The sequence below is a fragment of the Rhopilema esculentum genome, chromosome 15 (assembly GCF_057945365.1).
Source record: "Rhopilema esculentum isolate cy_ngs chromosome 15, ASM5794536v1, whole genome shotgun sequence".
Taxonomy (NCBI): domain Eukaryota; kingdom Metazoa; phylum Cnidaria; class Scyphozoa; order Rhizostomeae; family Rhizostomatidae; genus Rhopilema; species Rhopilema esculentum.
Genome location: NC_142829.1, coordinates 292,257 through 364,345, shown reverse-complemented (window position 1 = coordinate 364,345; position 72,089 = coordinate 292,257). Strand labels below are relative to the sequence as shown.

Here is a 72,089-nt window from a genome sequence, read left to right as displayed (position 1 = left end):
CAAGTAGTTCATCGATTGCAAGTGCAGGTTGTGTGGTGAGAAAGTGGAACAAAGACAGAGACGGAAGGTTTGTGAATGGAAGCACAAGAACAGGCGAACATAGAGTAAATCATCACAATCATAGACAAGTAGAACATCGATTGGAAGTGCAGGTTGTGTGGTGAGAAAGTGAAACAAAGATAGAGACGGAAGGTTTGTGAATGGAAGCACAAGAACAGGCGAACATAGAGTAAATCATCACAATCATAGACAAGTAGAACATCGATTGCAAGTGCAGGTTGTGTGGTGAGAAAGTGGAACAAAGACAGAGACGGAAGGTTTGTGAATGGAAGCACAAGAACAGGCGAACATAGAGTAAATCATGAATATCATAGACAAGTAGAACATCGATTGCAAGTGCAGGTTGTGTTGTGAGAAAGTGGAACAAAGACAGAGACGGAAGTTTTGTGAATGGAAGCACAAAAACAGGCGATCATAGAGTAAATCATCACAATCATAGACAAGTAGTTCATCGATTGCAAGTGCAGGTTGTGTGGTGAGAAAGTGGAAGAAAGACAGAGACGGAAGGTTTGTGAATGGAAGCACAAGAACAGGCGAACATAGAGTAAATCATTACAATCATAGACAAGTAGTTCATCGATTGCAAGTGGAGGTTCTGTGGTTTGAAAGTGGAACAAAGTCAGAGACGGAAGGTTTGTGAATGGAAGCACAAGAACAGGCGAACATAGAGTAAATCATGAAAATCATAGACAAGTAGAACATCGATTGCAAGTGCAGGTTGTGTTGTGAGAAAGTGGAACAAAGACAGAGACGGAAGGTTTGTGAATGGAAGCACAAGAACTAGCGAACATAGAGTAAATAATCACAATCATAGACAAGTAGTTCATCGATTGCAAGTGCAGGTTGTGTGGTGAGAAAGTGGAACAAAGACAGAGACGGAAGGTTTGTGAATGGAAGCACCAAAACAGGCGAACATAGAGTAAATCATTACAATCATAGACAAGTAGTTCATCGATTGCAAGTGGAGGTTCTCTGGTTTGAAAGTGGAACAAAGAAAGAGACGGAAGGTTTGTCAATGGAAGCACAAGAACAGGCGAACATAGAGTAAATCATCACAATCATAGACAAGTAGAACATCGATTGCAACTGCAGGTTGTGTTGTGAGAAAGTGGAACAAAGACAGAGACGGAAGGTTTGTGAATGGAAGCACAAGAACAGGCGAACATAGAGTAAATCATCACAATCATAGACAAGTAGAACATCGATTGCAAGTGCAGGTTGTGTTGTGAGAAAGTGGAACAAAGACAGAGACGGAAGGTTTGTGAATGGAAGCACAAGAACAGGCGATCATAGAGTAAATCATCACAATCATAGAAAAGTAGTTCATCGATTGCAAGTGCAGGTTGTGTTGTGAGAAAGTGGAACAAAGACAGAGACGGAAGGTTTGTGAATGGAAGCACAAGAACAGGCGAACATAGAGTAAATCATCACAATCATAGACAAGTAGAACATCGATTGCAAGTGCAGGTTGTGTTGTGAGAAAGTGGAACAAAGACAGAGACGGAAGGTTTGTGAATGGAAGCACAAGAACAGGCGAACATAGAGTAAATCATCACAATCATAGACAAGTAGAACATCGATTGCAAGTGCAGGTTGTGTTGTGAGAAAGTGGAACAAAGACAGAGACGGAAGGTTTGTGAATGGAAGCACAAGAACAGGCGAACATAGAGTAAATCATCACAATCATAGACAAGTAGAACATCGATTGCAAGTGCAGGTTGTGTTGTGAGAAAGTGGAACAAAGACAGAGACGGAAGGTTTGTGAATGGAAGCACAAGAACAGGCGAACATAGAGTAAATCATCACAATCATAGACAAGTAGTTCATCGATTGCAAGTGCAGGTTGTGTGGTGAGAAAGTGGAACAAAGACAGAGACGGAAGGTTTGTGAATGGAAGCACAAGAACAGGCGAACATAGAGTAAATCTTCACAATCATAGACAAGTAGTTCATCGATTGCAAGTGCAGGTTGTGTGGTGAGAAAGTGGAACAAAGACAGAGACGGAAGGTTTGTGAATGGAAGCACAAGAACAGGCGAACATAGAGTAAATCATCACAATCATAGACAAGTAGTTCATCGATTGCAAGTGCAGGTTGTGTGGTGAGAAAGTGGAACAAAGACAGAGACGGAAGGTTTGTGAATGGAAGCACAAGAACAGGCGAACATAGAGTAAATCATCACAATCATAGACAAGTAGAACATCGATTGGAAGTGCAGGTTGTGTGGTGAGAAAGTGAAACAAAGATAGAGACGGAAGGTTTGTGAATGGAAGCACAAGAACAGGCGAACATAGAGTAAATCATCACAATCATAGACAAGTAGAACATCGATTGCAAGTGCAGGTTGTGTTGTGAGAAAGTGGAACAAAGACAGAGACGGAAGGTTTGTGAATGGAAGCACAAGAACAGGCGAACATAGAGTAAATCATCACAATCATAGACAAGTAGAACATCGATTGCAAGTGCAGGTTGTGTTGTGAGAAAGTGGAACAAAGACAGAGACGGAAGGTTTGTGAATGGAAGCACAAGAACAGGCGAACATAGAGTAAATCATCACAATCATAGACAAGTAGTTCATCGATTGCAAGTGCAGGTTGTGTGGTGAGAAAGTGGAACAAAGACAGAGACGGAAGGTTTGTGAATGGAAGCACAAGAACAGGCGAACATAGAGTAAATCTTCACAATCATAGACAAGTAGTTCATCGATTGCAAGTGCAGGTTGTGTGGTGAGAAAGTGGAACAAAGACAGAGACGGAAGGTTTGTGAATGGAAGCACAAGAACAGGCGAACATAGAGTAAATCATCACAATCATAGACAAGTAGTTCATCGATTGCAAGTGCAGGTTGTGTGGTGAGAAAGTGGAACAAAGACAGAGACGGAAGGTTTGTGAATGGAAGCACAAGAACAGGCGAACATAGAGTAAATCATCACAATCATAGACAAGTAGAACATCGATTGGAAGTGCAGGTTGTGTGGTGAGAAAGTGAAACAAAGACAGAGACGGAAGGTTTGTGAATGGAAGCACAAGAACAGGCGAACATAGAGTAAATCATCACAATTATAGACAAGTAGAACATCGATTGGAAGTGCAGGTTGTGTGGTGAGAAAGTGAAACAAAGATAGAGATCAAAGGTTTGTGAATGGAAGCACAAAAACTGGCGAACATAGAGTAAATCATCACAATCATAGACAAGTAGAACATCGATTGCAAGTGCAGGTTGTGTGGTGAGAAAGTGGAACAAAGATAGAGATCAAAGGTTTGTGAATGGAAGCACAAAAACAGGCGAACATAGAGTTAATCATCACAATCATAGACAAGTAGAACATCGATTGCAAGTGCAAGTTGTGTGGTGAGAAAGTGGAACAAAGATAGAGACGGAAGGTTTGTGAATGGAAGCACAAGAACAGGCGAACATAGAGTAAATCATCACAATCATAGACAAGTAGAACATCGATTGCAAGTGCAGGTTGTGTTGTGAGAAAGTGGAACAAAGACAGAGACGGAAGGTTTGTGAATGGAAGCACAAAAACAGGCGAACATAGTGTAAATCATCACAATCATAGACAAGTAGAACATCGATTGCAAGTAAAGGTTCTGTGGTGACAAAGGGGAACAAAGACAGAGACGGAAGGATTGTGAATGGAAGCACAAGAACAGGCGAACAAAGAGTAAATCATCACAATCACAGACAAGTAGAACATCGATTGCAAGTGCAGGTTCTGTGGTGAGAAAGTGGAACAAAGACAGAGACGGAAGGTTTGTGAATGGAAGCACAAGAACAGGCGAACAAAGAGTAAATCATCACAATCATAGACAAGTAGTTCATCGATTGCAAGTGCAGGTTGTGTGGTGAGAAAGTGGAACAAAGACAGAGACGGAAGGTTTGTGAATGGAAGGACAAGAACAGGCGAACATAGAGTAAATCATCACAATCATAGACAAGTAGTTCATCGATTGCAAGTGCAGGTTGTGTGGTGAGAAAGTGGAAGAAAGACAGAGACGCAAGGTTTGTGAATGGAAGCACAAGAACAGGCGATCATAGAGTAAATCATCACAATCATAGACAAGTAGAACATCGATTGCAAGTGCAGGTTCTGTGGTGAGAAAGTGGAACAAAGACAGAGACGGAAGGTTTGTGAATGGAAGCACAAGAACAGGCGAACAAAGAGTAAATCATCACAATCATAGACAAGTAGTTCATCGATTGCAAGTGCAGGTTGTGTGGTGAGAAAGTGGAAGAAAGACAGGAAGGAAGGTTTGTGAATGGAAGCACCAAAACAGGCGAACATAGAGTAAATCATTACAATCATAGACAAGTAGTTCATCGATTGCAAGTGGAGGTTCTGTGGTTTGAAAGTGGAACAAAGAAAGAGACGGAAGGTTTGTCAATGGAAGCACAAGAACAGGCGAACATAGAGTAAATCATCACAATCATAGACAAGTAGAACATCGATTGCAAGTGCAGGTTCTGTGGTGAGAAAGTGGAACAAAGACAGAGACGGAAGGTTTGTGAATGGAAGCACAAGAACAGGCGAACAAAGAATAAATCATCACAATCATAGACAAGTAGTTCATCGATTGCAAGTGCAGGTTGTGTGGTGAGAAAGTGGAACAAAGACAGAGACGGAAGGTTTGTGAATGGAAGCACAAGAACAGGCGAACATAGAGTAAATCATGAATATCATAGACAAGTAGAACATCGATTGCAAGTGCAGGTTGTGTTGTGAGAAAGTGGAACAAAGACAGAGACGGAAGTTTTGTGAATGGAAGCACAAAAACAGGCGATCATAGAGTAAATCATCACAATCATAGACAAGTAGTTCATCGATTGCAAGTGCAGGTTGTGTGGTGAGAAAGTGGAAGAAAGACAGAGACGGAAGGTTTGTGAATGGAAGCACAAGAACAGGCGAACATAGAGTAAATCATTACAATCATAGACAAGTAGTTCATCGATTGCAAGTGGAGGTTCTGTGGTTTGAAAGTGGAACAAAGTCAGAGACGGAAGGTTTGTGAATGGAAGCACAAGAACAGGCGAACATAGAGTAAATCATGAAAATCATAGACAAGTAGAACATCGATTGCAAGTGCAGGTTGTGTTGTGAGAAAGTGGAACAAAAACAGAGACGGAAGGTTTGTGAATGGAAGCACAAGAACTAGCGAACATAGAGTAAATAATCACAATCATAGACAAGTAGTTCATCGATTGCAAGTGCAGGTTGTGTGGTGAGAAAGTGGAACAAAGACAGAGACGGAAGGTTTGTGAATGGAAGCACCAAAACAGGCGAACATAGAGTAAATCATTACAATCATAGACAAGTAGTTCATCGATTGCAAGTGGAGGTTCTCTGGTTTGAAAGTGGAACAAAGAAAGAGACGGAAGGTTTGTCAATGGAAGCACAAGAACAGGCGAACATAGAGTAAATCATCACAATCATAGACAAGTAGAACATCGATTGCAAGTGCAGGTTGTGTTGTGAGAAAGTGGAACAAAGACAGAGACGGAAGGTTTGTGAATGGAAGCACAAGAACAGGCGAACATAGAGTAAATCATCACAATCATAGACAAGTAGAACATCGATTGCAAGTGCAGGTTGTGTTGTGAGAAAGTGGAACAAAGACAGAGACGGAAGGTTTGTGAATGGAAGCACAAGAACAGGCGATCATAGAGTAAATCATCACAATCATAGAAAAGTAGTTCATCGATTGCAAGTGCAGGTTGTGTTGTGAGAAAGTGGAACAAAGACAGAGACGGAAGGTTTGTGAATGGAAGCACAAGAACAGGCGAACATAGAGTAAATCATCACAATCATAGACAAGTAGAACATCGATTGCAAGTGCAGGTTGTGTTGTGAGAAAGTGGAACAAAGACAGAGACGGAAGGTTTGTGAATGGAAGCACAAGAACAGGCGAACATAGAGTAAATCATCACAATCATAGACAAGTAGAACATCGATTGCAAGTGCAGGTTGTGTTGTGAGAAAGTGGAACAAAGACAGAGACGGAAGGTTTGTGAATGGAAGCACAAGAACAGGCGAACATAGAGTAAATCATCACAATCATAGACAAGTAGAACATCGATTGCAAGTGCAGGTTGTGTTGTGAGAAAGTGGAACAAAGACAGAGACGGAAGGTTTGTGAATGGAAGCACAAGAACAGGCGAACATAGAGTAAATCATCACAATCATAGACAAGTAGTTCATCGATTGCAAGTGCAGGTTGTGTGGTGAGAAAGTGGAACAAAGATAGAGACGGAAGGTTTGTGAATGGAAGCACAAGAACAGGCGAACATAGAGTAAATCATCACAATCATAGACAAGTAGAACATCGATTGCAAGTGCAGGTTGTGTTGTGAGAAAGTGGAACAAAGACAGAGACGGAAGGTTTGTGAATGGAAGCACAAGAACAGGCGAACATAGAGTAAATCATCACAATCATAGACAAGTAGAACATCGATTGCAAGTGCAGGTTGTGTTGTGAGAAAGTGGAACAAAGACAGAGACGGAAGGTTTGTGAATGGAAGCACAAGAACAGGCGAACATAGAGTAAATCATCACAATCATAGACAAGTAGTTCATCGATTGCAAGTGCAGGTTGTGTTGTGAGAAAGTGGAACAAAGACAGAGACGGAAGGTTTGTGAATGGAAGCACAAGAACAGGCGAACATAGAGTAAATCATCACAATCATAGACAAGTAGAACATCGATTGCAAGTGCAGGTTGTGTGGTGAGAAAGTGGAACAAAGACAGAGACGGAAGGTTTGTGAATGGAAGCACAAGAACAGGCGAACATAGAGTAAATCATGAATATCATAGACAAGTAGAACATCGATTGCAAGTGCAGGTTGTGTTGTGAGAAAGTGGAACAAAGACAGAGACGGAAGTTTTGTGAATGGAAGCACAAAAACAGGCGATCATAGAGTAAATCATCACAATCATAGACAAGTAGTTCATCGATTGCAAGTGCAGGTTGTGTGGTGAGAAAGTGGAAGAAAGACAGAGACGGAAGGTTTGTGAATGGAAGCACAAGAACAGGCGAACATAGAGTAAATCATTACAATCATAGACAAGTAGTTCATCGATTGCAAGTGGAGGTTCTGTGGTTTGAAAGTGGAACAAAGTCAGAGACGGAAGGTTTGTGAATGGAAGCACAAGAACAGGCGAACATAGAGTAAATCATGAAAATCATAGACAAGTAGAACATCGATTGCAAGTGCAGGTTGTGTTGTGAGAAAGTGGAACAAAAACAGAGACGGAAGGTTTGTGAATGGAAGCACAAGAACTAGCGAACATAGAGTAAATAATCACAATCATAGACAAGTAGTTCATCGATTGCAAGTGCAGGTTGTGTGGTGAGAAAGTGGAACAAAGACAGAGACGGAAGGTTTGTGAATGGAAGCACCAAAACAGGCGAACATAGAGTAAATCATTACAATCATAGACAAGTAGTTCATCGATTGCAAGTGGAGGTTCTCTGGTTTGAAAGTGGAACAAAGAAAGAGACGGAAGGTTTGTCAATGGAAGCACAAGAACAGGCGAACATAGAGTAAATCATCACAATCATAGACAAGTAGAACATCGATTGCAAGTGCAGGTTGTGTTGTGAGAAAGTGGAACAAAGACAGAGACGGAAGGTTTGTGAATGGAAGCACAAGAACAGGCGAACATAGAGTAAATCATCACAATCATAGACAAGTAGAACATCGATTGCAAGTGCAGGTTGTGTTGTGAGAAAGTGGAACAAAGACAGAGACGGAAGGTTTGTGAATGGAAGCACAAGAACAGGCGATCATAGAGTAAATCATCACAATCATAGAAAAGTAGTTCATCGATTGCAAGTGCAGGTTGTGTTGTGAGAAAGTGGAACAAAGACAGAGACGGAAGGTTTGTGAATGGAAGCACAAGAACAGGCGAACATAGAGTAAATCATCACAATCATAGACAAGTAGAACATCGATTGCAAGTGCAGGTTGTGTTGTGAGAAAGTGGAACAAAGACAGAGACGGAAGGTTTGTGAATGGAAGCACAAGAACAGGCGAACATAGAGTAAATCATCACAATCATAGACAAGTAGAACATCGATTGCAAGTGCAGGTTGTGTTGTGAGAAAGTGGAACAAAGACAGAGACGGAAGGTTTGTGAATGGAAGCACAAGAACAGGCGAACATAGAGTAAATCATCACAATCATAGACAAGTAGAACATCGATTGCAAGTGCAGGTTGTGTTGTGAGAAAGTGGAACAAAGACAGAGACGGAAGGTTTGTGAATGGAAGCACAAGAACAGGCGAACATAGAGTAAATCATCACAATCATAGACAAGTAGTTCATCGATTGCAAGTGCAGGTTGTGTGGTGAGAAAGTGGAACAAAGACAGAGACGGAAGGTTTGTGAATGGAAGCACAAGAACAGGCGAACATAGAGTAAATCTTCACAATCATAGACAAGTAGTTCATCGATTGCAAGTGCAGGTTGTGTGGTGAGAAAGTGGAACAAAGACAGAGACGGAAGGTTTGTGAATGGAAGCACAAGAACAGGCGAACATAGAGTAAATCATCACAATCATAGACAAGTAGTTCATCGATTGCAAGTGCAGGTTGTGTGGTGAGAAAGTGGAACAAAGACAGAGACGGAAGGTTTGTGAATGGAAGCACAAGAACAGGCGAACATAGAGTAAATCATCACAATCATAGACAAGTAGAACATCGATTGGAAGTGCAGGTTGTGTGGTGAGAAAGTGAAACAAAGATAGAGACGGAAGGTTTGTGAATGGAAGCACAAGAACAGGCGAACATAGAGTAAATCATCACAATCATAGACAAGTAGAACATCGATTGCAAGTGCAGGTTGTGTTGTGAGAAAGTGGAACAAAGACAGAGACGGAAGGTTTGTGAATGGAAGCACAAGAACAGGCGAACATAGAGTAAATCATCACAATCATAGACAAGTAGAACATCGATTGCAAGTGCAGGTTGTGTTGTGAGAAAGTGGAACAAAGACAGAGACGGAAGGTTTGTGAATGGAAGCACAAGAACAGGCGAACATAGAGTAAATCATCACAATCATAGACAAGTAGTTCATCGATTGCAAGTGCAGGTTGTGTGGTGAGAAAGTGGAACAAAGACAGAGACGGAAGGTTTGTGAATGGAAGCACAAGAACAGGCGAACATAGAGTAAATCTTCACAATCATAGACAAGTAGTTCATCGATTGCAAGTGCAGGTTGTGTGGTGAGAAAGTGGAACAAAGACAGAGACGGAAGGTTTGTGAATGGAAGCACAAGAACAGGCGAACATAGAGTAAATCATCACAATCATAGACAAGTAGTTCATCGATTGCAAGTGCAGGTTGTGTGGTGAGAAAGTGGAACAAAGACAGAGACGGAAGGTTTGTGAATGGAAGCACAAGAACAGGCGAACATAGAGTAAATCATCACAATCATAGACAAGTAGAACATCGATTGGAAGTGCAGGTTGTGTGGTGAGAAAGTGAAACAAAGACAGAGACGGAAGGTTTGTGAATGGAAGCACAAGAACAGGCGAACATAGAGTAAATCATCACAATTATAGACAAGTAGAACATCGATTGGAAGTGCAGGTTGTGTGGTGAGAAAGTGAAACAAAGATAGAGATCAAAGGTTTGTGAATGGAAGCACAAAAACTGGCGAACATAGAGTAAATCATCACAATCATAGACAAGTAGAACATCGATTGCAAGTGCAGGTTGTGTGGTGAGAAAGTGGAACAAAGATAGAGATCAAAGGTTTGTGAATGGAAGCACAAAAACAGGCGAACATAGAGTTAATCATCACAATCATAGACAAGTAGAACATCGATTGCAAGTGCAAGTTGTGTGGTGAGAAAGTGGAACAAAGATAGAGACGGAAGGTTTGTGAATGGAAGCACAAGAACAGGCGAACATAGAGTAAATCATCACAATCATAGACAAGTAGAACATCGATTGCAAGTGCAGGTTGTGTTGTGAGAAAGTGGAACAAAGACAGAGACGGAAGGTTTGTGAATGGAAGCACAAAAACAGGCGAACATAGTGTAAATCATCACAATCATAGACAAGTAGAACATCGATTGCAAGTAAAGGTTCTGTGGTGACAAAGGGGAACAAAGACAGAGACGGAAGGATTGTGAATGGAAGCACAAGAACAGGCGAACAAAGAGTAAATCATCACAATCACAGACAAGTAGAACATCGATTGCAAGTGCAGGTTCTGTGGTGAGAAAGTGGAACAAAGACAGAGACGGAAGGTTTGTGAATGGAAGCACAAGAACAGGCGAACAAAGAGTAAATCATCACAATCATAGACAAGTAGTTCATCGATTGCAAGTGCAGGTTGTGTGGTGAGAAAGTGGAACAAAGACAGAGACGGAAGGTTTGTGAATGGAAGGACAAGAACAGGCGAACATAGAGTAAATCATCACAATCATAGACAAGTAGTTCATCGATTGCAAGTGCAGGTTGTGTGGTGAGAAAGTGGAAGAAAGACAGAGACGCAAGGTTTGTGAATGGAAGCACAAGAACAGGCGATCATAGAGTAAATCATCACAATCATAGACAAGTAGAAAATCGATTGCAAGTGCAGGTTGTATGGTGAGAAAGAGGCAAATGCCCTGTATTTGGAAATTTGTAAAAACATGGGACAACAATAGAAGGGAAAGTGAGGCTTGACAATTCCTCGATATAATTTGATCAAAGTGTTTATTCCTAGCACAGTTTAGAAACTCAATTGCAAGAGAAATTTTAGTTTGGAGACTATAAATGTGTTCGTCTCAGCTTAAGTTCTTGTCGAAAATCAAACCCAGATACATTCTAAACTAAAAGAGTCGCAAATAAAAAATTGTGACTGGGCGTTAACCTGATTACTTCCCCCTGTCCCGTCGAGTCGGGATGGTTTTATCCACTCTTGTTGAGTCGGAATATTTCGCTTAGCCGGGATAATTGTCTCCATGTAAGGAAAAATAAGCGGGGTATCCTGGCTTGGAAGGATGAATTCGTTGTACCTACACATGCGTGATTGCTCAGATGCTAGTAGCATTATCTACATCTGGTTAGTGTTTTTACCTAGGTAATTTGGGTCAGTCTCTTAAAAGGGCCCTGTAGAGCAACTTTGAAAACCTACAACACGATACGCGGAATACTTTTCCCAATCCTAAGCAGTAGTGAGTAGTCTGTTGGAGAAGATATTTCACCGCTATCTGCCGGTTCGATCGAGGTAAAGCCATCTTTCGTCTTGCTTTACGTCATGTATAAGAGAGGCTTCCTTTAAAAAGCTTACATATTACAAATCCAAGAAAATATCTGTAAGACGATACCTTAACGACAGCATAACGAGCTGATGAATCTAATTTGGCGCTCAACTTAAACATGGAAGAAAGATGCATTTAGTATGCAATTAAATGTCTCAATACCGAAGGTTCCCTCTCCATAAAACACAAGATTCTCCTTAACATAACATATTTGCAGACATTTACAATATATCTTATAAAATTGACTACACAATAATTCAAAACTTTCAATTTGTTCAACATTCACACATTTCTAAACAACCGTTTCCGCACAAAGCTGACTGGACTTTCAAAACTCCAAAATCGCAAAAAATAACAACATGGACTAATCACAACACGATAAAATTTGAGATTCAAAACTACAACCGTGTTCGTAAGCATAAACAACCATAGGGAATTATCACTCGCAGAATAAAAGGCTTGTAATCAACATCAATATTGCTCGGGGAAAGCAACATCCTGGTCGAAACCATTTTGAACAAGGGTGGACTGATTACGAGCGTAAACCGGCAAACATTGAAAATCACTGCGTCGAAGGATATGCTTGCATTCTGTGCAGTGAGACGAGATTTGCTGCCACCTCCCAGTCTCCACGTTTTCAAAAACTAATTCAAGACCTAGCCTTCATCCACTTACTCCATTTGCTCACATAGCAACACGAGCCTTTTCTGAATAGCTTGGTACACTGGTAAATCTCCCTTCCGGTTGAAAAGAAACGGCATCAGCTCGTCAAACAAAAGCAATAGCCATACTCCTAAATGCTAAATAGTCTTTGAATCCTTGTTAGCATCCAAAACATCCCGCAACAGAACATCAATTGTGTTGTCATCTAAAGGCATCTTTCCTGGTTGCGGCAGGTTTAAATCTGGTACAAGCAGTCCTAAAAGCTGGCATATGCTTTTTCGTAAGTCTCTTAGTTGCTGGCTTCGTTGCATAAGAAAAGTTCGCGCTTTTCCTTCTGGAATCCTTTTAATGTCCTCTATAAGATCTTTATCAACATTCTTAAACACATCTTGTGATATGCCCTCAATACTCAAACCTTTTTCACCTTTCTTTGCGTCCGAATCAATGCCATTGCTTTTCTGATCTCTTTGAATAGTCTGTTCGATTTCCCCTGCGCCTGGCTTGGTAGTTTGCACACTATCTTCGTTTTTCACTGTACACTTCTTTTTGGCCTTCGAATCAATTATTTGGACTTCATCGTCTTCATCATGTACTCTTTTTGACCCAGTCACAACTGCATTTGATTCTCTAGAAAAGTGACACCAAGTTAATAAATTGGCTGCACTGCATCCTTAGTTAGGCTGCTCTATGTTAAATAGACAATGTAGTTCACCTTGTTTGGCGTAAAATGGGATAAAAATAAATTTACTTGATCAAACACGATATTGTACATGGAAAAACTAAATATTGTAATCACATTTCGAGTGTAATCAATATTGTAATCACTGTTTACCGGTCTGTCATAAAGTGCTCGATGCGGTGTACGCAAATCTGTACACGCTTTTTCACTGGACGTACAGGCCAATGGGTTCTTCTCTGTTGAGCGCAAACGTGCCTGTTGTAAGTACAAGCTCAGTGAGGTAAATAATTTTGTATGGTGATAGGTCTTGATGTGTGCGTTCATTAAGAAAATGTTTGACAGCAAGTGAACCATTTTTGTTCGCAGGCAAGATGTGGCCAGGGGGGGGGGGGGGGCAAACTCTGTGGCCCGTGCTAAGTCAATAAATTTGTTGAAAACTTGTTGAAAACAGAAACAGAGGTGTCTCTAGCGCATATTCCAATTCTCCAATCACTGAACAATCACGGTTTTCCAATTTATTGGTAAACATGACATGTCATCGCATGACGAGCGCAAGCAATACGTCATTAATTAGCATTGCCTAATGACACCATTAGAAAACACATGATTCTACCGATGTGCCCCCTAACATGACATCAAATGCGCACTGTCAGTTCCTTACGTTACAAACCTTCCCTTTTCTTGATGAAGAGCATGCCTTATTGCGAAATATAATTACCATACATAATAGGGGGATTAACCACCTGACGTGATTTTGGGGGGTGTACATAAACTTGATTTCTTATGTCCCCGGGTTTTCTTCTATCATGTCCTCATCAGTAGCCTGCTCTACAATACAGCAATCTGGCGTTTCAGAAACTGGACACTATAACGAAGTTCAACAGACGAAGTCAAGGCTACAACCTAGCCATACAGAGAAACATCAGGCTATCTGGTGCACAGCACAGGATTGTTTTAAGTTCCATTTTGAAGTTTCACGCTTAATGCGATCATCAGGCGTGTACAGCTCTGCTTATACGGTATCAAGCACTTTATGACAGACCGGCAAACAGTAATTTTCATTTTCAGAGAAACATTTGCATGACTTTCTTTGCACGTAAACTACAAGTTCTGTGTGTGATGTGAAATAACTTTCTGCAAACAACAAATGCAACATTTTCACTAGATAACTTTTTCATGTAACTGTAATTATTAATCCACTGACTGTTCAATAGAAAATTTGCCGATGATTTACATAATTATTCATCTGGTTCGCCAATGCAATAGAATTTTGTTAAAGGCCTCCCAAAAATACGTTGGACTCCCCTGGTGTGGAGAGATTTGATATCTATAGTGAAGTGTAAACGATGCGAGCCAGTGAATCTGAAAGCTTTGAAAACATGAAGCACAGATGATGAAATGTTTATGTAAATAGGTAGATACTTAATAATAGGGTAAGAAGATAGTCGAAGCATGTAGAAAGTTGCGAGGTTGGCATTTCACGCAAAATATGGCAGAAACAATAGGACGATCTGGGTTTATAGTATGTTGGATCTCAAGAAGCATGGAGAATAGTGAAGTTGGATTACTTCGTAAGGATAACAAATTGGATTACATCGTTAAAGGTTCTAATGATAGGAAAACCAAAAACATTATATAATCGACAAGGAGATTGATGAGCTGTGCATGTACCAAAAAGCACCATAGAAACAAAGCCTTGAGAAACGAATTATTTATGAACTTGCTATTTTTATTACTAATAGACTGGACAAATAATTTTCTTATCTTTCAGAACGTAGCTATGAATAGTACATCATCCTGTTATGTTTCTTGCTTCCTTCCCCCTTAAACATTTCAATCTTCCTAAATTCTATAAATCCAATTTTTGATTCTACACTTCTACTCTCTTTTTTGCCTCTTGCCTTTCCTATTCTTTTTACTTGATGGAAAATTATGCTCTAAAGTTTCAATATCTAATTTTTCCACGCACAAAGAATCTCTGCGTTCCTTGGACCCATTCTTTTAATACTTTAAACTAATGTAATGAGTACAAAACTTGGTGACAAAAAGAATTAAACCGTGACAAAAGATGAGCTTGGATCACTATGGAGGGTTGGAAAAATAACCGGACTTGCGACAAAAGTGGCCTCTGGTTCTAAAGAACAATGCATCGTGTATGAGAAAGCGAAAGCTACCAAAACTGCCACAACGTGGTTTTTACCGTTCAGATTCGACAGCGAGAGCCATAAAGCAAGACGTCAAGGAAAAAACTGTTTTTTATGTACCAGTCAAAATAAAAACCTTCAATGCTGACGATACGTAGTTTTTTAGGTGACAGAAAAACCTACTTGTTATCCAAGGTCGAGGGGCGGGTGTTTAGTCCGTTGGCAGTGTCTTCTAAGCACGACCGACTTTTGCTCACGATTGAATCCTCAGAAGCAGAAGGTGCCATGCTTGTAGCAGCTGACTCGGTTGAAATGGCCATAGAAGGAACCATCATCTTCAAGGAATATATCGCATTAGTTTGCAGTTACTATAAAGCAGTGACTCAAAACATCTTTAATAATTAAAATAACAAAACAGGCTTTATACAGGTTAACAAAATTCAACAAAAATTAAACTGCTGTTACCAACCAAGGACCTGGTAAGCTAGTACACATCAACATTCTAACTATATTTTGCACAATCATATAACATAAAAAATAAATTGCAAAATGCTATGATTGAAAGAAAGATCTTTAAAAGTCAAAGTTATCAGCATTGTGGCTTGTTAGGCACTTTGTTGAATATCTAAGGATATTTGAATGCAAACGTTCTTTCCCTGTTTGTAATAAAAACGTCTTTAACTAAACCAAAAAATAATTTGTTGGTTTGACTAGCAATGTCAATTCAATGTTCGTTTGACTAGCAATGTCAATTCAATGTTCGTTTGACTAGCAATGTCAATTCAATGTTCGTTTGACTAGCAATGTCAATTCAATGTTCGTTTGACTAGCAATGTCAATTCAATGCTCGTTTGACTAGCAATGTCAATTCAATGTTCGTTTGACTAGCAATGTCAATTCAATGTTCGTTTGACTAGCAATGTCAATTCAATGTTCGTTTGACTAGCAATGTCAATTCAATGTTCGTTTGACTAGCAATGTCAATTCAATGTTCGTTTGACTAGCAATGTCAATTCAATGTTCGTTTGACTAGCAATGTCAATTCAATGTTCGTTTGACTAGCAATGTCAATTCAATGTTCGTTTGACTAGCAATGTCAATTCAATGTTCGTTTGACTAGCAATGTCAATTCAATGTTCGTTTGACTAGCAATGTCAATTCAATGTTCGTTTGACTAGCAATGTCAATTCAATGTTCGTTTGACTAGCAATGTCAATTCAATGTTCGTTTGACTAGCAATGTCAATTCAATGTTCGTTTGACTAGCAATGTCAATTAATGTTCGTTTGACTAGCAATGTCAATTAATGTTCGTTTGACTAGCAATGTCAATTAATGTTCGTTTGACTAGCAATGTCAATTCAATGTTCGTTTGACTAACAATGTCAATTCAATGTTCGTTTGACTAGCAATGTCAATTCAATGTTCGTTTGACTAGCAATGTCAATTCAATGTTCGTTTGACTAGCAATGTCAATTCAATGTTCGTTTGACTAGACATGTCAATTCAATGTTCGTTTGACTAGACATGTCAATTCAATGTTCGTTTGACTAGCAATTTCAATTCAATGTTCGTTTGACTAGCAATGTCAATTCAATGTTCGTTTGACTAGCAATGTCAATTCAATGTTCGTTTGACTAGCAATATCGTAGAATGTTCTAGAGTAAACAATAATAATAATTATAGCCCGAACCTCAGCCTGCGCCGCGATTGCATCTATGCCTATTTGAGCCAACTGTTTACTGATGTCCTTTGATGTTGGTATTTGTTGTCCAATCGTGTTCACTGGCATACTGTTGGTTGCTACAGCAGTCGTGATTGGCTCGGTTTTAGGTATCTTTGCTTGCACGATTGATGACGGAGAAAACGGCAAATTTTCTGGCAAACGCACCTTCGAAGGGTCGGTAACAACAAAGCGATAAAGTTTTGGAGTTGCGGGGGTTCTTTGGATTTGCTGCGAGGTTGTTGCCCCACTGTGCCTCGTTGGGGTAAAAGTAATGACTTGTTTTGAAAGTACCCCCGGTTGAGGCTGAATGCAAGCCAGTACTGAAGGACTCTGTTTAGTAGATATTACTGACGTCACCATGTTTACAGCCTGCAACGTAAACAGTATTTAAGTTCATTTACAACTGCATAACGCCAGCAGTTGTCCAGAAATAAAGCAAACTGAAAAAACAGCTGTAACGTGATTCAATTTGAAAAGAGAAAACAGCTAAGTTACCAAGTTCGTAGATGCCCCCTGACTGCCCCTTGGCGTTGCTGTCAGTGCAGCAGATTTGGAAACTTGCACAGCAGTTTGGACGGGTGCAATGGCAATTTCGCCAGTTGTAGCTGCTAGTGAATTTCGACGTGTAGTGAACGGCAGCCTCACTTTGATAGCTTGGTTTATACTTTGCCTGGTTGGGCGTGCCGTTATAGTTACAGCAGAAGCAACCGGAGCTGAAACAGAAGATTCTCTTAGAATTGAAGGTGATGCTGTGAAAATAGGAGATGAAATATCAACTGATGTTGAAAGAGGTTGAGAAGATCTTGCAGGCTTTGGAAGCGTTTGCAAGGAAACACTTGAACATTTCGCAGGCAAAACTGAGACGGTCGAATTCAACTCTGTCATGCCTTTTGACTTCTTGGATGTTCTCTCTGATGGCGTCATAGTTCTGTCCATGGACATAATGTCGGAAGGTGTCTAAAATCAAATAAAGATTCCTTTTTTACAAAAATGCTTGATCATCTCATGGAAAGATGCTGATAGAATACAATAGATGTCGACGTTTATTCAGCTGCTACCAGAAATTTAGAAGAAACACATTTCTGAAAAATTCTGTATGGAACTCTGCATTGGAAGAACAAATTTGGAACTAACTAAATTGGAAGAACTAAATTTTAAGAATTTGATTGAAAGAGCAGCATTGGAATAACTAAATTTGAAGTCCAAGAAGGAGTTCGTTTTCTCTCTTGGACTCCAGTGGTAACTTTTCTTTAGACATGTGTCACTGATTGGACAACTTTACCGGTCTTATGCTTGCGTTTTTCTGATTGACCTATTTCGAATACACGAGTACATGTTTTTCATCATGTTTTTTCGGACCCTTATTCTGACGTTTTCTGCTCTGAGGAATGTCAGACGAAAAAGCTTTTAGCCAATATGTTATAAAATTTTTGTTTTTTCAAAGCCATTTTCAAGAACTAAATTCGAAGAACTAAACTGGAAGAGCTACATAGGAAGAACAAAAATTGGAGGAATTGCACTGGAAGAACTTCATTGGAAGAGCTAAAAAGGAAGACCTATGTTGGAAAAACAAGATTAAGAGAACTAGAACTACAATTGAAAAATTCAATCTGACGCACTGAAAATGGGGGAACTAGAATGGACGAGCTAACTTTGGATAAGTACATAGGAAGAATATAATACACCAATTCGACTTACGGCCTTGCTTTGAAAATTTCTCCAAACTTCATTAGACGACTTTTTTAAGCCCAGATTTGGTTTTACCACCATAATTTTGGGCTGGATACAATTTTTCACATTATTTGTGCTTGCACCACTAGATTTTACGGAGAAATGAAGTTTGAAAATTTGTGAGGCATTTGACCGCAAAAATCATTCCTGGGGAAACTTTACTCAACCACTAGTCGCCAATCATGGTCAAATTCCTTGTAAAATTTTTATCTTTATGTCGTCATAAAAAAATTATCGGAAAAATGAGAAAATGAAAACTTTCAAGTAGACTAAAATTTTTGGTCTCAATCCGAATCTGAGGTAATAATTGGGTACAAAAGAATTTGAAGAATTTGTTAAAATGAGACTGTAAGTTGAATTGGTGTAATGGGAGAGCTAGAATAGAGGAACTAAATTGGAGGCAACTCGATTGAAGAACTAAATTGAGAGAACTGAATTGGGAGAACTAAATTGAGAAAACTAAATTGGGAGAACTAAATTGAGAGAACTGAATTGGGAGAACTAAAATAAGAAAACTAAATTGGGAGAACTAAATTGAGAGAACTGAATTGGGAGAACTAAATTGAGAAAACTAAATTGGGAGAACTAAATTGAGAGAACTGAATTGGGAGAACTAAATTGAAAGAACAGAATTGGGAGAACTAAATTGAGAGAACAGAATTGGGAGAACTAAATTGAGAGAACTGAATTGAGAGAACTAAATTGAGAGAACTGAATTGAGAGAACTAAATTGAGAGAACTGAATTGGGAGAACTAAATTGAGAGAACTGAATTGAGAGAACTAAATTGAGAAAACTAAATTGAGAGAACTAAATTGGGGATAACTAGATTGAGAGAACTAAATTGGGGATAACTAGATTGAGAGAACTAAATTGGGAGAACTAAATTGGGAGAACTAAATTGAGAGAACTGAATTGGGAGAACTAAATTGAAAGAACAGAATTGGGAGAACTAAATTGAGAGAACTAAATTGGGAGAACTAAATTGAGAGAACTGAATTGGGAGAACTAAATTGAGAAAACTAAATTGGGAGAACTAAATTGAGAGAACTGAATTGGGAGAACTAAATTGGGAGAACTAAATTGGGAGAACTTAATTGGGAGAACTAAATTGGGAGAACTAAATTGAGAAAACTAAATTGGGAGAACTAAATTTGACAAACAAAGATGGAAGAATTAAATTGAGAAAACTAAATTGGGATAACTAGATTGGGAGAACTAAATTGAGAAAACTAAATTGGGAGAACTAAATTGGGGATAACTAAATTGGGGATAACTAGATTGAGAGAACTAAATTGGGAGAACTAAATTGGGAGAACTAAATTAAGAGAACTAAATTGGGGATAACTAGATTGAGAGAACTAAATTGGGAGAACTAAATTTGGAGAACTAAATTGGGGATAACTAGATTGAGAGAACTAAATTGGGGATAACTAGATTGAGAGAACTAAATTGGGAGAACTAAATTGGGGATAACTAGATTGAGAGAACTAAATTGGGAGAACTAAATTGGGAGAACTAAATTGGGGATAACTAGATTGAGAGAACTAAATTGGGAGAACTAAATTGGGAGAACTAAATTGGGAGAACTAAATTGGGATAACTAGATTGAGAAAACTAAATTGGGAGAACTAAATTGGGAGAACTAAATTAGGAGTACTAAATTGGGAGAACTAAATTGGGAGAACTAAATTGGGGATAACTAGATTAAGAGAACTAAATTGGGAGAACTAAATTGGGAGAACTAAATTGAGAGAACTAAATTGGGAGAACTAAATTGGGAGAACTAAATTGGGAGAACTAAATTGGGGATAACTAGATTGAGAAAACTAAATTGGGAGAACTAAATTGGGGATAACTAGATTGAGAGAACTAAATTGGGAGAACTAAATTAGGAGTACTAAATTAGGAGAACTAAATTGGGAGAACTAAATTGGGGATAACTAGATTAAGAGAACTAAATTGGGAGAACTAAATTGGGAGAACTAAATTGAGAGAACTAAATTGGGAGAACTAAATTGGGAGAACTAAATTGGGGATAACTAAATTGGGAGAACTAAATTTAGAGAACTAAATTTAGAGAACTTAATTTAGAGAACCAATTTTAGAGAATTAAATTGGGAGAACTAAATTGGGATAACTAGATCGGAAGAACTAAAATGGAAGAAGGGGAACAAAACTTGGAGAGCTACATAAAAAAACTCACATTAGAAGAACTGAATTGTGATCACTACACTGAAAGAAACCTGTAAGAAAGAATTGAAAAATACTTACTGCGTCTCCAGACGATGCATCCTTTGCTCTGCTTTTTTCCAGTTCTAATTTTAACCTGAGAATTAAAAAATCCGCGGAATATAAAATGGTTAAAGAAACACTGAATAATTTAACTGATTAGCATTTCAACTAATTTTGCTGATTCATATTTCATGTTTTAAAAGAAAATGGATGAACCTGAGAATCTGTCAACTTGTTTTAGAGCTGGCTACAAGCAACTATTTTCTAAAAACTATTGGGAAGCCAGCTGTGACATGTGAACGGCAAACTGGGATCTGCTTAGATGCGAACCAGTTAACGTTACAGGTCCCAAAAAGAGAGTTCTACATAACATATTGAATTGATTTCAGTTATACTAGCAGGAACTCTGTAATTAGAGGTGAAACATTAATACCTTTTTATTTCTTGTTCGTGGGCTTTGGCTTTTATTTCATTCTGCGACCTTTTGCGTTTCTAAAATTGGAATATATCTTTGCTACATTAAAAGAAACAATTAAAAAATCATGTTTGCGATTACAAAAACACTATAGATTTTATACACACCAAGATTACATAAAAGCTGTGCAGGATATAAATTCTGTAAACGGGACCAAGAATATTCCCTGGTGGTTTGAAGATTGTATGTGTTGTCCCTATTATTATTATTATTATTATTATTATTATTATTATTATTTATTATTAATATTATTATTATTATTATTATTATTTATTATTATGTATATTTGTCGCTCACTAAATGTCAGTGGTAATGAGTTCTCAGGGTTTGGCATCAACAAAATTTCTCAAATCTCGAGAACCTTTCTCAAAATCCTGGCAGAATGTAAGATCACAGTTTTCTGCAACTCAGTAACCCGTGTTTCAATCCCAATGTCCTCCAATCTCTTCTTCAGTTTCCTTGGTTTTGTTCCAAGTGCTCCTATAACTATTGGAATTACTGTCACCCTCATGCTCCATAACTTTTTTATCTCTCTTGCAAGGTCTTGATATTTTTCGATCTTTTCCACCTCCTTTGAGTTTTCTCTCATATCATAGGGAATGTCAAAGTCCATGATTTTCATTGTTTCTCTATCTATGACAATCATATCCGGACGTCTAGCTTTGATCACTTGCTCACTTTGGATGTTGAAGTCCCACAATACCTTGTATCTCTCATTTTCCTGTACTGTCTCTGGCTGATGTTCGTACCATTTTGTCTTCACTTCGATCTAATTTTTACGACACATTTCCCAGTGGATTCGTTTTCCAGCCCAATCATGTCGACGTTTGTACTCTTTTTGAGCCAACTTACTGCATTCGCTAATGATGTGGTTCACCATCTCATCCACCTATCCACATAGTCTACACTTACTCTCATCTTGTGTTTTATCGATCTTAGTTTTAATGATATTGGTACGTACTGTTTGTTACTGTGCTGCCATTATCGTTGATTCTGTTCCTCTTTTAATTCCTGTATTTCTAAGCCAACTCCATCTATCACTTCCTGCTTCATTTTCTGTCTGTCTTAAAAATTGTCCATGCAAGGTCTTTTCCTTCCAAGCCTGACATCTTTCATTCTTTTCCGCACCTTATACTCAGCTTCGCTCTCTCCATAATATTCATTTTCCGCTCTAGCTGCTGTTAGTAACCTTTCATTACTGTTGCTGACATACCTCTCAAGACCAATAATTGCAAGATTTATAGTATCTTCCACATTAAGCAATCCTCTTTCACCTTCTTAAGCAATCCTCCACCACCTTCATTATTATTATCATTATTATCATTTTTATTATCATTATAAGGGTGGATAAATGTGTCACCTTTGGCATTAAGAAATACTCAACAAGATCTCTTCAGTTCCAGCCAAAGCTTTTCGTGAACAACCAAAGCGGGCCTGTTGTTAAAAATGGAGAATCTTTCAAATACCTCGGCCGCTTCTTTGACTTCGAAATGACCAATGGCAGTCATAAAGAAAAACTGCTATCAATGTTTCCCAGCCTTCTGAAAGAAATTGATGACTTGCCTCTGCATCCAAAAAATAAACTTCTATTGTACCACAGATATGTATTGTCTAAAGTTTCTTGGCACTTCACTGTTGCAGACCTATCGAAGACCTGGGTCATTGAGAACCTCGATAATCTTGTCTCTAAATACATTTGTCAGTGGCTTGATCTTACCATAAGTGCTACTTTAACTAGTGTAGTTCTTTCTAAAAATCAATTTGGTCTCGATCTTCAGCTACCTTCTGTCAAATTTTTCAGATCTTTCAGCTACATTCACTCAATGCCAAACTGTTTCACGCAATGCCCTCCGAACTTCTCCTAACACAAACATTCAAGCTTTATGGAAAAACACCAGTAGTGGGATGAATCTGCAATACGACATTTACCGTAACACCAAAGATGTACTGAAAGCAGTAAAATCAGACAGTAGAGAGCGCTTGGCACACCAATTACTATCCCAGGGTGCTATTATTTCATTTCTGTTGGACCACTCTCTTGAAAAGCTCAATGGTCTTTGGTCTGTTGTGCAGAGCAACCTACCCACGAACATCTTCAACTTCATCATCAAGTACCTGAACAATACTCTCCCTACGCGCAAAAATCTAAGCCTTTGGAACCTAAGCCAATCATCTGATTGCGAATTCTGCCTTCTTCCTGAAACTTTACTCCATGTCGTTGCAGGCTGCAAAGTTTATCTCGAACAAGGTCGTTATACCTGGCGTCATAATTCTGCTCTAAATTTTCTTGCAACCTCCTTGAAAGCAATAGAGGGATACTCTCTTTTTGCCGATATACCTGGCTTCTCCTCACCATCCATCATAACTGGAGACAATCTGCGCCCAGATCTACTTCTGCGTACAAAGGAAAACATTCTTTATTTTTTGGAACTAACGATAGGATTTGAAACTAAGCTTAACTGCAATGCAGAAAGAAAACGTTTAAAATATGCTCGCCTTGTCTCAGATCTAAGACCAAGGTTCAAATCTGTCATATTTGTAAATCTCTCCATCAGCTCTCTTGGCATCTTCGGCGACTCATGCAGCTCATTCCTTGAAATGTGTGACTCTCTTTCCATCGATGATCGACACAAACGATATCTCATTTCTAAGCTTTCTACGATATCCATTCGTACCACCTATTACATTTTTTGCTGTAGGAAAAAAACATGGACTAACCCTTTTAACGTTTTTTTTTTGTCTTAGTACTATGATTGTAATAGTCTTATTTTGTAAGAACAGGCTAGCCAGTTACAAATTACCTTGTAATAGTGAGATTTGTAATTGTAGTTTTCACTGGGAATTTGACATTCCTCCGGGAATTTGACATTCCACTGTAACTCTCCGGGAATTTGACATTCCTTTGATTTATTGTTGCTTGGTCGAAGATCTATACCGTTACTCTTCGTTTTCTGTGATTTGTGGGTTTGAATTGAGTAAAGAGTTCAATATGATCAGAGGAACAAAGACAGGTGACCCTTTGAGTGCACTTTTATTTATATTGGTGATTGACAGAGTATGCAAGCCTATGGTAAGAGAGGCTGTTATCAGGCAGGGCTTCGAAGATGAAAGAAGGATCCATTGCAAGCTTTTGCGGATGATGTTGTTGTTGTCAGTTATGACGTAACGATTATAAATGAGATGTTTGATATCGGACAAGTTGCCATGAAGATAGCAGGTTTAGAAGTGAAACCCAGTAAATGTGCAGTTATGTATGCAAGGAGGTCTGGGAATAACTGGTACAAAGGCAAGGCAGATAAAAAGCCAACTGTGTCAATTCAAGGAAATGCCATCGAAGTTTATCCCCGTGACAAGTCCTATAAGTATCTTGGAAAGTCTCTCTCACTTTCCGGCGAAGATGCTGTGCAAGTGTATGAAGTTAAAGAAAGTTATAAAGATTTATTGGCAAAAATAACAAGCTGCAAATTGCCCCTTGCTCTAAAGGCTAGTGCTTTAAATAACTTGGCTCTCGCGAAGATTCTCCACCATTTTTACAATACAAGGTTTACAGAGGAGCAGTTGGAACTCATGGAAAAGTCCTTGGTGAAGGCAGTTCGAAATATATACGATTTGTATGAAACAACAACACAGCTGAGCATCTTCTTACCACGCGAGCACGGAGGGATTGGAGTTAAGCGTGTGTCAGATGTGTATAGGTCAACAAGGGTTGCATTTCTCATTAAGATGTTGAATCATCCCCAATTACAGTTCAAGAACATTGCACGTCAATCCCTTAATTTGGATATGGAAAAACGGAAAGTTGCTTCAACAGCTAATGATATGAACTTCCTTGGGTTTGAGATTAGTGAAGACGGCTACCTGAATAGTCGTACCAAATTTGGGTGTCAATCAGATTGGCCAGATCTTCTGAGATATGCTAGAAAGCTAGATGTTTCCATTGAGTTCAGGCAAGGAAAGGCTGGAGTAATTATTAATGGTGAATTTTTTGATGAAGGTGCTCCACTTCAGAAGTTGCTATTCAAACAGACAGTTAATCGAGATTTGCAAAAAGCAAAGCAATTGTCAGTTCAAGGCCCCTTTTTCTGCATGACTGATGTTCAGTTAAAATCCTCCCATTCAATTTTTTACAATGGGAAAGTAAGTGATTTACTGGTGAAGTTTGCATTAAAAGCACGGTTGAGTCTTGTTCCAACAAACTTCACAAAGCATGTATGGAATTGTGATAATGACCCTTCTTGCCCCTTTTGCCATCAGCACACGGAAAGTGTCGCACATCTGATGAATGGATGTAGAGAGTTTCACAACTTTTATAGTCGACGTCACAATCGAATTGCTGACAAAATATTTGAGGTGATCTCAGGAAGTATAAGTGGTTTCCAGTTTCATGCAAACAAACTTGCAGAATCAATAATAACGGAATATGGTGATGAATTACAGCGTATTACACGCATCGTAAACCTGACATCATTATCATTGACAATCAGTCACGTAAATGCATTATCTTAGAGGTGACTGTCTGCTACGATCTGTATTTTGAGCAAGCACTGAACACCAAAGAGAAACGGTATCAGCCGCTGTGCAGTCTGCTGCAGTCGTCAGGTTGGGAGGTGGGTCTGAAAGTGCTTTGCTTTGGCTCACTTGGTTGCATAAAAAAGGATGTTTGGACTGTTATGAGATCATTGTCAGTAGATAAGTTGATTGTAAAGGGCACATTACAGTGGTGCTCGATATCAAATTTGATAATGGCCAACTATATATGGAGACACAGGGTTAAGAAGTTGTTTATGTGAATCTATTTTCTCTCGGCCCTTGCGTATGATCAGATACAATAAGTTCTATATTATATTTTCACATTGGATGACTTCTAAATCTTGTGTCTCACAGTTTATATGAAGTTATTATGTATGTAGTGGATAACACAAGCCTAGTAAACATGCCTTTCATGTTAACTGAGCTTTTAGCTCGGACACTAGGGCAAATACGAATATATCATTATTATTATTATTATTATTATTATTATTATTATTATTATTACCAAGAACATGTGCCTAAGCTCAGCTCCATCTTCACAGAACTCCTAACGCAAATTGATTCTTTACCTCTCCATCCAAAGAATAAGCTGCTTCTTTATAACAGCTATCTTCTCTCACAAGTTTCGTGGCACCTCACAGTAGCCGATCTATCAAAAACCTGGATAGTCGAAAACCTCGATAATCAAGTTTCTGCATTTATCCGCCGTTGGCTCGATTTACCCATAAGTGCTACTTTAAGTGGCATTATTCTGTCAAAAAAACCAGTTCGGTCTTAACTTGATTCTTCCTTCTGTTAAATTCATGCAGTGTCAAACTGTTTGTCGTAATGCACTGAAATCCTCTCCCAACAAAAACATCCAATCTTTGTGGAAAAATACCAGCCAGAGCATGACACATCCAATATGATGTTTACAGGAATACTAGAGAAGTATTGAAGGCTGTTAGGTCAGAACATAAAGAGCGCCTTCAAAACCATCTTGTATCTCAAGGTACCGTTCTTTCCTTCATCTTTGACCACTCTCTTCCTATAGCCTCTAAAATATGGACCACGGTTCAAAGCAACATGCCCAAGAACATTTACAGTTTTACTATCAAATATCTTAGCAACTTCCTTGCCACGCGAAAAAACCTATCTAAATGGAACATTACTCAGTCGTCCGATTGCTCTTTTTGCCATATGCCAGAAACGTTACTTCACATTGTTGCAGGCTGCAAAACATACCTCGAAGAAGGCCGTTACACATGGCGCCATAACTCTGCATTGAACTTCCTAGCACAATCTTTGAAAGCTATACCTAATTGCTCTCTTTACGCAGACCTTTCAGGTTATCTCTCACCCTCTATCATAACAGGAGACTCTTTCCGTCCTGATCTACTTCTAGTCACTTCTGACCATCGGCTATTCATACTCGAGCTTACAGTAGGGTACGAAACTAACTTGGATGTTAATGCTAACCGCAAAAGAGAGAAATACTCGAATCTCATTCACAGTCTAAGCTCAGCCTATTCTTCTATCATGTTTGTTAATCTTTCTATCAGTTCCCTAGGTATCTTTGGTCTCTCTTGCTCCTTTTTCATCGACATGTGCAACGCTCTAGATATCAGCGAGAATCATCTCCGCTTCATGATCTCCAAACTATCCAACTTAACTATCCGTACTACCTATTACATTTTCTGCCGCAGAAATAAATCTTGGAATAATCCTGAACTTCTTGAATTCTAACGATCTCTGCTACTGACGACTTCTAAAACAAACAATGACGAACGCACTTTTTCCTTTTTTTGTTAATTTCTTTTGTTTGCGCTTGTAATAGTCTTTTTCTTTGTAAACCCAGGCTAGCCAATTGCAAATTACCTTTGTAATAGTGAAATTTGTAATTGTAGTTTTAATTGAATTGAAAATGAAAAGTTTCCATTATTATTAGGATCCCATCTCTATCTCTTCCTTCAGTTCCATACAATCTAGATCCTCCTTCTTACCATCAAATCACGAAAGTTGTTCGTCGAATGAAGTCGTCTGGTTCGCCTTGTCCGCTTGACAAGCTATCAATAATACCTTTTAAAAGATGTCCATATCTCCGTACATACATGACTGAGCTAATTCGAATAATTTGGAGTTCGGGTGATATACCTGAGGAGTGGAAACTGGCCTGCACAGTGCTAATCCATAAACGGGGCGATGCATCTAATCCTGAAAACTTCCGCCCTATCACCCTTGAAACCATTCCACTGAAAATATTCACATCTTGCCTACGCGATTCGATGTTTGCATTTCTCTCCGCAAACATGTACATTGAACACAGAATTCAAAAAGGGTTTCTTCCAAGACTGTCTGGAACATTCGAACATACTGCACACATGGCTTCTATCATTAACAAAGCTCGAATCAAACAGCGAGCTGTCGTCATCACATTACTAGACCTAAAGAATGCTTTCGGTGAAGTCCATCACAATCTGATCCCAGCAGTTCTTCGCTATCACCACATCCCTGAGCACATTCAAAATATTATCTGCAGCCTTTATACTGATTTTAAAACATCTATCATAACCGATACATTTCGTACCCCTTTTATACCGGTAGGCCGCGGTGTCCTCCAGGGTGATTGCCTTAGCCCATTAACCTTCAACCTTTGCTTTAATACTTTCATTCATTACATCTCAGATAATAAATTCAGCCAGTTCGGCTTCTATACAAACTCCTTAAACCCTGTCCATTGGTTTCAGTTCGCTGACGATGCGGCAGTGGTTACTGGTCAAGAAAACGAAAATCAAATTCTCTTAAACCACTTCTCTAGATGGTGCTCTTGGGCAAACATGCATATTCGGGTTGACAAGTGCTCAACATTTGGAATTAAAAAATCATCTACTTCATCTGTTCAGTTTCTACCCAAACTTATTGTCAATAAAAACATAGTGCCCACTGTTGAAAAAGACAAATCTTTTAAATATCTTGGTAGATACTTCAACTTTCCTATGGATAATAGTGATCATATGTCAGAACTATTGGAAACTGTCAACTCGTTAATGTCCAGTATCGACAAATTGTCGTGTCATCCAAAGAACAAAATTCTGTTATACCACCGATATGTGCTATCCAAAATTTCCTGGAACCTGACCATCGCTGATTTAAGCAAGACATGGGTGACAGAGAATCTAGACAATGTTGTTTCAAGCTTTGTTAGACAATGGCTCGAGCTGCCAATAAGTGCTTCACTAAGTAGCCTCGTCATTCCAAAATCGAAGTTTGGCATCAATCTCATTCTTCCATCTACCAAGTTCTTACAATGCCAAACAGTTATCCGCAACTCTTTAAGACTGTCCCCAAACCAAGAGATTCGCTCTTTATGGAAAGACTCTAGCACTGGTACAAACATACAATATGACGTTTATCGCAACACAAAACAAGTTCTCAAATCCATCCAAAGCGAACACGAAAACCGCATTGAAAACGTTCTTACATCTCAAGGATTTATTATCTCGTGCATCTTAAAATTTGCTTCTAAGGGAACTAATCAACTTTGGTCTAGTGTCCAGCAAAAGTTACCAAAAAACATTTACAACTTTACCATCAAATACCTAAACAACACTCTTGCCACTAGAAAAAACCTCTGCAAATGGTCAATTACTCAGTCATCTGCCTGCTCTTTCTGTCTCCAATCAGAATCATTACAGCACATAGTCTCTAGCTGCAAGAATTATCTTGAACATGGTAGGTATACCTGGAGACATGATTCTGTACTTCTATATTTGGCTAAAATCCTTTCAACACCTAGAAACAGCTCATTTTACGCCGACCTGCCTTCATTTCTATCACCTTCTTTAATCACAGGCGACTCCTATCGACCAGATCTTGTCTTCGTAACTGAAGATCGAATCCTCTACATGCTAGAGCTTACTGTTGGGTTCGAAAGCAACATCGACGAAAACAGTACTCGAAAAGCTAGGAAATATAGCGACCTTATCAAGGAACTGAGCCCTGCCTATAAACGTGTTACCTTTGTTAACCTTTCTATGAGTGCCCTTGGCATTCTGGGAACCTCATCTACCTCTCTCTCTGACATGCTACACCAACTTAATTTTGACTCAAATCAAACTAAATCCATCTTGATGAAACTCATGAACATTTCTATCCGCTGCACCTACTATATCTTCTGTCGTCGAAACAAACCATGGCTAAGCCCCGAACTAATTGACTTTTAAATGTTGTAATGCAGATAAGCCAATTATATGATGCCTGTAAAAGCGAGTCGTATAATTGTAAATTTAAAATGTATTCAATGAAAATGAGATGTTTAAAAAAAATTATTATCATTATTATAACGAATCTTTATATGACTTTGAAATTGTCAAACAGTCAAACTCAACTCGGATCCTGATCAACTAGAAAAGGCTATTCCGGAAAATGGCTTTACAGAGAATGCTTTTTCAGCATAAATTTTGGTCAAGTCTATCGGCTGAAACAAAGTTAGGTCTACTGCAGAGCCCAGTTTATCATCGACCGGTAACACTTTCCCGTGATTTCAAAGCCAGGCTAAACAGGATGTTACAAAATGTTTCTCGACTTTCAACCTTTGTGCTGTTTTCAACTAACTTTTAAACAATCACTATTGTGTAGACAGCGTCCTCATTCGTGGATTCCATTAAGCATATTTCAAATGGGAAAGTTGTATTGACTGGCCTACTTTTACAGTCATGCGCTCACGTGGCTCAGGATTCCCAGTCGCTATTCTAACTTTTTATACTCTGACTAGTATTTTCGACTTTTTATAGTAGTTTCCAAAATGTTTACTTTTTTCAAAGCCAGTTTGTAATTCTGCACTGCCAAAAATGATCTGCATCTCCTGTCTTTAAATTTTTGTAGCTTATATTATATAAATTTTCAATCATTGTATAACTTGCGATGTATGTGTAGCTCAAAAGTTTTTCTTTTTTTGTTGGGGCAATCAGAAGAAGTTTTTCCTTATTAACCTGAATAAAAAAGCTTGAGCTAATCCGTTTCCAAAAGATATGTCACTCCAATGTTTCTAGAATCAGTTTGTGAAGCGACCATCTCATTTTTTCAAGCAACGTACAAATAACAATCCAATGCTAATGCTGGTTTTTGCAGAACCTGACCTGAAGGTTGTAATAAAATTAAAACGAATTTCCAAATAGGAAACCAGGAGAAGCCTACACTGCTAAACAAAATTTAGCATCTAATTGGCCGACACCAATCGCAAAGTCATCAACAACTCCAAATAATCATTCAAATACCTCCTCTTCAAGCTCCTGTTCTTTTTTCTCCACCTGAAAAATAACAAACATCACCTCTTGGAATGACGTATCAATGGAAGAAATGCGCTATATTTACAACTGTTGATGCCAATAAAATCAGAATGGACAAAACATACTAAGCATCTTTTAGGCGATTGAATATCTAAACTGATGGATATGTAAACTGACATAAAATTGCAGCTAACGAAATTCGATGCATCACTTCAAGTAACATGGATCTGGTGAAACACAGCTATCATTCGTAAATTCTTTGTTTCATAAATCATCGAAACAACCCGAACTGAAAATGTAGATCAAAAGGCATTCGCAATCTTTCAAAAGAGGGAGAGTTCACCCACGACCGAACTGATTTGTCAGGCCTATATAGAAAGGCTACAAAAGGGAAAGGACAGAGAAGCCAAAAAGAGAAGAAGGTGAGATCAAGTTCGTTGATTTCAGCTATGAAAAAAGATAGAGTAAAAAATCAAGACCATAGGAGGTGTTATTGAGGTGTTGGTTTAGCAATTGAAGAAATCTGAGACTATCGAGTTGACGGGGCAATAAATAGGAAGAATAGAAGGAAAACTGTCGTGATAGAAACGATTAAATGCCTTGTAGATGTTGGCAAAGATCACTTTGCTCTAACTTTGGTCTGACCTCATGCAGTTGTGAGGTGATAATGGTCTTCATTGTTTAAGAGACGAGAGACCAGTTTTGATTTTATTTGACTTTGAATTAATTCAAATTCTGCTACATTACAAAAACTAGAAAAATTCTAAATAAATCAATTGCAGAACACAACAATAACCATAACATTATTTAAAAGAAAAATCGAAGCAGAATTCTTCAGGAGGAGGTCTGTAAATCAGAATTGCTTTAGGTAGGAGGTCTGTACATCAGAACTATTGAATTCATGACCCAACCATTTGGCAAGAAGTAGAAAACTCATAGTGATGGCGTAAGAGAGGAGGGGCAAGTACGTCATTATTGCCAAGGTGGACTCACTAAGGAAGACTGCATTGAGATTTTTACTTGGATATGATGGATTTTTGTTTGTTTATATCAAAAGTGGGCGCACGATGCTCGAGAAAAAGATGGAATCAATTTCAAAGATCAGCGTTGCGCTTCATACCATCTGTTGCAGCTCGGTCGCCAATTTCGAGCTGTTTTCGGTCTGCTTCCGTTTTTGTTGCTGCTCCTTTTTCCTAAAAGCAAAAATATGACACCTCGTATATCCATAACCTTGCTGAATACACAACAACTAAATCAGTATAGAAAAACGAATTGACTTCAGAAATAATGCAACGAAGAAAAAATGATTACATCTGCTTGGTAACTTCTTTCTTATAAGGTGTGATCGTCTCTTCCTTGTCTTCTAGCTTTTCTGGAATGTCACAAGACCTCCATTCCTCCAGGGGATGATCTTTGCAATACCACTTGTCCGGCAGTGAGTCGAGGTTGGTATTGTCAGGTAGTATTCTCCATTTTAAACAGTTCATGTTATCGCACTGAACCCACTTTTGGTCTGGAAGTAGCCTGCCAATGAAAAAATTGTAAACATTGAGCTTTCTATTGATAAATAAATAAATAAATACATAAACAAATAAATAAATAAATGAATGAATAAATAAATAAATAAATTAATAAATAGGGAATTAACGACAACACGATGACAACGAAAACAGTTCTTGAAGGGGAATAAAAAACCCTCCTAAAATGCTAAAGATAACTTTGATTTACGCGGTACTACAGTCTTTCGCAAACATTAAGTATTCAAGTTTTTAGTGGTTTCTGGATCTCTACAGGCGGATATTATGGATACTTAAAGCATTATAGGATGAGTGTTATTCAAACTCACACTTCGTTCTCCTCAACAAGTTGCTGCGAGCTCGTTGCCTGCTTGTTCGATCCTTTTTTCTCTTGCCTTAATACAACAATAAGAATTGATTATATCAATATAATTTACGCATTGAAAAAGCCAAATAATCAAATCTGATTGGTAGAGAAACATTATTGAGAAACATCATTGGTGGAAAATCTAGCAACACGCATGCTCTTCTGTCGTACGGCAGCTAATTTAGTGGGCAGTTATGCCCACCCTTATCTGGGCTTGAGGTTACAGAATAGGCTTGAGGTAGGGTGTCTTCTTATTTATCTTTATCCAATCTTTCCATCGAAATTTAGTCGACACTCTCGTTTGTTTATTATTTATCTGTTGTGCCTAAACATAAAATTTTTCTATTTTCAAATTGTCCATTTACAATCTAATAAATAATTGCTCTTCGGTTTCGTTTTTCAATTCAGTTTATGTTTTGTGTTTTGTTGTTCGGTGTTTTGATGTTTCAATACACAATCACTTCATTTCAACAATCAAGTATAAGGACCTCCCCTTGCCAATGCCATGACCCTTGTCAGCGTATTCAAACGTACCGAGAGAAAACCTACTATATTTCTTGCATCACTTGAATCATAATATCACTATTTAAATCATCTCATGAAATCAAATAGCACCTAATCAAGTCTTGATAAATTCGCTCGAAATACTACCAGAGTCCTCTTAAGTATTCTCTTCAAAGATTGTGGGTCTTGAAAAAACCAAACATAAAACCAAATCGACATGAAATAGTATTTTGCCAAAAGCGAAACACTGGATTTTAAGCTTATTTAACAAAAATTAGGAGTGAAAAGTTAAGTATAACAGTGACCAAGCAGGAATGGATGGGAGGATCAAGCATTGAAAAATAAAGTGGTTATATTTTCAAGGAAGAGAAAAGAACATGACGAAATGGGTTTGAGTGAGAAAACGCGTGAAACAGGCAACACTTACCAGTATTCGTTCAATTTTCTTCCCAGACCAGCCATGCACGCTCTACAAAACGAAAGAGAAGAGTAAAAGCGGATGGAAAGCCATGAAAGGGATGAGAAATTCTGAATGCAGAGAGATTTGGTTAAATCAGAGGAAGCAGAGGTAGGGGCATCACCAGAGACAGGGGTATCGCCAGACGCAGGGGCATCGCCAGAGGCAGGGGTATCGCCAGGGGCAGGGGTATCGCCAGACGCAGGGGCATCGCCAGATACAGGGATATCGCCAGACGCAGGGGCGTCGCTAGAGGCAGGGGTATCACCAGACGCAGGGGTATTGCCAGAGACAGGGGTATCGCCAGACGCAGGGGCATCGCCAGAGGCAGGGGTATCGCCATAGACAGGGGTATCGCCAGACGCAGGGGCATCGCCAGAGGCAGGGGTATCGCCAGACGCAGGGGTATCGCCAGACGCAGGGGCGTCGCTAGAAGCGATGGGCAAAAATAAAGGGTTTCTGTCTGTACAGTGTACTCCGAAGCAGCGGGTGTGGGTGTCTTTCTCAAAGAAAAATCGAGACATAAACGCACACTTGTATTGATTCAGGGGAAAGAGGAGATTTGAATTTACAGGGGCAACGTAAAAAAGAAAATTTTGTCTCAACAACTTTGTCCGGGATTGTAGTCGATGCTCCTGAACACCGTATGTCATTACCTACAAATGGTTAGCAATTGGATTAAAAAAATGTTGAGACCTCCCATTAAGGTGAGCAATTTTTACCAATGGGGACATTTTGTTATAACGTGTGATTTTTCGGATGATTTATGTCATGACGATTACCTGAAAGCTTTAGATTGGTCGAAGTCTTGCTTGTTATGAGTTGGCTGCAGAAAATCGCATTCAATTACACCAATAACTCCAACACCTAGGGAATTTGGCTGCAAAGGAGATAATACATGTTAGCGCAGCCAAATCTTGAAATCGTAATACCAGAAAAATTTGTAACGGCTCTTGCTGTTTAGCCCAGTCTGAATCGCCAAAAAATAATCGGACAATATACTTAATCAAGCAAACCCTTCTGTCAAGATTCAGCATTTTACACAAGCATTATAGATTCAAAGTTGAAAGACATCAATGTTATCGATTTATCTTGATTTGTGCAGCAAGTCCAATTGGCTCAAGACTCGTACCATGAGACGAGCGAAACTCAAGATGAGATTTTCATGAAATGAAACATTGCGAAATATTAATTGTCAATTCACAAAAAAACCAAAACGCGAAGGTAAATTCTCAAGTGGAAACCACTGACATGAAACTGCACAGAGCTTCCAGCAAACTTATTGGCCTAGTTACGCCCCTGTATGCGAGAGCCATGCGGTTCACTCTATGGGTCAAGACACATTCATTGTTCAAATAGGGTCAAGAAACTCAACATTCATTGGGAATATATTTCATGGATAAAAAGGACACGAATGAAAAAAGAGCATTACACAGAGTGGATCTGATGCCGCTTGAAGTTTCAATGTATTAATATCCATAATGATTTAGACAGCAAGTAAACTGGTGAATCCTACTAGACCACGAATCAGAAGCAGAGTAAAGGACACGAGGCATTTTACAACAAGACTACAAAATCAATACCATAACTTTCCTGTTTTACATATACGTTTCATGAAGTGTGGGTGGTTGCCTAGCTGAAGAAGTATCCTAATTGCAGAGTTACCCTCGCTGCCGAAGTACCCGAAAACTTTCAACTTGTACCTGAATGTTTAAAACATACCTTCAATTGATACCCAACCCTCACATACGGCTTTATTAATCTGTTTCTGTGGTACATCATTATTCCATAATGATTTTTGTTCTGACTGAAGCCAAATGTTATTTTTACTGGTTTTGCCTGTTATTTGTGAAGGAAAATATCCAGCGAAAATCACCATATACAACTAAGAATATCGAGAAAGAATAGAATGAAATAAGTTTTCGAAATCTTTCGATAGAACAAAATAGTCACCGTGATTGAGATCATATGCAGGCAGTTGACTTTGGCAATACAGTTATATCGAATTGCAATGCATCCCAAGTGTTGCTATTCGGATTTCCCCTTGATGGGTTGTATGTAAGTGATAATTCTAGTTGACGTTCATGGAATACCCATTAGACACACTAATTCGATACGAAATGCCAAAATCTGAAAATATCTGAACCAAGTATTTGGTTTGCGCGGATTTACAAATGAGTGGACAGCCAGACATCGCAACATGTATCAATTATGTTGAATCAAGCATTGTGAAAGGATACATATCCGGATGGTGTGCTTGGCTTGTAAAGATCCACCTCAGTCTTCGCAAGACTCTTTGCAATGACTGTCGTTTTCACTTTCTTCCCTCGAAGAATTATTTGCATTCTTGGCTTCAAGTACAAAATGGAACAATACGCCTAGCGAAAATCAAACAATTACAACCACATAAGCTGCAGAAATGGAGTTAACCAATTAATTTTTTATTGGGTTCTAGTTATATTGTTGCCAGAAAACCACTTGTTTGATTTCAAGCTCAAATGCTACAGAAATATAGGCAAGGGCAATGCGCATTCATTGCTGCCCAATCAAAATGCAAGTAACAACTAACGAAATGCATCCGTGTACCCTAGCGGAGGCGCGATCGCAAGAAAGCCCTTGAAACACCAGACACACTAGAAATGGTTTCACCGGGCTTTCTTCTTAAAGACATTCCTGTAAAATAAAAAGGCTGAAAAATTAAGATCTGCTACCAGCAGCTAAAAAACAAAAATTGCACTGCTTTGGTGAAATGGAATAAATTATCAAATGCCATAATACAGTACCTGACTTGTTTAAATACTAAAATCTTCAGTTATAAATTGGTAGAATGAAAGCGTAGAGATCTTTCAGGAAAAGAAAGATAAAGCAAGAAGAGGATAAAGGGGACCGCTTTACTGTCGACTGGGAGGCTAATACATCAAGCAGAAAAAAGTACAAAATAAATCATGTTGAAAGGAATCAGGCATATTTTTACTTAAGAAAGCACGATATATGTCCTAGAAGGCGCCAAAATATGGACTTGTCAGTTGCAACCCCTTAAATGGAATGATATAACAGCTAACAGAAGAACTTGTAATCAAATAACTAGAATTGATGCTTGGATCATAAAGCATCAGAAACTGCTGACCAAAAAACAAGAAGAGAAAAGAATAGAATATGGCGTGAACAGCTTTGAATTTTAAAAAAGCTGGCCGAAACTCCAGAAAGAATGCTATGTTGAACGTAGTTTGATAATTAAAGTTTTAAAAGTATATATCGATCCGTACCCTTAGCGAATAATCCGAAGCCGGAATGTGGTCTTGTCTTTGCTCCCTTTTGTAACGAGCCTCGTCAGTGTCCGACAAATCGTCTGGAATTCGTATATCATTGCTATCAGTTGTGAAATCAAGTTCATATTTGATGCCTCCAGAATATCGCCTTAGATTATAGATAATGATACGCGTTCCTGAAGATCCCGGGATCTGTTTGAATTCCTCCTTCAGGTCAGCGATTGTCGAAATCACTGAATGTTCTAGTATCTGCCTCAACGACTTTCTTCCCCCGTTATCTGCTTCTAACAAAGCTGCAAATATTTAAGGAGCTAAACTATATGCAAAAATATACTTGACTCTCAGTCCTCATATTTGCGAAACATTGCTTATCTAAATTTCATGGTTTCAGCCAAGCCAAATACAATTTCGCACTAACCACAATTATGACAGACCTGATTAATTGAGCAATCAATGTTCCCTCAAACACTACGAATCAATCAGCACATATCAATGTCTAACTGTCAATAACTAGGGATTAATCAACCACTATCATTCAAATCAACCACCACGAGTCAATCACTATGAACCAATCAGAATGAACCAAACAATGAATCAATCAATCAATCAAAAAAAAAAAAAAAAAAATGAATCAATCAATGGAAATCAATCACTACGAGTCAATCACTAAGAATCGATCAGCATGAAAAAACCAATAGAAATCAATTACTACGAATAAATGTTTATCAATTACCATGAATCAGTCACTACACAATGTTGAGGTACCACTATGAATCTAACACTATGAATCAATCAAATACAATCAATAAATGTGAATCAATCACTATGAATCAATCAAACAAAAATCAATCAATGTGAATCAATCGCTATGAATCTATCAATATGAATAAATCATTATGATTCATTCATATTGAAATCAAATCAGTCATTAGGAATCAATCAAACTGTGTCAATAAGACAAATCATTCACAATAAAGCAATAATATTTAAGGTATTTCACCATGCATCACAAACGAAAGTGAAGGATACTGAACTTTTTTGTATCCCATGTGGCCAAGGGCACAATTATTGTCTTGGAGTTTATCTTCTCCAAATAAGTTTGAGATAGAAATGCTAAACTGCAACGGTTATCTCTCTTCGTGAAGACAAGAGCATCCTTGCCAAGTCGCATGGATCCTGATTTGAAACCATTTCCATATTGTCCTACTAGCAAATGGTCACCAGAAGCAATCTACAGTTATATGATATCGACATATGTCAGTGTAGGGAAAACATGGTAGAGGGCAATCAGTGATTACAATCATGACAATATTTGTTTTCTTAATCTCTGGTTGAGTGGAATATAAAAATTAGCAAACGTAAGGAAGAGTGTTTCTGTCAAACATATTGAAATGCTAACTTCCACTCAGTGCCAGTGCATTTGAAATTTGACAATAGGTTTCCAAGTTCTTCCAAATGGATCAATGAGTATAAGCAAGACCATTGAGCCTAGGCAGTTTGCAACCGACATTCATTGCATTAAATCCTGGATCATGCACTTGGTTCCAATTTAATAGGAACATCAAAAGAAGGAAGATCGATCTGATGTGATAGAATGAAACTATAAAAGCTAAGGTGAAAAAACTGATAATGTTGTTAACTTAAAATTTCAATAGCTGAATTAAACCTTGGAAACATGAACTCGGCCTAGGGATATAATACCATTTTTTGCGACTCTCCATCAACTATATTGGTAAACATAACACAAATAATATTTAGCCAAATTGAAAAATTTCCCAGCTAGAGAAATAATCCATAAATCAGAAATCAAATTTTCTGATGTTCTTAGGCTTTTTACTATCTGCTTTTGCAAAATCTAAACGACCCACCTTTTCTGAGAATCCAAAGCTGTGGTAAAAACGGAAAAAAAATAAGAGCAATTCATAGTAAAAAGGCCATTGTAGCTTAAGTGCAATAATGAGGGGGGGGGTTGACATTTAAGTTATCCAGTAGGCCGGGTTATCCGGATATCTGGTAGGCCGGGTAATCCTGCCCCGGATCCTTGTTTTTTTGAAAATCCGGTTCCAGCTGGATTTGTTACCAAAATCGGGCCAGTTGCCGGATTTTCCAGAATTTTAATTGGGATAAAGGAAATTCATAGATAAAGCAGTTATAACAGAGTAAATACAACGAAAACAATAATTAAAAGTATAGAACAAACTTCAACGTAAATTTTAAAAGTTTAAGGCGTCCAAGCTTATGATGCGAAAAAATAAACTTCTTGTCATTCCTTATAAGAAGTTTCAATCTTTTGTCCTCAAAGATATTTCCAGCCTCCAAAAAAATGCTGTGAATAAACACTAGATTCTGGAGTAGACAAATATTGTTGGGCTAGCTTGGCAATGTGGGGAAGCTAATTTTGAGCTGCTGCCACTAAAGGAAATGACTTTCTTTGCGTGGTATGCATGGAATATTGATTTACTCCTCAAGATCTGCAGCTATAACAGTTGATATACTAAGGAGCACCAAATCTTAACCAAGGCTCACCCCAGATCCACTGTACGCGATGAAACACCAATTTGCTATGTAAATCACACAGTGTTTAACCTATATTAACTATGTTAAGAAGTGCCGTGTTGGGCTTTAGAGGGTCTTGTTTATCAATGGATAGTATCAACACAGATAGCATAAAGTGGGTAGTGTCTTATCAGAAAACACCTTGAAAATAAGCCAGCTAGAAAATAGGCCAAAAAATTTCATTTCAAACAAAAAATAAGCCTTGGCTTATTTTTGAGAAAGTAAACAAGCCCCAGCCCCTTGAAAATAGATTTGAAGAAACAACCCCTTGAAAATAGATTTGAAGAAACAACCCCTTGAAAATAGATTTGAAGAAACAAGCCCCTTGAAAATAGATTTAAATTGAAAGTGCTTGTCATCAGGAAACAGGAAAACTAGATGGTATATTCATAGAATTATTTTCTTTGCTCTTCTCACTTTACATTCCCTTGCAAAGCATATCAAAACTTTCTTATTAAAGAAAAATCCGGTAATGGCCGGATATTATGGCCCGATACTATAAAGAGATGATAAATCCGGTTCCGACCAGAGTCTAGAAATACTGATTCAGTAAACCCCTATTTTAATAAATTAGGGCTCGGTAAAGTCAAATTAGAACCAAAATCAAGTTTAAGGGTACATAGGTAGGCCAAGATTGAAAAAAGCAACATAATAAAAACTTTAATGACAAGACATAATTTCTGGCCTGTCTGTAAGCTGATGATGATTTCTTGAAAATTTTCTCATGATTTTCTATCAAACTCCAAACACTTTGGACAAGAAAAAAAAAGTGATTTCTGCTTACCTGACCATTTTATATAAATGACTTGGTGACATTCCAGTTCCATTGTCAGTAAACACAAGCAACGTTTGGCCTTTTAACATTTTAACATCAATAATCAGCTGACTGGCATTCACATCAGGGTCATAAGCATTATCTGTAGAGAAGGATAATGGAAAGTTTTCAAAACAATTTAACTGAAATAAGAGAAATCCTAAGCTGCTCATTTCCACCAAATGGTTTGATGTAGAAAGCACCTGATAAACTCCCTAGATAGGTTCACCAGTCGTGAAATTATTGACTTCATACAAATTTATTGTTAATAAGGTGAACAAACACCACTTTCTTCATTGTGACCCTGGTCTACTTCCAGAATAAGTGGCTCAAATGCTGTCTTGTGCTCACATTTCTTGAAATAAGTATATTTCCTTCATATCAGGAGTAACCTTTAAATGAATTTAACAGGTGAAATGTCCACATCAGGGCTCATTAATAATATTTTGTGCCTGCGAGCGCAAAGCCGAGTAAAAATGTGCCTCCAAGTAAAGTAGGGTGCAATTTATAGTCAGATACTGATAAATCGAAAGTCGATGTTATGCTAAATTCTGTTACACCAACTTGCCTTTGTCAAAAGCAGATACCATATCAATATCATCATGAACTACATGTAACTACATGTAAAACTGAACAGATAACATAATAAATGCTACTAACGTTATATTGTATACATAAGAAGGGAATGATCCAGGTTTTATGTATGGGTTGTTTTAGGTTGTCAAGTAGCCCTATCGCTGTTATCGATTCGATTTCATCAAATGGAGATATCTTCACAATTTCATCAAAGGCTTTTGGAAAGCTTAAACGCTTTACTTTAAATGGAGCAGTTTTAGTTGGAATATCTTCTTTTAAGGTCTGTAAATTTTAGGATTTTGCTTTCGCTTCCTTGGCAACAGTTGCAAGAATTTCGACATTACACTGGGTTTTTCTCATTTCGAAGAAAGATGCTATTCTCAATTACTTTCGTTGAAATATCTTATTATAAAAAGTATCTTATAAGGATACTCCGTTTTTTAGCCTCGAGTTTATCATGCTTGTAAGATTTGATTATTTTAATATGAAAATGCTTTTACTCCAAAAATTGAAGAAATAGAGGCTTGTTTGGTTGTCACAAATTGTCGAAAATTTTTGTTTTTGATGAATTATTTGGAGGTGCAGCATGAAATTTCAGAAATCGATAGCTACCAGATTCAAAAGCTTGAAGACTTTAACTTAAAGGAAGTGTCCTTTCTTCAGCCTACTATGCACGAATGCGATTAACAAGTCATAACATAATTCTCTGAAGAAAATGATACAATAATTGCAAATAATCTCTTCCACCAAGATATAATAGAGGAAAAGAGACAAACAGCCAACTTGATTTCGAGAATCAAATGGCACCTTTAGAGTAAGGACCTTCTGTCATTTTGGTAATAAAGACTTGCAACTACTACCTTTTATATTCTATTTGACCATTCAATTTCAATACCAAGAAAGATGTTTGAAAAAGCATGACTCTAATACAACAAAGGTAAATAAAAATAAATTTAGAAATGTGCCTGCAGAAATTCCTGAGAATGAGACTTTGTGCCTGCGAGCGCAGCTCGCGCCCTTGCACAGATTAATGAGGTCTGGTCCACATACCAATTAGTTCAGCAACAGCACTGAATGGCCATGTATGACTTGTGGAGTTTGTATGAAGGTACTTTGGGTGGAGCTGTAAACAAGCAAACAATTAAAAAAAAACTCGTACAACCTTAGATTCCTCAAAAGCTTCAAATATACAGCACTGTTGCAATATTGATACATCATTATTATTATTACTGACTGTATAATAAAGCTGGTCACAAAGCCAGGAAATTCTTAACTATAGCCGCAGCATTTTTGAAAGCTATAAAAATTTCAAAATGAAAAAACCTTAAACAGATGTTTATGAAACCTTTGGGAAGAGCTTGGAGAAAATTTCTTTAAAATTCAACAGCCTTAATAAGTTTGAAGATATGTTTCAAATGTTTCTAAAGCAGTATGAATTCAGAGTCCCCAAAGTTAAAGGCAGTTATGTTGACTTCAGTAGCAAGGTGTTGAACAATTACCATACAGGATTGCAAAAAGGTGTCACAGATTTTGCCCATGCCATATTATCTTGAAAGGTAACCTGAAGAAGGGAGCTGGCAACTGCTAAAACACACAGGGAAAAACCTTAATAAAAGAAAAGAAGATTTTTTGGAAAAAACACACTTTGGCTCCTGAATCCCAAAATCTACTGAATCTGCCTTATGCTGGAGCAACAGTTGCAATAGTCTGGATGTGCGCCTGGTAAAGGAGTCACAAAGGAGCTCTCCACACGTCGGAAATGGGGCAAGTGTATAATTCTAAAGCCCATAAACAATAAGCAATAATGATGAAGATTTGGTGTAAGTTCAACTTAGTTGAGTAGGAAATATCATTATCATATCATCAGGCATCCATTGTCCTAAGGAGATGCAGCTATTTCAGGATGATATCACTTTGAAATTTGATGCGCTCGACACTGATCATCAAATACCTTCTCAAGATCTCATGTTGAATTTAGATGATTTTGCATAAAGTAGAAACCAGGGGAGTCCCCAGGTAAGAGGTGCAGGGTGTTTTGAGGAACCAGCCTATAATTTTGGGCTTGGCGGTAAATGTCCTGATTAGGCACTATTACATAAAATTATTTGGAGGGTGTGAGGGGTTTTAATTTACTGAAATGATAAGAAATGCTAGGAAGAAAAAGCAGAGAGATCAGGCCTTTGTGTCAGAAATAGCCCATGCAAGTGGCCCAGCGCTCACATGATTTCTTATGTGCAAGCAATTGCTCTAAAATGATAAAAACAATTAACAAATGCTAAAGGTGTCCTGTAATTTTCATAAATAATGCTGTATGATCCTGTCATAAGGTACTAGTTTAAATACTGTATCTAATGTCAATGTGCTTAATTTTAATGTACATGACAAAGGTCATATAAATGTATATAATGTTACTACGTTTATATTACCGGGGGATAGCAAAATTTTGTACCAAACCTAACACTTTAACTGCCCAGACGATGTTTCCAGGAATTATGAAGTTCACAGCACCTAGGTAAATAGTATTCCTAAACATTGGTACCAGAATTAATTTTCCAGGGCCCTTGCCGCTTTTGTTTTAAGTAATAAATCCTCCTTTTAGATATTAATTAGGTAACACCCGTTTTCTGCCCCCCCCCCCCCCCCCCTCACATTAGAATCGGTGGTGCAAGCCCTGTTTTCAAATGCATTTTTCCATTGAGATGCATTTTTCTGTTCGGCCTACTTAAAAATATTTCACTGTGTTTTGATATGCCAGCTTTGTATCGTCTATGCCACTTGCTTAGGTCACAAAAGTTGACAAGAAAGGTGTTAATTGATGAAACATTTATTCCTCACAATTTACCATTTTGTGCGGGCGATCAAACGCCCACGTGGTTGGGTTGCGTGAGTGATGAACTGATTGCGAGTGATCACTAGCATCAAATGAAAAGGCCTGAGACAGGGGCGGCTGGGAGTAGAAAAGTATTGGTATTAGCCTCCGAAATTAAGACATAAGAAGGTCCCTCCGCAAGGTCCTGAAACTATTTAACAGGGGTGGAGCTTATATGTTCTTATTTAAGAAGGTGGGCAAAATGACCTTTTCGATATGATGGTTTAAAATAGCTTTTGGCAATACCATATCTTACAAAATTATTTGAAGGCACTGGCCCCCGTTGTCTCCCCCAGACACTGATGACCCTGTGGTAATGTAGTTCATCCTACTAGTTTTGGGTGAAGGATCGGTCCTACGAAATACAAATGAATTATGGCTGCGGCAAATTACTCGAGCGAAATCGTGTTTTGATACAGCGGTTTGCTGCCCAGAAATGGAGCCCCAAGGTATTAGCCCATTAATTCTAATACCATGAGGCTTTTGGCCCGCGAATGAGATTCTATTACGATAAAGCAAGCGATTTACTTTAGAGTAATGCAGCAAAAAAAAGTAAGATGTATCATTTGATTTGAGAAACCGAGAGAAATAATGTGAGAATGTTGCCTGTGACTCTACGGTCATATAGAATCAAAGTTTTACAAAACATACAGTTCATACAAAACAACTTTTACAACTGCCTTTAGCTTAAACAAATTATTTCATGACTGTTGCTCTTTATATTCAGTGTCTAAATTTTGTCAATCAAATTATCCATCCAAAGGCATTGCTAGCAAAAGTACAGCTACATTTTGTAAATTCATAAAGTTAATTTCCAGAAATATTTTTTCTATAAGCTGAGGCCTTATAGAATAGAGCTGGGGCTCTTCCCACCGTCCCTTCCACTGACAGTGGCCCTCGTAGTATTAGAAATGAAAAACTAATACCTTACTGCTGTTCACCCATTCTTCGACCATGGCTCAACAAGAGAAATTCATGTCATGCAGACCACAACAGACAAAAGAAATTTGGGGGCAGTGTATTAGTTTTTGGAGGCTAATACCATGGCCAGGGCTGCTGATTACGGCATTGATTACACTTTTCAAAGATTTCAATGACGATTAGGAAAGCTTTCATTCAACGAACAGAAAAGCAAATATAGCTTGGCTATATGAATAGAGCTGGTCGCATCGATAAAATTGTTGTGAAAAAGTGGCAGCGTACAAAAAGCAAAATAAATTTCCTGCAATCTCAGAGACCATAAGTCGCCTTCCTTTGAAAATAAAAAGGTATTAGACTAATACCTTTAATACCACCCCACGCCGCCCCTGGCCTGAGAGATTATGTCCCAATCTGAAGAAAGTTATGTTGCATCTACTAAAATGCATTCTCCAACCATCCCTAGAATTTGATTTCCCCCCCCCCCCCTGTAATCTCATTGGTAGCATGCCACTGGGTGGGAAATGCCACACTTGTGCTATTTATTCCCAAAAAGACCTGTGGACTGTTCAATGTTTTAGGATAATTCTTTAAGTTCTGACTACCAAAACTGAATTTAAAGTTTTTCAACCGCTTACGCCTTACCCTTTCTGCTCTAAAAAGAAACAAATTCAAATCTCAATGTCAGGTCTTCAGAAAGTTTTGTTTTTTTATGTGGTTCAAAAGCAAGCCAACTCTGCCAAGCATGCCAACCTAGACTTTTCCTAGATACCACAGGATTGTTGATTAGTGGAAGCCAAATTCCTTCAAAGGGTTTCTTGAGAATCTGAGGGCTTTCTTCATTTTGCTTGATATAAATTTTGTTGTTTCACTGATGATCTTTATTTTCTATCATTCAATCAGAGTTCACAGGCAGTAGTAATAAGTTAGCAATTTAAGATGCATATTTCCATCTACTGACCCACTATTTTGTAGCAAGCTAATTTCACTAGAAATGGTAAATTGTGAATAAATAGAGTCCCAGCTGTAAATAGTATTACTGTAACCAAGGGGGCAATGGAACAAATACCTGAGGCAAGGCTATGATTGTTCACTGCCTGTATGTATGTGATGTTGTTTGGTGTTGGGACTTCTCACAAGATCGGGGACGGGATTTGTTAAAAGGAAAGATTGAAAGGACGTGACCATAAACATCTTAAATTAAAATCCCTGAAAAGAGAACAACCAAACCTGATATGGATAGATAGGTAAGGCCTAGGCATTGAATGGATTCGAGAATTTGCTGTCATACTTACAGCGCTCAAATACTGTCCATCAGAAGCTCGAACTGGAATTTCAAATGCTTCATTTTCCCTGGCGTTGCCCTTTCTGCACAATTCCGTCATGTCGAGAAAATATTGCAGATTGCTTTTTATGAGAAACTTTAGCGCTCTCGTGTAGTCTCGTTTGTAGTCGGTGGCGGGATGAACCAAAACAATGAATTTCCGGGGGTTGCCTCGCTCAAACAACCTTATTATCTCCAGGACTCATTCCAGGAAGTAAACAGGGTTGGTTGCCACAGATGACAGAAATTTTGACAGACCTGTAAATTCATATGATTAAAAATGTAACATATAATAATTGAAGCAAGAGGTAACATAACAATTGATTGAGACACAGTGAAGCTGGAATGCAACTCCACTAAAGGAAACAGATGAAATCTAACTTCTTGTTTGCATGTGCAGGCAATTGCTTAACCTAGTCACAAAGGCACAACTTGACTTAATACTGTATTACACAAGACTAACGTGTTCAAATTTCAAAGTTGTCTTGTCTTTGAAATAGAGAAAAACAGTTTACAGCCTTGTGATCTTTTATAGTGGTGTTTCTTTTGAAGATGAGAAGTTCAATGAGGATAATCATGTCAATATATTCGTTTTCTAATTTGTGCCGAAATAGGTGCGCTTTTGAAAAGGAAGTTCAATTCGCTTTGAACGTCCATAGATGCTACTTCCATGGCGACCATTGAGTTTCTGGAGTTTTTGTAAACAAAAATTCTTTATATCAAATTTGATAGATTAGTGCAAATCGTGTTTCTAAGATGGCCATCTAGTTCTTGTAGAATATAGAGACTCGAGTCTTCTCTTTAGTAATCTGTTCTGCATACCTTGCATTTCCCAAAATCTCTGTGTACCTCCTGTTCTCATTTGAAGGGGCTTGGGAACAAGAAAGGAATATGAATTCTTTAGCAAAGAAGCCTGGAGCCGAACCACTCCAGATTTGCAAAGAGGACTGGGATCGAATCTTCATTAGCGTGTGTCATACACTGTACACACTCCTGCTCCCAAAAGTTTTGCTCCATCCGTAACAAAATGGTGGCACTGCTGCAAAATTTCTTTAGCTACAGCAAGTTTCATTAGAAGTTGTAAGATGAATTTTTGCTAGAAGACGATCGAAATTTAGAGCTATAGCACCAAGATCTTGATAGTTCCAAAAATGATACAAGAAAAAATATGTTTAATATTTCCTTGCATCTTAACATTATCAGCAATTACTGTGACGTTGTTATAGTTTCTTCTTCAGAAGACGAATACACTCATTAAGCCACTCCATCCTACCAAATGCCGGAAAGATCGAACTGGCAATTGAATCTACCAATTAATATTTCGTGCACGAGTTAACGGCCAAATGGCTTGCTAAGTTGGCATAAACAAGAGGTGATATTTGGTAATAGAAGATTTCTTTTTCTTCTTGACCCCCAAAGGTTTGACTTCACCCTTTTGCAAACATCTTAAAGGCTGGAACAAAATATTAACTTGCAAATACTGATAGCAATAAACACACAATACTAAATAAAATTGTTGCAAACAGTAAAGATGTTTCGTAAATTAAATCGAACTTTCAATTAATTCCTCATGACATTTAAATCATATTTTCTCCCTAGCAGATAGATATAGAGTGTAGGTTTTGTTTCAATTGATCTTTTTGCAATAGTTTCCTCTGCGATGAATACTGCAAAGATAGAAACACTGTCTGATAGGCTTAGAATAAATTGAAGGGCTTAAAGGGGGGTTTACCCTGTTCTTCGGAGGTCTGAAAGGCTTAGCTGCAACAAACCCTCATTCATGTTAACCCCAGCCTTTTTGAGTTAGCAACACCCTTGAAGCCAAGTCTTTTTTGTTCAAGAATTAGCCTTGCTAGCATTATAACCATCATTACATAACCACGAAATTGTGAGATTGGGTGTTCGGAAAGACACTCTGTCATGCACTTTTATCAAACCTGCCTGTTAAAAACATATTGCCGATGACAAAAGTGGTCTTAATCATTTCAATTAAGCCTTTTTGGGTTCTTATACAATGAGCATATAATTAAAATTTAGGGTTTAGATTCTTATAAGCAATGCTTTTTTGAAAAATTGGTTTTTGAAAAATATGATGTGATCTTGGTAGAATGTGAATGCAATAAACATTTTGATTCATTTGATCATGTTTAAAGCTGGATCAGATATATTTTTTATTTAATACTCAATATGCAATAATATTCTTGCTTTATAGTCCATCTCTTATACGAAGATTTGATTTATAGAGTGACCTGGACTATCATGTCATAGCCTTTTGGTTTGTTATGGTTTTTAACAGTACAAAAGATTGTTCTTAAGATTACGTTGATCTTTATCCTGTGTCTAGAAGCGTAGGTAAGATGATTTTAGAGCGAAAATAATAATTTTTCCGTTTCAACTACTGGGCATCATCATCATCATTATCATTATCATCATCATCATCATCATCATCATCATCATCATCATCATCATCATCATCATCATCATCATCATCATCATCATCATCATCATCATCATCATCATCATCATTAGTTGCATCATCAGAGCTTTCTTTGTCCTCGATCGCAACTTAAGCTCCTAATTCATTAGCAATCCAAAACCATCAACAATCCAAAACCATCAGCAATCAAAAACCATCAGCAATCAAAAACCATCAGCAATCCAAGAACATCAGCATTCCAAAACCATCAGCAATCCAAAACCATCAGCCGTCCAAAACCATCAGCCATCCAAGACAATCAGCATTCCAAAACCATAAGCAATCCAAAACCATCAGCAATCCAAAACCATCAGCAATCCAAAACCATCAGCCGTCCAAAACCATCAGCAATCCAAGACCATCAGCATTCCAAAACCATCAGCAATCCAAAACCATCAGCAATCCAAAACCATCAGTAATAAAAAACCATCAGCATTCCAAAACCATCAGTAATAAAAAACCATCAGCATTCCAAAACCATCAGCAATCCAAAACCATCAGCAATCAAAAACCATCAGCATTCCAAAACCATCAGCAATCCAAAACCATCAGCAATAAAAAACCATCAGCATTCCAAAACCATCAGCAATCCAAAACCATCAGCATTCCAAAACCATAAGCAATCCAAAACCATCAGCAATCCAAAACCATCAGCAATCCAAAACCATAAGCAATCCAAAACCATCAGCAATCCAAAACCATCAGCCATCCAAAACCATCAGCAATCAAAAACCATCAGCATTCCAAAACCATCAGCAATCCAAAACCATCAGCAATAAAAAACCATCAGCATTCCAAAACCATCAGCAATCCAAAACCATCAGCATTCCAAAACCATAAGCAATCCAAAACCATCAGCAATCCAAAACCATCAGCCATCCAAAACCATCAGCCATCCAAAACCATTAGCTATCCAAAACCATCAGCCATCCAAGACAATCAGCAATCCAAAACCATAAGCAATCCAAAACCATCAGCCATCCAAAACCATCAGCCATCCAAAACCATTAGCTATCCAAAACCATCAGCCATCCAAGACAATCAGCAATCCAAAACCATAAGCAATCCAAAACCATCAGCAATCCAAAACCATCAGCAATCCATAACCATCAGCAATCCAAAACCATCAGCAATGCACAACCATTTCAGCCATTTCCTCCCTTAAAAAATCACAATGAACTTTCCTCTATCACTGCGTCTGGCAAAGAAAACCTCACTGTATCAATCGTTGCGTCCAATGCAAATTGTGATGATCATGGGCCATCTCGATTTCAGCAATCAATTCCTAAGCCTGCAAAATTCGTGCCCATCCTTTACACCTCTAGATGAAGCATCGCAACATTTGTACCCTAAAACGTTCCTTTGCTTGACAAACTCCTTTCGCACTTCGATTCCTCCGGTGTATTTCCTTCTTCCTGCAGACTAGCCTAAATGTATCCTATTCCGTTAATGGGGGACAAATCGCAACTTCATTTATATCTAAAACTATGAAGACTACCATCGCCGTAAAACTCCTCACATAGACATAGGAATCATTTCAAGTATGGCTGCCCATTTGTAGCAATATTCAATAAAAGTTCTATTCAAGCAAATTTCCGATTTAATCCTTATTTCAATTGTAAAATTTTTCATTTAAAGGAAGTTTAATGTAAAACATGTAATCAATACAACAAAATGCATCCGAAAAACTGTATTCAGTTCAAATCTGTATTGCTCAATTCAGCGATTTCTTTTTATCAATAATACGCCGGTAAGTGTGAATGATGGAATATTATGCTCAGATCTAGAACATGTGCTCAACATGCTTAGAAAAGATCTCGAAGATTTACATTTAAATTTGTCATCAAAATTTAACACTTTCCATGCGCTGAGAATTCCAGGAAAACGTGTAAGACATGTTGGTCGACCTCGTTTGTCAATACCAACAGAAACCTTGGAGGAATTGCATGGTATGAATTTTTCCTGGAGCAAAACTGCATTAATGCTTGGAGTATCTAGGTGGACGATATCCCGCAGAGTTGAAGAATATGGATTGACCCATCTACAGCAGTTCAGCGATATTTCTGATGATAGGCTCGATGAAATCATTTTCGATTTTATTTCTAGGCATGGTTCGACTACTGGAGAGCCATATCTAAAATCAGTGGAGATGCATGTGCAGTGAAGAAGAGTACGAAGCAGCATTAACAGGGTGGATCCTCGAAATGCAGCTCTGAGGTGGGGTGACTTAGTGTTACGGAGGACATATAAAGCTCTTTGGCTAAATTCATTGTGGCATTTAAACGGACATCATTCTTTAATTAGATGAAAGTTCGTGATACAATGGCTGCATCGACGGAAAGTCGAGAAAAATTATATTCTTGAAATGCAGCACAAACAATCTTGCAAACACTGTTTTATCACATTTTTTAAAAGGGATAGATGAAAATCGGGGCCTATGACAACTATTCGTACTGGGAAATACCAAAATATTTTCAATGAGATAATTTGGCATGAACCTAGGAAGCTGGCCATTCTGCAGTAATGCAATACCCAATCATAACTCCAAAAAAGTAGTAATCAGTTTCCAGCATAGCCTGGAGCCCGTGATCAGAATATTTCTCCTTTATTTTGACATTGATGAGTTGGGTCCATTCCTTTCTCGGACCACCAGAGCCCTTTGCCATTTCCCCCATAAAGTCGACTTCAAATGTCTGTCTGAAATCATTAATTGCTTGAAATTCATAAAAGGTCGTTGTGAGGATGTTTTGTCTTTCTACATAGATGTAGTTGGTTTATCCATCAACAGCATCAGTCAGATCAATCACATCCTACTGTCTTCCCTTTATCAGTCTTTTCTAGAAGCTAGTAATAACCTGAGAATACAGTATTCATTAGACCTTTGGTTTCAATTTCACAGATGATTTCTTCAATTTTATCAGTGGTATGTGACACCTTTTTTGACACAACACTAGCTTCTACCTTAGGAGCAACGGGGAACAATGCTGTCTTCCAGTTTTGGAAAAACGGGGCCTTCTTTCTTTTTAGCAGCATCAAATTCAAAGGCTGGTCTTAATAATTCTTTGTCATCTTGATCAAGACCAGAGAGGACTATTGGATCATAATTTCTGTATATATACTCATAGCCCTCTTTGACTTCAACATGTTTGACCTTGCTCAGCAACTTTTTAAAGTGCACGATAATTGAATTCTGCCCCAGGACCAAGTTGAACAGTCAACATTTTCTTTTGACGCACTTTGACAAATTCATAATCTTCTTCCCCCAACAATTGGAATGTATTCACCAATGCTTGTGTGATAACCTTCCTGATTGTACTTTCACTGTCATCTGCATAAACGACCAACATTCTATTTGCAATGATCGAATCTGATTTTAAGGTGAAACTGTCATAAAACTCTTCCACGCCGTCCTCCTGAAAACATTTGAGCATGACAAACGGAAATGGTTTACTTTTTCTTTGATGTGTGTATCCTACAGTCCTGTCTCTATCAAGACCTGATGGGGAAGCTGAGGCTGCCCTCAGTCCTTCATTTCTGTTTATCCTTCTGAATAAACCAGCTGCTGAACTTTTTCTACCATATTTCTTGCCTGATAAAGTGTTGTCTGGATTGTTTGTCTTTCGGGCTGCCTACTTGATCTGCTGTTGTCATTTTGAGTGTTCAGTGGCGATCTTGGGCTACGCCTACTTCTTGGTGGCGGCTCTGATACAGAAGTTTATCCTCGTCCTACTTCTGAGAAGTTGTGATGCCTCCTCCAGCAGATCAGCAGCCTTGTTGGTTATATAATCTTTATCAGCCATTTTTGTGTTCTCACTTGTGCCGTCTTGTGACTCGAGCGGGTTGTCTAATAAAAAACGAAGCACATGGGAAAGATGCACTCTCCCCAGTCTCTTCATAATGAACATATTTTCTAAACTGAACAGCTCTTTTGCATTGAATAGCTACGTTTTTTTAAGCATTGAGCACATTTTTGGCATTTAATGCCTTTTTGCTTCGAATACGTTTTTTTGTATTGAATATATTTCTGCACTGAAAACACTTCTTTGCATGGAATAAGACTTTTGAATTAAATACATTTTATTGAATTGAATACAGATTTTTGTATTTATTATAGGTTTTACATCAAATCTTCATTCAAATGAAGAATTTTACAATTAAAACAAGTATTGAATCGGGTATTGAATCGGGTATTGCATGGATAACACATTTTATTAAATATTGCTACAAATGGGCAGCCATATACAAGAGACTTCACACAAGCTTCCTCTAAACCATCAAACACGTTTTGGTCACTAATAAAATGTTTGTCACGGGATCTTCTATTGTAATTAGGTCATTTGCATCCTTTGGTAAGATCACAGTTATCCCTGTCAAGCCTCTCAGGATGTCTTGCACAAGGGTTTCCTCTTGCAATTAGAATGGTGGCTACCACCCTAATCTTGACTCTGATGATGTCGATCATCAACGATGTTGTTGATGTTCAACAGTGTTCTGTCACATCTCCTGTTTTATTCATCATTTTTATTGTGTATGTTGTCTCAGCACACAAAACATGCATGGATGCACGGAAGGTCTCTGCGTTCTTTTCGAAGGTAAAGGCACGATGTCTCAATGCATTTTCAATGGCCATTAAAATTTCCTATCCAAAAGTTAGGTCTATTGCTACCTATCCAGTCAGCAGCGTAAGACAACGTTTTTTTTGGTGACTGGCGTAAGTGATGGTAAACAAAAACAACTCCGAAAAAGGATAGCGCTAAAGCGACCAATGGATATGGCGTCTAGTTGGTACATCAAACCCACGTGATCATAGGTCCAACTGTGTCCGAGATCGTCTACGATTGGTATTCCCATGAAATTTTCTTACATCAGGAGAGCTGGTCCCACATTAGATGTTGAATTTACAATAAAGCTCAATTCTTGGGTTGAAACACTTGATATAAAAGATTCTCATGATAAAAACTGTTTTAGAATTGATTTCAGACGGTTTTAAAGTAGAGGGCTCAAAGAAGTGACGTGCGAGAAACCGACGCAAGTGTGATAATTGGCAAGGATATAATTCGCAGGTACTCAAAACTATCGCAAAATGAAACAAGGTAACAGACAAACATGAAATAAGACAAGTAACAGTATTAAATTTTATAATTCAACTAGATAATTGTCGTCTAAAAACGCCAGTCTTCACTTTCATAGAAAATTAGAATTTTGGACAGGAAATTGAAAAATTGTACAATGTCTTTCTTGTAGAAAACGATGCAGGCAGTTGCTTCTACGATACACAAACACATTTATCAACATTGCTACTCCTTCAGAGCGTCCAAACTGCAACAAGGTGAGGACAATACAATTGACGGGAAACTTATATTTAGACAAGCCAGTAAGCTACGATCGCTAGCAATGTGAACAAAATTCACAATACTATCAAGCAACAATAGAGTCTATCAAAGCTGTCAATATATAGAAGTGGCTTTGCCATCGTTATGAAAGGCCGAGCAATTTACTGTTACGAGCCAGTTCCTGATTGCTCTCAAATACCACAATGGCCCCATTGAATAAAAGGCTGCCTAACTTGAAACTGATGAAGGCTGTTGGTAGAAGCAAATCAGAGAACTAACAATTTGAACCACGTGAAAATTAACGGAATAGCCATAATATCCACCATTGTAATAACACTTAACACAATTGGCGAAAACGAGGGCTTGTTTGAAAGAAAACATGGCTACTACTTTGTTATGAAAAGTGACTTTTATTGGGCACTGTCTGCCGTGAAAACGTCGAGTTTCCTCCATTGGCTTTGCAAAGATCACGGAAGAAGGGAATTTAAACGGGAATATACATTAAGCATATCATTTAACAACCATTAAATGAGATATAACTTGAGGCCTTTCAAGCCCGTATCTATCATGTACATTCTATCTATTTGAAATAGCATTGGACAGTCTATCGTCTCTGAAGCAACTTTAAAACTTCAACAGATGCAACGACGGACGTGGCTTGTGGCTTTCGGGTAAAAGAATTAAAATCATATGGAAAATTTTTCGATTGATATCAGTTGGTTAATTAAATGTTTGCACATGTGACAGAAAAGAGCTTTCACCCAGGAAATGAAGATAAAAATTGCAATACAAGAATGACCCTTGGGAAGATTGCGTTACCAAATCTGCCTATCGACCGTTAAAGACGCACAGACAACGCGCAGACGAAGCGCAAGAGAACGCAACGTATAGCGTGTTAAGGCAACATGCTGGCATGATATCAACATGCAAGCGCATCGAGGGTTGAGAGATATGGTAACTCTCATGTCCTCTTCATTACAGGTTGAATCCTCCTTGGGGCAGAGGAAGGTTCTGCGAGAATGTAAATTCGTTATTTTCTATTTGAGGTGCAACAGCGTCGACCTCTAACGGCTCGTCCTCCTTGAAATAAGTGTCTATCAACTCGTATGCCTTTTTATAAATGTCCTCATTGCTATGCTGTTGAAGGTATTCGATCTTGTCTATACCTGGAAAAGAAGCACTAAGTTTAACAAACTTCGTTGCCTTGTGAAATGTGGCAATACACTAAGTTGCCTCGTGAAATGTGGCAATACACTGTGGCGATGTTGGCCCAAATAGTTGATCCTGCTGTAACGGGGCCCCGCCCTAACTAAAGAGACGACTGCTACGAATCAAAGTTCATTGTTGCAAATCAATTTCTAATTAATGAACTTCTTGCCAAGTTAATGGTGAATGGATATTGTGAATTTTTAATGACATAGGTTTTTCTAGTGAGTAAGCCAATTTCAATACAAATAAGCTGGTATGTTTTTGATGCAGAGTGTTATATGGAATCATAAACATTCTCCGCAACTGACAACAACAAGCTTCACATTCTTAGGTGCAATTCAAGGGGGTTTTTAATTCCCTCACACTCTACGTTACATGGCAATAAACAGATCTAAAAAAATAGACGAAAAGCACCAACTGTAATGATAAATCAAGCTTTGCAAATCTTTCTTGGTGCGTAGCCACTTTTCTTTGAGAACACTGGTCTTCTGTTACAACTTTTGCCTAAGTTGAGTGCTAGCTTACTAAAATCCTCAAATGCACATTCCTTGAATGGATCAGAAACAGGGTATCATACTAATGAGCAGGCCCAAATTACAGGCTGTCCTGTAAGCATGGCTAGAAGCATTGGATGCCTGTATCAAATGACGGACTTTGGGGCTTTGCAGCATAAATAGAAGTAAAAACTTTGTTCATATTAAAGGGATAAATGTTCTCTCTAGCTTAAGTAAAAAGTAATCATAAGTTTACCTTGGCTTCCTGACTGTCCATACCTAAGCGATGCGGGAAAGACTGTTCCTTCGGCTGGGGCATGCATGTTTTTCGATGAAGGCAACAACGCGAAGGATAAATAAAGCATGAAAACTAAATAAATACCTTTGCTGGCCAATTAAGCCTGGCGATGTCATACATGAAAATTAACTAAAATATTTACCAAAACATTCTTCCACTTCCAATGCATATCTGTTTGGAGATCCTATTGACTTGGCCTCCTTCTCGCCGATCTTCAAGATATTGTCAAGTCCATTCAAAGCAACAAGAACGATTTTTGTATCCATTACAGATAGAAGGTCACAGAGAGGCTTTATGCAGCCTTGCGAAGCAATATATCTAAAAACGAACAACATCGATAAATACTTGCTTGATAATGCTAGCTCCATATTTCTAACTCAATCAAACAATTGCTAAGGGAAGGATAATTTGATAAAAGCCAGTTGCTTAAAGATTACCGGTCTGTTAAAAAGCAAGCTTAGAAGCATTGGAGCAAGAATCAATGCAAGACTCTCATAGAGTGTCGGATTTTTAAAACTTATTCAAACAAGGAGAATAGGTTTCTATGAGCTTGACTGAAACGTTTCAACTTATAAACAAAATATTTATGAGCAAAACACTTACAAAGCTAAAACAATCGATCAAAGTAAAAAACAGGAAGTGTTGTTACGATGCAATATCGTACCTACGAATAGTTTATAAGTTGAATTTGTCAAAAAATGAGCAGAAACAAAATATTTATAAAATAAATAAATTACTTAATCTGCTTGCTCGTCCCTCCGGAGGTTGCATTTGTTATCGCCCAGGCAGCTTCTTTTCTCGTCTTGAATTCAGCGTTGCATAGTATATCAACTAGCGCAGGGATAATATTTGAGTCGATCACTGCCTGGAATAAAATAAGTTGCAAGTAGTTGAAAAATAATCAATCCAAGGGATTTAGGCCATTCTGTTATATATTATACACTGGTAATGTTTGTTTAACGACTGATCATAAACAAACAAACTGCCAAGGCTTAACGACTTCGCAAGGAAAAAAATTACCTGGATTTGCTGTTTATTTCCGGCGGTTATGTTCGAAATTGTCCAACAGGTTTCTTTTCTAATTGTTTCTCGAACGTTCCCCAAAAGATGCAACAAGCAGGGCAATGCATTGCAGTTTAAAATCACCTAGAAAGTATTTTTCCAGAAATTAGTAGAGTTGGCTTATATCCGAAAATAAAAAGTTATAAAACAGTTAAGGTATTTAGATACCCTTAGGAGGGTACATCTAGCCATGAATGAAAGTCACATGGCTTAGCAGGACGGTCAGTGTTGAATTATGGGGCTGAAAAAACAGGTTAGCTGACATAAATTCCTTCTTGGTTTTATTCCTTTGGGAACTATATTGAAGGTCTTAAAAACATACTGGTTAGAAATTAAATCACTAAAATTTTGAAAATAGTATCTTCATAAAGACGGACAAAAATGCATGGGATATGATCTGCCTCCAAATTGTTTCAGTGTATATTTATAAAGTGATATGTATTTGATGTATGAATGACGTCATCAATAGAAAGGACTGAGTTGCTGCTGCAATATGATATATACCTGAGTCTGGACGTCATCGCCAGTGACAATGTTACCAACACCTCTGACTGCAGCAGAAACTACGTTTGTTGCATGGTGCCTAACGTAAGTGGTATGATAAATCAATCAAAACTCCAATAAAACGAAAAACATAATAAAATACAAGAGGGCGATTGATAGTAAAAGCATCAGAAATCTATTTCAATCAAATAACTATTGAAATTGTCACCGACAATAAATCACAGAGATTATTTCTTGTTACCATGAAATGCAATAAGGAATGCCCATTACTTGAGAGTAAAAAACAATTACCGTATATCCCCTAATGAACGCCGCCCTCTAATAAGCGCCGTCCTTCATTAGATGCCGCACTTTCAGCCAACCATTTGCAACAAAAACGTTTTTAGAAATTGGACACAACAAGAAATAACTAAAAGTTTATATGCTTACGATTTGAAAGCTATCAAAGTTTTTATGTCATAGACAAGGGATCTGACGAAGACATTTTTTGACATTGACATTTTTTGGCATTTCCATAAACTTAACATATCTTTTATGAATGTTAGAACATTGTTTACAAAATCTTCATTACATGTTTTTGGGAAAGGAAAAGATTGTCTAAAGTCCATTTTCATCTTTTATTCGCACTTTTCTTGTCATTTTTCATTTAACACACATTTCATTTGGTATCAGACGCCACCCTCTGAAAAACGCCACCCTGTATTAAACGCCGCGGCGTTTCTTAGAGAAAATACGGTATGTCACTCTTATACAATGTTTCTATTGCAAAATCTTACCGAGGTTAACCCGCCTAGGTTTCGTTTACAATACGAAATGTTTTTACCTGGTTCGTTTAACTCAAATTGAGCCAGAAATAAATTGCATAGTTTAAAATGTTTTATAGGCGTGTAAAACTGTGGAATACTCTCACAGCTCAAAGGAAGCAGTCATCATCTCAGTATAATTGTAGAAAAACTGAGTAAATTACATTTCTGATAGTAATTTCATATCCTTGCACATAAATATTTAACATTCTAAATATAATTTTAAAGCCTTTAGTTAGAACTTTTCGACGCTGAGATGCGACCTTAAAGGAAACCAATATGGAAATTGATGAAACGCTTGGCGGTTGAGCTCAGCTGTCCTCAGCTTGTCCAGGTCTACAGAATGGAAAAACTCACGTTAGTAATTCGACAAGTCTTCGGCAAACTCCAGCATCTATGACTGCTTGGATTTTCATATTAGGCCCATCGGACAGGTATGCGATTGCCCAACAAGCATCAGCTAAAACGTCTGTGTCACTATGGAATAGCAGTTTGGCGAGGGTTGGCAGGAAGGGTGACACCTAAAATCATTCAAAAAATTTCTTTAGGTAAAAAAACCAAGTTGAAAATGAAAATTTGTTTTACGGGGTCGGCTTGGAGTGACTTCGCTAGTTTGCATCAATCCGCAACCTTTTCGATATACGCCGCTCCAAAACACGGCATTTTCTTGATATTTTAAGCTTCGAAATAATTCTTGATCATCAGTGAGCAAAGGTAAAGCTGCTAAATATCCCCAAAGGAAAATCGTCCTGACCCTTTAGTATTTTACTTTCTAATACATTTCATCGAAGCAGCACTTTAGCAAATATACCGTAACACATTCTACACTTACATTGACATAACACATTCTTGATAGCTGAATTAAGCTGGTTTCTCTATCCTGGCAAAATATTTTTTCAGAGAAATACGTAGGTGACTACTAGCGTTTTAAAATTGTGGTGAGGAAGGGGGCTAAGGAAAACTTACGTCAGAACAGTAGACACTAATAAAAAAAGTCAAACACCGTTTTCCTGTAGAAATATAAAATGTCTTAACAACAGCCTCTTGCATTAAGAAAGAGTCTCTGAGTTGCATCGCTGAACGTTAATAGTTCACAACTGCATTTTGACGAGATCTAGTCCCTGACCAACGAGCTACGTACACACGTGTTAGCACTAAATGAGACTGAACAAAAACCTGATGTTCCTAAAGATGTAATTGGTGTTGAGGAATATCAGATTGGACGATAGGACGGAAATAGTGGTCGTATTGCAATTTGTATAAAAAACTATTTTAAGTATCATCCACGAAACGACGTTCAAATAAACGACAAGGGACCTCGATTGTATTGAAATTGAGCCCCCTAAAAGTCGATCTTCCACCATTGTTGCCTGATATGCTCCCAGTGATCCAGTAGAATCCTTGAATAAATTAAAAAGATCCTTGGAGTTCCCTTGGAGATCCTTGGAGAAAACAGATTGGTGATCCCCAAGTAGCATTGTTTAGTCTGGAAGTGCTTTAAATCTTCACGAAAGACTGTAACATGGTTTTCTGAGTCAAAAAACTTACTGGTGCTTTACAAGAAGGACACAAAACGAATATAAAACGATCAAAAGTCTTTGAAAAACTTTAACGAGTGGGATTTTCTTGGGATCTTGCTGCAAAACCTTGGGAACAAGCAATCGGAGATTCGAATGATGTTATTATCCTTGCAACCGATTGGTCCAAATTGTTTTCTAAGATTATTATTGGAGGGCATGCAGAACTACGATAAATGATGGTTTGTGAAAAGTGCAGCCCTTGGATTAGAGAAGAACTCAAAAACTTTATAAAATATAAGTTTAAAAAAGCAGTCGATTTTAGGGCAAATGGTAAAAACCAGATTGACCGAGATTTCCATTCTCGACATTGACAAGTCTTTTTAACAACTGATATAAGGTACGATAGTAACGTCAATGGCTATATGAGCAGCTCAGTTTTCTATTGACCGTGGAAAGGCCTTTGATACAGTCAATAGTGCACTTTTAAGCCAAAAACTCAAGCACTATGGAGTTGCATACACTAAACAGTTTTAAAAGCAATCTATCTTACATCTGAACGTACTTCCTTTCATCATCTCCTACTCTCTCCATATGACTTCAAAATGCGGACCATAGTTCAAAGCGACAGGATTTCCGTTCTTTTCGTGCTTGCAACACTTTTTTCGATAAACAGATAATATCCTATTGGTAATTATGAGATTTGTAATTGTAGTATAGGTTGATTTTAAAACGAAATGTTTTCAGAAATAAATGCGATAATCTCATGGACATATGCTTATGTTCTTACAGGTTATGTTCATTATAGTTGGATTCAGGTTACTGGCCATTTTATATATCTCGATAAAGAGCTGGTGGCAATCTATCTGATAAAAACAAACAGCATCGACCAGATCACAAAATGATGGTGCAATCAACTCAACTCAGCGAATCGACCGATGTGCCAGTTTAATGATAGTGTAGAAGATACTGCCCATTTCTTGCTGCTCTGCTATTAACACTAAACACACACAGAGGCCCATTCAATTGACAAAGTATCAGACATATCCATGCTATACGATATTTGCAGCTTAAATGAGATTTATTTGGTTTCACTACTTCTTTACGGTTTCGCTACTTCTTTACCAAGTTTCGTGATACTTCTGATAAGCATAAACTGCTAGAAACCATGAAATATATTACAACTACAAATCAATTTACTCAATCAATCGCATGATCATTATTTAATCTTTCTTTTCAAGAGCTGCTCAGAAAGCTGAACCTTCCTCTTTTCTCTTTACTCTTTTCTGTCTATTTTGTTGCTCTTTCTTGTTTGTAAAAGCCGTTATGGTATCGTCTTGTATAGTTAATTTTCGTAAATGTGTAAACACCCTAAATTACGTTGCAGCTATTTTATTTCTTGTTATTTTAAATTGTAAATAACTGCACCGGTGATGAAGCGGAGGGAACTCTTCAGTTATGCTTGCGGTCTTACATTTTAATTCTTCAAAGTTTTCATTAATATTCCACCTGGTTTATCCCGAGTGAAGGCATTCATCACATCTGAATTGAAAAGTTATTATATTTCTAGAGTAGAGTTATGAAATATGTCTGTTTTGTAATTGAATTTGTTTATATAGAGAAAAGTGATCACAAAATGACAGATTTTTGCGAGCTTTATACAACAGATTGATAAAGTGTACTGCAGTGTGGACAGTGTGGAAAAGTAGAACGAGGTGATATGACTGCTACCAAAAATATCACTTAGGAGTAAAAATGTTATTCCAAGCAGCTCTACTCCGAAAGTAATCCATTGAGGTGTGTTTATTTAAGTTTAAAATTTTACAAAACTATTACACCTCACCTTTGAAAAATCAGGGGGCGGGCTTTTTCCTCGGCACAGATTTGAAAGACACCAGACGGCGTTTTGGATCATTGAGCTTTTGGAACATCGATTGAGTAAACTAAAATAAAAATAATGGAAGTTTGCAAAAAATATTGCGTAAACATGAACACAGCAGAATAATCAGTGACAACAACAGGCATATATAAGGCCATCCTTGACAAAACAGTGTTTCGAAATCTCAACGTAAGAAGAATCTGGAAAGTAACGCCGATGTGAGGAAGAGAGATTTAAGAGGCTGTGGAGGCAGAAAGACACAACAAGACGATATTTTGCATCAAGGTATTGAGTGGGTACATAGAAAGCTTGATTGAGGCTTTCCATGTACAAAATAATTCTTTCGAATTTAGAAGAGTAAGCTGTGAAACTTATTGCCTTGTCAAGCCAGGGAAGTAAGAGAAAATCATTCTATTGTGTTCTCTACGCTCTTTTAATTGCAATAAAAGGAAAATTTCCTTACTCAAGCAGCGGTTGCATGATTCCTTGATCAAGAACATAATTTCTGCACAAAGGACCATCACCGGCAATGTTTCCAAGTGCCCAAACAGCCTACAAAACCATGATTCTCGTACAAACACTCATCTAGATGTCGATTATGTCATACATAACATGGTGTTTCATCAAACAGCCTCAGGTTTTATCCAGTGCACTAAAATTTATCAAACCATTAGGAATAGCAAATAGTAATTTTGCTACTCCAAGCCACTCGAAACGATACCAAGGAAAAAGACACGACATCATCCTCCCCACTTTCTTAGTTGTAATAAAAAGTTTTAAGTGAAAGAAATCGATTAGTGAATATTGAATAGAATATTGTCAATATAACAATTACAGTGTAGACAAAATTAGCGTGCCATGCTGTTGTTTACATCACCAGTCAAATCTCCTGGGGTCTGGGTCTTAAAGTTGTAATAACAACAGCAATAATAATAACACTTAGATGAATGCCACAGCATGCTAGATTAATTTGAGCAACATAAACTCTCGTAATTAGAATCTCAAAGAGAACATCATGTAAAACGCTTACAGTGCAAATGAGAACGATGCAAAATCAAAACAAAAAATAACAACATAATCCTGCAAAATGAATTCATAAAGACACGCCAGTGTCAACTTGTCAAGACTGGCTTTTACAACTACCTGTTCCTGGACATCTTCGTGTGTTGAATGTAGCAGCGAAATAAATATTGGCACCGCTCCAGCATCAACGATAATCTTGGTCTGGTGCGAAGTTCCTGACGCAATGTTTGTCAATGCCCAAGCTGCCTCAAACTGTTAAAATAGAACGATGTTGACATTTTACAACCTAGAAAGACGCAAAAACATTTATAACCCAACCTGGATCTTAAAAAGATCCTGTATCATAGCTATTGTACGCTTTAATAATTTGGTATTAACGGCTGGTTTCAAGCAACTCTTCCTTCAAAAACATGGAACATGGATGTGACTAAGGCTTTCATTTGCTGATAAGATTCACACTGTTGATGACACGTGATGAAATGAACAATCAAAGCTAATACTTTTAGCTAATGTATGGCAAAAGCCAACCTGTAAAACACTGTTTTCTTCCTGTTGCAGAAACTGGATAAGCTTAGGTATAACACCTGTCTCTATAACTTCATCGATTGGTGGATTGGGTTCTGCAAAAAAATGCAACGGATTGGGCATAAGTTGCAATAATATAACTCTCAATAAATATACCCTGTTAAGTCAGAACTAGAAGACAAACACGACCCATGGCAAAAAAGCATGTTGCAAATAGCCCACTTATTGCAACTAATTCATCGAGTATTGGATTGACATCCAGGTCTCAAAAGTTTTTAATATTTTTAGTCAGATGTTTTTAATAAATTTGTGAAAAAGCTACATATTGCATGCTATTTTTCTTGAAATAGTTTACTTATCTTTTCGCTCATCTTGTATCTATTAATTGTAGCAAACATAGATTTATATGTTGATCATGGAGCCAATACAGGCAGATTTTAGAGAGGAGATGGAAGCCAATATAGGCAGATTTCAGTGATGAGATTGAAGCAAATGCAGGCAGATTTTAGAGAGGAGATGGAAGCAAATGCAGGCAGATTTTAGAGAGGAGATGGGAGCCAAAACAGGCAGATTTCAGCGATGAGATTGAAGCAAATGCAGGCAGATTTCGTGACGAGATTGAAGCAAATGCAGGCAGATTTCGTGAGCAGATGGGAGCAAATACAGGCAGATTTTGTGAGGAAATGGGAGCCAATACAGGCAGATTTTAGAGAGGAGATATGAGCAAATACAGGCAAATTTCGTGAGCAGATGGGAGCCAATACAGGCAGATTTCAGTGATGAGATGGGAGCCAGTACAGACAGATTTCAGTGATGAGATTGAAGCAAATGCAGGCAGATTTTAGGGAGGATATGGAAGCTAATGCAAGCAGATTTCAGTGATGAGATTGAAGCCAGTACAGACAGATTTCAGCGATGAGATTGAAGCAAATGCAGGCAGATTTTAGAGAGGAAATGGGAGCTAATGCAGGGAGATTCGTGAGCAGATGGGAGCAAATGCAGGCAGATTCTAGAGAGGAGGTAGGAGCTAATGTAGGCATATTTTGTGAGCAGATGGGAGCCAATACAGGCAGATTTTAGTGAGGAGATGGGAACCAATACAGGCAGATTTCAGTGATGAGATTGAAGCCAGTACAGGCAGATTTCAGTGATGAGATTGAAGCAAATGCAGGCAGATTTTAGAGAGGAGATGGAAGCAAATGCAGGCAGATTTCGTGAGCAGATGGGAGCAAATACAGGCAGATTTCAGTGAGGTGATGGGAGCCAATACAGGCAGATTTTAGAAAGGAGATGGGGGCTAATGTAGGCAGATTTCGCGAAGAGACCAGAGCCAATACAGGCAGATTTTGGAAAGGAGATGGGAGCTAATGACTGTTTCAGCCCCTTATCATTTCTTGAAACCCTTCATACCCAGTGAAAATGGCATATCATCCACACAAGTATGGCTTTCAACCTTTCTTTAATAGTTAATATCAGGATACAATTATCGTGTTTGTAACAGTAAAAACAGATCATAGAATGTGGCATTAATGGTAAATAACTTGCAATTCCATTTAGGTCATCATAGGCATTTCAAAGAATTAGGCTCCTTAGGCCAGATTTATGATACCTGGTCTTATTTAAATTGTAGGAAGATCAATTTTTTTAATAAAAATTCCTTATCTGTTCATACTTCCTGTCTGCTTTTTGTTCATAATATCATCATCATTGAGCCATTTGATGACAGTCTGAACAAGTGGCAGCACTGTCTGGTGGCACAAACTCAGATGGCCGACTTTTTCCAGTTGTTTCGAAATCAGTGTAATAAAACTCTGTTTCAGAGTCCCAATCCATTGAAAAAGCCAATTAGTTGTCAAAAATGCAATATTAACTCTTTGTATACATGCACAAAATAAACATTTGTCTGAAGCATTTTCCTAAAAGTTTCTTTAGAGAAATACAATACGAGCTGAGAAAATGTCACTTGTGACATCAAATATAACGGTTTTCACTTTGTTTCAAGCTGGTGTGAAGCTTGTCATTTCACAACTTGAGACACCTGTTACTGTAATTTGTTATTTGTGTATAGATCTTGAGATTTTTTGTTACTGTAATTTGCTCATCACAAACTAGAATTTTAGGAAAAGTTCCTTTTTTGTCAGTTTTCTTTAAAGACTCACCTTCCGATAAGATTTTTCTAAATCTCTGTGCGGCAGCAAGTTGAATTTCAGAATTTCCACTGCAAAGCCCTTCAATCATCTCTGGTAATATCTTTGAAGCCTTAGAAAATAAGGAGCAGTGAGAAGAACATATTTTCACAAAGATATTATAAAGGTATATACTTTTATTATTAGCAAAAAGAAAAACTAAAGAAATCTAAAAATCCAAAGCTAGAACTCAGTAGGCAGGAGAAATATCAAACTTTTCAAAGATACTTATATTTATATATATATATATATAACAAAGGTAGAAGGATTTTTTTATTCTGCATTTTAGGTAAATCTTAAGTGTGTTTGACTGGTAAACAATTTTCTTGCAAGTCTGCATGAGACAAATCATTATTCAGAAAATTAGTTTAAATAACAAAGGCATCTAGGGCTACAAATGAGTAGGAGTTGGATAATAAGAGCAGCAGTGATTAAATTGCAAACAAGTAGGTCACCTGGATCAGATCTATAACAAAGAACTATACATCATACAAAGAATAGAAATAGCATTGAGTGAAAGTTGACCACCAGGTAAAACTGATTATAACTACAGGCCTTCCTGATTAAAAAAAATCACCTAAAATTCTTTAGAAGCTGACACAAACTCCTGTAATACATTTTATCTATCTGTGTCTATGGTATGCGATTTACAACATCTATTTGCATTATGATAAGCTATGTGTTAAAGTTATTTAACTAAGTTGTCAATACCAATCACTATTTCTTTACCTTGAGAAGATTAATGCCATCAACAAGGTTAGCTCTACTAACAAAGAACATTCAATTGCCTGTTTATTTATTTTCCTTATCATAGTGAAATTTTTTATCGTTTTGCAAACCGATGTCAATTGGCCCCTCTCCCTAACTTGGATTTCTTTTTGAACAAAAAAATTGCTAGACCTTTTCTGGATCATTCAGTTCAAAAACCAACTACATTAACTCCAGTTAAAAACAATTAACCATTAACCAACTCTTCTCAACTTTGGCAGATGCATGTGTTTCATTTTTTATAACAACAACTGATGATCTGCTACTTGCTAATTATCTGTTTACTGTACAGCCAAATGTGAGATACAACATGTGAACACAGTTCATTAAGATAACTGTGGCTTAAGGCTCTATGAATTTAGGAAAAAATTAAGAAAAGTCAGGTTCAAACTTGATCAAAGAATCAATCTGAGTTTCCTGCACCTTTTTTAAAATTTCATTAATATCCAAAATAAAAGTAACCTTGGTGATTGTATGAAAGTTTCCTGATTTTCACATTTAGATTTAACCTCAGAGTAACAGCATGAAACTGTCCTGCTTTACACTCTTCAAGAAGAACAATAACAAAAGACAATGTTATGTTTATGAAGGTTAAACCCAACTGTAAATACTGAATGCTTTAAACATTCTACTACTTTCTCTAAGAGAATTGGCATACGGTGTCCTTTGGAATAATTCAAAAATTTATTTCGGCACAAGTTGAAAAAATTTGAGAATATTTGACTAAAACAGCAAATGTATTCTTATCTAATAATAGTGTACATATAAACACTCACCAACAGCTGAACATCATCCGGGAACTGTGAAGAAGCTGCTTTTGTTGACACATCGACGTTTCGTTTTTTGAATAGCTAGAGTAGATTGATTCATATTGTCAGCGGTTGCAACGATTGATTTTACACTTAGGTCAAAAATCGTATACTATTTCATATGTTTATGTTACGATAAAAAAGGGTAGGCCAAGTGGCCTAAATTGAGACACTACTGGAATCGACGTAAAGTACAGTTATAAAATGCACCCACAACTAGCAACTAGTGCTTTATAACTTTTTGAATTTTCAGTAACTTGCTTACAGGCAAACATATCAACGATTAAAAGCCAGATAATAAGAACACAGGCAATGGTCAGGGTACAAACCTGTTCTTCTCTTTTCGCTTTTCTAATTTGTATACCAGATTCCTCCCGTCGCCTTCGCAATTCAGAAGTGTCTAAAGCTTTATTTTTATATTTTCCAAACCGAAAGGACATAGTGGACAAGTGGAATGAGTCGGAACCAATTTTCTTCAATATAAACGTGTTTCGTTACTACTGCTTGCATTCAGCATCAAAATGGGGGAGATTTCTTTTCGATGCCTTCCAATTCTCGATCTTGATTGGACGAGCGGCAGGGCTGAAGGCAGCCTCGGATTGGCAAATTCCGTCGCAACCAAACCAAACCAAAACTTGTTTCCCCCAAAGAGAAAATAAACTCCATCTCCTATGATCAAATATCATACTTACCATATACATTCCGCTGTTTGATATAATTTGAGCATTACTGATATCTAAACACTATAATGCACAAAATGAAAATTTCTTAGAAATTCTGAAAGTTTAGAAAATAGAAAACGTTTGCCGTAAATCCTCGAATTAGCCCCCTGGGGGCTTATTTATTTTTGATATTTTTGGATGGGGGCCTATTCGAGGGGAGAAGAGGGCTTTTATGAGGGGGGACTTATAAAGTTTTTGCAGACATTAAGAAGACAATACCAAAAGACCTCGTTTATTTTAGTAGGAATTTCTTTATGAGGATTTAATTAAATACTACCAAAAGTATGAATTTGTTGTGGAAATTCAATAAAACGCCATATAGGCAACCTTCGATGGCAACAATCATCAAATGGAGGGGTCCAATTCGAGAATTTACGGTAGCAGTGAGGGCTTATTCGAGGGGGCTTAATGACAATCTGTAGTTCTATGGTGGGGGCTTATTCGATGGGGGGGGGGGGGCAATGCGAGGATTTACGGTAATTCAGTAAGGTTACGGTAAACGTTTTCTGGATGAAAACATTCATTTTTCGATTATTTTACATTCAAGTAGCAGAACTTTCAAGGCACACAGTGATACCAAATTCGAAACTAACAGAAATTTTGAAAATGGAAAAAATCCCTTGTAAACGAAGGTTTCCATAATTTCTTTATCAAAACTTTTAAGCTATGTGCACATTGCTCCGTATTCGTTTTTATCCGCTTTCATATCGATCCGTTTTACCTGTTCACACTATTCCGGATATATTTGATAACGGTGTGAAAACGATAAAGCGTTCACATTGCTCCGCTCTGGATAAAAATGAAAACGCCACCAACTGGTTTACAGACCTTGCGACTGTTAAAACAGCTTTGGTCTTAACTTTCAGCTTCCATCTTGCAAATTCCTTCAGTGCCAAGTCACCTATCGACGGTCTCTAAAGCACTCGAAACATGATCAAATCAAACATCTTTGGCAAAACACCTCATACGGAAAAAATATCCAACATGATCAATGAATGAACACAAAGGCAGTTTTGAAAGAAACTAGAAGCCAGCAGGAAGACAAATTAAAAAAACCAGCTTGCAAAGCAATCTCATTTCTATTAGAGAATTCTCTGAAACATTTCAATAGCCTCTGGTCAACTGCACAAAGCTCTTTGCCTAAAAAAATATTTAACTTCTCGATAAGATACCCCGACAACACGATTGCCACTAGGAATAATCTCTTTAAATGGAACTTATCTGTAACCTCCACTTGTTCTTTTTGCCTCCTTCCAGAAACGCTGCTGCAAGTTGTAGCTGGCTGTAAGACATACCTTGAAGATGGACGCTACACCTGGAGACATAACTCCACACTAAACTTTCTGTTAAGCTTCTTTCCATCTAGTATTCTATCTCCACCTATACCACCATCACTACAATATTGCCATCATCAACATCGTCGCTACTTTTGTCATCCTCGTAAGCATTATCAACATCGTCACCATCATTACATCATCATGCTTATATTTATGCTGTGTACAACCGTTTTCTTTCATCTTTTGCACTTGTAATTGTTTTTTCAATGCGAATGTGACACATACAAACTACCTTGTAATAGTGGGGTTTGTACGTTTTATGTTTTTCAAAATGAAATGAGAATTGGTTTAAAAAATTATTATCATTATTACCCGTTCGACAGTGGCTTGAGCATCCAATATCTTCGACATTGAGTGGCATAGCTTTTTCTCATAAACACTTTGGTTTTGAACTTCTGCTACCTTCCGTAAAAGTTCAACAGTGCCAGACTGTTATTCGAAACTCACTCAAATCCTCGCCCAATGAAAACATCAAGTTCCTTTGGATGATCACCAATTATGGGCCGATACACCTGGCGACATAACTCTATCCTAAACTTTCTAGCTACGTCACTAAAAGCTGTCAATGAATCTACCATCTACGCTGATATACCTGGCTTTCGTTCACCATCAATCATAACTGGGGAAACCTTCGCCCTGACTAACACTAATTTCCTATACATCTTAGAGCTTACTGTTGGTTTTGAATCCAATCTTGAAACAAATGCAACAAGAAAACACAGCAAGTATGCTCCTCTCTTATCTGGTTTACAGAGGCAGTTCAAATGTGTCTCCTTTGTTAATCTTTCTATGAGCTCTCTTGGCATCTTCGGCAATTCCTGCAATTCATTCTTCAAAATGTGTGACTCTCTCTCCATCGATCAGCAACAAAAACGGTATCTCATTTCTAAACTTTCCAACATTGCCATCCATACTACGTACTACATATTTTGTTGCAAAAATAAGCCATGGACAAATCCGGAATTACATCCTTTTTAACTTTAGTTGTTTTATTTTTTTTCTCAGTTTTTCCTTTTACCTTACGATTGTTGTAGTTTTTCTTGTAAAACTAGGCCAGCCAATTACAAATTACCTTGTAATAGTGAGATTTGTAATTGTAGTTTAGGTTGAATTGAAAATGAAATGTTTCCATCATTTCTGGAGTTACGTCAAACGCTTTTTTCAAAGTAAGTCATCACTTCTGCCATCATTTTCTGCTACACGGTGCACCGAGTACTTTAGTAATACTTTTTCTGCCCTTTATCCAAATAAACGATTCACTATTCCTTCTTGGATACCTTCTTTCGATGTACCATCCTATCCATTTGACACACAACCTGCATCATATCAAGTGATAACTTCTATTATACGTCGCATGAAATCCTCCACTTCTCCCTGTCCCCTTGATAAGATATCCATAATTTGTTTCAAACGTTGCCCTTACCTACGATCTTTCCTCACCAAAATTATTCATAGCATTTGGGTATCTGGCAGTGTTCCATCCGAATGGAAAAAAGCATCAACGATATTGATCCACAAAAAAGACAATACAGACGATCCTTCTAACTTCAGACCAATAACCTTAGAATCTGTTCCCTTGAAAATCTTCACCTCCTGCCTACGTAACTCTGTTTTCAACTTTCTGAAACAAAATGGTTTCATTGAAAGCCAAATTCAAAAAGGCTTCACTCCCAAGATATCAGGTACTTTAGAACACACGGCACTTATGGGTCATATGATAAATAAAGCTCGCACAAAACAGCGCTCTTTGGTTGTTACCCTGCTTGATCTCAAAAATGCTTTCGGCGAGGTCCACCATAATTTGATTCCCACTATTCTTTCGTACCATCATATACCATCTCATATTCAGGCTCTGGTCTCCAGCTTGTATTCGGGCTTCAAGACCTCTATCCTCACAGATACATTCCAAACCCCTGCCATTCCCGTTTGTCGTGGTGTTCTTCAAGGTGACTGCCTCAGCCCTCTTATCTTTAATCTATGCTTCAATACGTATATTCAATTCATAAAAGCAGAAAAATATAAAGAGCTTGGCATCTCTCCCCACGACGAAAACGATCGCATGTTCCAGCCAGTGCATTGGTTCCAATTTGCTGATGATGCTGCGGTTGTTACTAGTGGTGAAAAGGAGAACCAGCTCCTGTTAAACTGCTTTACAAGATGGTATCAGTGGGCAAACTTTGTAATAAGGGTTGATAAATGTGTCACCTTTGGCATTAAGAAATACTCAACAAGATCTCTTCAGTTCCAGCCAAAGCTTTTCGTGAACAACCAAAGCGTGCCTGTTGTTAAAAATGGAGAATCTTTCAAATACCTCGGCCGCTTCTTTGACTTCGAAATGACCAATGGCAGTCATAAAGAAAAACTGCTATCAATGTTTCCCAGCCTTCTGAAAGAAATTGATGACTTGCCTCTGCATTCCAAAAATAAACTTCTATTGTACCACAGATAAGTATTGTCCAAAGTTTCTTGGCACTTCACTGTTGCAGACCTATCGAAGACCCGGGTCATTGAGAACCTCGATAATCTTGTCTCTAAATACATTCGCCAGTGGCTTGATCTTCCCACAAGTGCTACTTTAACTAGTCTAGTTCTTTCTAAAAATCAATTTGGTCTCGATCTTCAGCTACCTTCTGTCAAATTTTTCAGATCTTTCAGCTACATTTACTCAATGCCAAACTGTTTCACGCAATGCCCTCCAAACTTCTCCTAACACAAACATTCAAGCTTTATGGAAAAACACCAGTAGTGGGATGAATCTGCAATACGACATTTACCGTAACACCAAAGATGTACTGAAAGCAGTAAAATCAGACAGTAGAGAGCGCTTGGCACACCAATTACTATCCCAGGGTGCTATTATTTCATTTCTGTTGGACCACTCTCTTAAAAAGCTCAATGGTCTTTGGTCTGTTGTGCAGAGCAACCTACCCACGAACATCTTCAAATTCACCATCAAGTACCTGAACAATAAGCCTTTGGAACCTAAGCCAATCATCTGATTGCGAATTCTGCCTTCTTCCCGAAACTTTACTCCATGTCGTTGCAGGCTGCAAAGTTTATCTCGAACAAGGTCGTTATACCTGGCGTCATAATTCTGCTCTAAATTTTCTTGCAACCTCCTTGAAAGCAATAGAGGGATCCTCTCTTTTTGCCGATATACCTGGCTTCTCCTCACCATCCATCATAACTGGTGACAATCTGCGCCCAGATC

At 37.9% G+C, this 72,089-nt stretch overlaps 2 protein-coding genes, 1 long non-coding RNA gene and 1 pseudogene across 5 annotated transcripts; all 4 read right to left on the bottom strand.

Moving 5' to 3' along the window:
• Positions 1–11,526: 11,526 nt before the first annotated feature.
• On the bottom strand, positions 11,527–46,135 carry LOC135685288 (uncharacterized). 3 transcript variants are annotated; one of them, XM_065201180.2, is made up of 21 exons: positions 45,905–46,135; positions 41,873–41,945; positions 40,217–40,349; positions 38,745–38,763; positions 37,906–38,107; positions 36,874–37,169; positions 35,848–35,985; positions 35,330–35,446; positions 34,390–34,487; positions 33,578–33,619; positions 32,609–32,674; positions 32,074–32,286; positions 31,883–31,955; positions 30,751–30,783; positions 20,924–20,982; positions 20,530–20,584; positions 17,413–17,482; positions 17,021–17,238; positions 16,493–16,894; positions 14,985–15,136; positions 11,527–12,605 (listed from the first exon to the last, which is right to left on the bottom strand). In XM_065201180.2, exons 1-21 carry the CDS (start codon positions 45,992–45,994, stop codon positions 12,116–12,118), a joined length of 3,039 nt encoding a protein of 1,012 aa, XP_065057252.2. In that variant the 5' UTR covers positions 45,995–46,135; the 3' UTR covers positions 11,527–12,115. The 3 variants fall into 3 exon arrangements, with proteins under 3 accessions (XP_065057252.2, XP_065057251.2, XP_065057253.2); XM_065201179.2 differs by having other exon boundaries at positions 17,021–17,482; XM_065201181.2 differs by lacking the exon at positions 41,873–41,945 and having other exon boundaries at positions 17,021–17,482; positions 45,905–46,061.
• LOC148958414 (uncharacterized) lies at positions 43,452–45,897 on the bottom strand. The gene is made up of 2 exons (XR_016144634.1): positions 45,004–45,897; positions 43,452–43,754 (listed from the first exon to the last, which is right to left on the bottom strand). It is a non-coding gene; the product is annotated as an uncharacterized LOC148958414 (long non-coding RNA).
• Positions 46,136–48,997: 2,862 nt separating the features above from the next.
• Positions 48,998–52,305, bottom strand: LOC148958413 (uncharacterized; annotated as a pseudogene).
• Positions 52,306–53,530: 1,225 nt separating this feature from the next.
• On the bottom strand, positions 53,531–67,402 carry LOC135685292 (importin subunit alpha-7). The gene is made up of 13 exons (XM_089112769.1): positions 67,149–67,402; positions 66,787–66,861; positions 65,216–65,315; positions 63,060–63,151; positions 62,652–62,783; positions 61,972–62,060; positions 61,473–61,572; positions 58,470–58,633; positions 57,310–57,388; positions 56,764–56,889; positions 56,481–56,608; positions 55,886–56,061; positions 53,531–54,908 (listed from the first exon to the last, which is right to left on the bottom strand). The coding sequence occupies exons 1-13, from the start codon at positions 67,257–67,259 to the stop codon at positions 54,718–54,720; spliced, it is 1,563 nt and encodes a 520-aa protein (XP_088968895.1). The 5' UTR covers positions 67,260–67,402; the 3' UTR covers positions 53,531–54,717.
• Between the last annotated feature and the right edge of the window lie 4,687 nt (positions 67,403–72,089).

Coding starts and splice junctions, on each gene's coding strand:
- LOC135685288 (XM_065201179.2), bottom strand. CDS start 45,994: ATGACGGAATTGTGCAGAAAGGGCAACGCCAGGGAAAATGAAGCATTT. Junction 37,170..37,905: donor ATGGGATACAAAAAAGTTCA/GTATCCTTCACT, acceptor AAATATTTGCAG/CTTTGTTAGAAGCAGATAAC. Junction 33,620..34,389: donor GACCAATCTAAAGCTTTCAG/GTAATCGTCATG, acceptor TTCGTTTTGTAG/AGCGTGCATGGCTGGTCTGG.
- LOC135685292 (XM_089112769.1), bottom strand. CDS start 67,259: ATGTCCTTTCGGTTTGGAAAATATAAAAATAAAGCTTTAGACACTTCT. Junction 62,784..63,059: donor AAGAAAACAGTGTTTTACAG/GTTGGCTTTTGC, acceptor CTATTTTAACAG/TTTGAGGCAGCTTGGGCATT. Junction 57,389..58,469: donor AGACTTGTCGAATTACTAAC/GTGAGTTTTTCC, acceptor CACTTACGTTAG/GCACCATGCAACAAACGTAG.